Source organism: Saccostrea echinata, unplaced genomic scaffold (genome assembly GCF_033153115.1).
Source record: "Saccostrea echinata isolate AGI-Se365-2 ecotype Australia unplaced genomic scaffold, CSIRO_AGI_Sech_v1 ptg000033l, whole genome shotgun sequence".
NCBI lineage: Eukaryota > Metazoa > Mollusca > Bivalvia > Ostreida > Ostreidae > Saccostrea > Saccostrea echinata.
Window position 1 is genome coordinate 37354786 of NW_026889782.1, and position 60948 is coordinate 37415733.

At 32.1% G+C, this 60948-nt stretch overlaps 1 protein-coding gene across 1 annotated transcript; it reads right to left on the reverse strand.

The window, feature by feature from the left end:
• Positions 1-33946: 33946 nt before the first annotated feature.
• On the reverse strand, positions 33947-38274 carry LOC133198522 (uncharacterized). Its single transcript, XM_061334605.1, has 6 exons — positions 38235-38274; positions 35714-35929; positions 35343-35446; positions 34523-34670; positions 34264-34401; positions 33947-33951 (listed from the first exon to the last, which is right to left on the reverse strand). The coding sequence occupies exons 1-6, from the start codon at positions 38272-38274 to the stop codon at positions 33947-33949; spliced, it is 651 nt and encodes a 216-aa protein (XP_061190589.1).
• Between the last annotated feature and the right edge of the window lie 22674 nt (positions 38275-60948).

Here is a 60948-nt window from a genome sequence, read left to right on the forward strand (position 1 = left end):
AGGGAACTATTTCTTTCCTTATTTTAAATTTGAAAGATGTTAATCAGTTTTACGGATCTACTTTTCCGTATACCCTAGTTGAACCACAATTTGTAATTATCTGCTTCGACATAGCAAGGAATAGTCTGTTGCAACGTAGCAGCGAACTTCGAATGACTTAAAACACGCGACAATCTACCTTACACGTAAGTGAATTATGCGAGGCAAGGATTTTACATATTCACCCTTTAACAAAATAAATAACCAAGCAATCTGCTTTACCGATAGACCTATACTGCATTCATAACCAACATACCTGTTTTTCCATAATTTTATAAATATATTTATACATTATTTCCCTATATATGCATAATTATATTCCTCATCTAATCATTTGACTTTAAGATATCAAAAGGCCAACGTAGACAAAATAGAATACTTTATCAGGAGACATACCCGACATAAGATCGATCTGAATTTTTTTTGTTGTCTTGGATCTGTCTGAGTCGGTGCTTTGAACTGTGAATCAAATGAAGAAATCTAAGTATTTATATTTCTATGCATTTCAACTGCAGCAAAAATTTAGACGATTTATATAAAAGGTAGTTTACCAGCTGGTTCATTTAATAATTCGCAAATAAACGGAAACATTTTCCTTCTTTCAGTCGTAGATTCAAGAACAATGCTGCCATTCCCCTTCTTGCTGAGAACACCAAGTGCCCTTTCTGTGAAAATAAATGATGCCTACTATTACAGCAACTAGATATCCATTGCAGGAAAACACAAGTAATCAAAAATCATTTAAATTTATTTAATCAATGAGAATGTGGATTTGAAACAACTTATGAAGAATATTTCCTCAAAATATATTTTATTAGGGACTTTGAAATGGCTTTTGTGCTTTTCAAAGAGGCAGTACTAAGGGTATTTAATTTTTAATTCATTTTTAAGAACATCAAGAAGCATTGCTGGATTTTTCAAATGTAAACTTCAAAGGGCTTCTTAAAGCTTTCTGCATCTATTCTGGGAAGAGATTTTGTGAAAGAGGGGACATATAAAATAGACAGAAAATAGATGTCTGGATGTAAAAGTAGAAAAAGACGAACAGTGACCAATCTCATAAATCAAGAGAAGAGTACAAATCACGAACAGAAAAAGCACGGACCTAGAGGTGAGAACTAGGAAAAAGCATGGCTAATCTAATAAAGTACACGTAATTTTTCCACGCGGGACATATTTCCACTAACTCTGTGGGCATACACACATACACACATTTCCGCGGAATATCATCATAGCGAACTAAAAAAGTTCAATTGCATACTCAGAAGTATGACATGTTCATTACTAATGAAATATGAAAAAACGAACAGTAATTTAATCAAAAGTCTATTGGAACTATAAAAAGTGGGAGGAGAGCAAACACGGACCTCTAAAAACACCAGAGGTGCCATGGAGGAGTGAACATACCCCGTCTACAGTCACATTCGCCGTGTGCTTTTTGTAATGATCGGACAAACAGACAAATCCGTACACTATTATTCAGTGTGAAAATAATTCCTTAACAATTTGCATGAAAAACGTCAGTCAACATTCGAGTGGAAGGTAGAATGTATTTGGTAAATAATGCGACGATCAATTTGCATTTGTGTGGAGTTCAAGTTGTATAAATATATTTTCATAGATTAATTTGTTAATAATTTAATGCACTTAAATATAATTATAATAAATATAAATAAACAAAAATAAGCCTGTTTTTGTCGTAAGCGAATAATAATTGCCCTAAAACTGCAGGCCCTACCAGCGTCCCAGGATCACGACAATTAGGAGTCAAATCCCCATATTTTTTTAATGACATATAATTGTTTTAAAAAAAAACAGTAAAACGGTTCGCAAAATAAAACGCTTTGGATAAAATTTTTTGAATGACTAATACGTTATGTATCATAAAGCTTATAAACCATATGCACACAGTTCGAGAAAATATATTATTACTGCGTAGGTGAAGTTTATGTATGGAAGTAGTACTTGTAGATAAAATGTATTATGGAGATAACAAAGAGTAATCAAGCTCAAAAGTCCATTAAGACAATACAAATCAGGAGTAGAGCAAACAACGACCTCTAAAACATCAGAGGTAGGAGCGGTGCCATGGAGGAGTAAGCTTTTCAAATCGGGGAGCACAAGCATTTATATGGCCGGTAGTTGTAAACCGGAGGCATGATAAAGATTCTGCATTTTATTTTTGTACCCAAGGATTAAACAGCAAATGCAAGTCCGTGGAAATATGGCTCCTCGTGAAAATGAATACGACTACAGTAAATGAAAATCTTTAAAAGATTTAATTTCAGATCTTATTTGTCCATACCAAAAGCAGTATCCCAGAGGACAATGCAGTTATACTGTAGAAAATACAGCAGGACAGTAGCCAAACAGTTCCAAGGACGAAATCACTAAAAACTTAGGCAGCCTTCTAAAATGTCTTTTGTTAACTAAATTTTTACAGTTTCCCATAGTACTTCCGAATAAAAACAGTGGCCAAAGGCATGTAATAATACTGTTTTATAATTTATTTGTTAATAGATCCATTAATGTAAAACTTACTCGTAAACTTCTGACAAATAAATTGATACGGTTGAGTTACCGTGAGACTTTTATAACTTTATCTGAGACGTAGAGCCCTAATATCTCCTAAGGTCCATACTAATGATGTAAATTTTAGAGAAAAACAATATGTGAATATACGAGTACAATATACGAGTACAATATACGTATACTCCTCCTATGTACCTGATTCCACTCTGGAATTTCAAGGATCCGTGTTTTACTCCCTATTAACAGATTTCTATTTTTTGTATTCTATTTTGAGATCGATTTCTGTTCATTAACTTCACCTTCTAGCACTGAATGATAAAAGTGATATGTTTCCTTTTCATCGATTTTCATCTGAGAAGTGGAAGTAAGAAGGGTATGAATATCTTCTTTAGCCCCAACAAGACCCTGACTTGAACCTAACAGAAAATATATGGTTTGATAATATTGCACAGCACATTCTTTTGTCAAAGATTCTAGAGACAAATTGGAGCGTCAACTTCAAAACATCATAAACAGTTTATAGTCTGTAGTGACTATTGACACTGATAGCAATGTTGCAAAAATGATTTCAAAAAGATTTTAATTCAAAAGAAAATACTTAAGTACTGATATTCCAAAACGATATCTAAGCGATTTTGATTGAAGAGAAAATACAAGTATAAAACAAGATATTTAGTTGAATTTCTGGAATAGATATGCTTAAATTATATACTTGCCGTTAAATATCAGTTGAGTACTCCTTATTATTCCAAGATAGGGAAATTCAGTAAAGTCATACGAAAAATTTCCCCTTTCGTCAGGAAGACTGGCATTATGTTCAACACACGATTTCCAAGCCTTGATCCATTCAGTCGAACTAGTATTACGATACTTGATGACAATTGTATTTTTTTTTAATACCTTTTAATAATGATTATTAGATAAAAAGAAAATAAATAAAAACAGGGATCATGCAAAATATTTATAAAACACTAAAATATAGTAGATTACTTTACTCTGATAAAAAAAAATAACAAAAAGAAGAAAGCTTTATTTAGCACGTGATAAGTTCAAGGAAGCAATTTACAGCTGAATTTCATACGAAACTAGGATTTTTTTTAAATCAGAAAAAGTTTAAATCGAAGCACTATAGACCTACTCCATTATTTATTTATGCACATGAGAACTGAACTGTAATAATGTTCTTCATCTACAAGACTATAGAAATACTCGAAGAAAACACCTAATCATTAAAATTGTATCAAGAATTCTATGAGAAATCAGCATCCCTATATATATATTTTGACAGATAAAAACTTACTTTGTAAACACAGAGTTGTGCACGTTGAAGTGTTTTGGCAGGCAATTCTTTGATAAGGTAGATCAACATCAATTAGATACAAAGCATTGCATTATTTCTCATTGGGTGATTCAAACCCCGAAAAATCTTTGTAAGTCACTAAAATTTATCAAATGTGAATGATAAGCACCCTCTCTAATTTGTTACTTCCTTTTCACCGTTTACATGTTATCAAAAATCATACAGGCATTAATTTAATGATAAATAAATATATAACCATCTATGACTTTGTAAAGTGATATTGCCTCCGTTCCACCACACGAAGTCTCAATCACATCAGTACATCGCCAATTACACAGCGATTCTGGAAGATGCTTTTTCTCAAATTCTTTAATATTCTCTGGTATTACGTAGCAGGAAGTATTCTGTTGTATGATAAGACACATAGTAATAATTTTACTATTTTTATAGATGAATAAACAGTCTTGATAAAATAACATGTCTTCCTAGAGTCTTTCAATAAAAAAGAGCATTTTGTTTAAGAAAATAAGAGATATAAATTAATCAGGAATCAATACAACTTTTAAAAACGTGGAAAAATAAATCGTACTTTGAACAAAACAAAACAAAATGTTGTTTAGAAATTGTAATAAAAATAAGTTCCGGAAAATCCTACCCAAAACTTACTTAGGTATGTCACTCCTGATATGAATTATATCAAGGATTTTTATGACAATTATATTCTAGGTAACTACTCATATAGCATGACTAAATAGCAAAGAAAATTGGGGGTCAGTGGGTATCTTACTGAGCAACGGTACAATTAACTTATCCTTTTAATACTTAAATTGTAACATTTAGATTGATCACTATTACCTTTACCAAATTTGACAATAAGAAATCCTTAGCATAAATTTAAATTGTTTAATTAAAAAAATATTTAAAATTGAATTTTGACAAAATAATTTTGGAGTTAGATGTTCTGATCAAATTTCTCTCCAAAGCTGACAAGTGACATACCTTAAATTAAAATTATTTTCCTTAAAAAATTTATAAATAAAATCTATAAATTTGAAAGGACCTTGCAGCCTTAAAGTTATTTTGATACAATGGGGCATAAATTTTAAACACTGGTTGTCTAAAATAATCTTTTGCATACATTTAAAATAGGTGACATCCTATAATTTCTTCAATGTTAGTAAATCAAAAGAAGACTTCTCTGAATGTTATATCAAACAAGAATTGTCCTAAATGTTTAATACTAGAGTTATCGTAGTTTACCTTAGAATTATTCAGCTTTCTTCCCTGTTTTGAATATCTTATTTTTTTAAATGTAAGATCAAGACACAAACGAGATCATAGAAAAACCGCACGTACATGTATTCAAATATATGAACTCATCATGTTGTCCGGTGAATTAAATACAAGATTACAGTTGTGGTGGAGTTCACCATTGTGTGTCAGATTTATATGATGACAGCCTATAAATAAGTTAAACAGGACTTAAATGTATATTGCATTAAGAAACTTATAAAGGTCAGGCTGATAATTACCTTGGAATTTATCAATATCATCTAAACATGGAATATTTATTACAAATTTTGAAACCTGAACATTCGTTTCCTTTTATCATGATACCTTAACTTTTGTTTTAAGAAAGAGAGGAGCATTTTTTTTTCAGAATATTCGTAAGATAAAAAACTCTAAAAGTACAAATTAAACTTAATCACAGAAGATAATCTTTAGTGGATCACTTGAAATAAAAGGGTATGTGTCAAAAGAAAGAAAATAAATAAAAATGGAATAAATTCAAACATTATGAGAAATATGAGCAGAAGGGAAAGCTCTTTCATAAAATATCATAAAATGATATAATTACAACTGAGCCTGCAAAAAATCTTTGAAGCAGAGTTACATCTTTATTGCCCTTGCTTCCTGTCTCTATTTTTTATTTTTTATGAAAAATGTGGAGATAACAGTGATCGATCTAGATATAAATCTACAAACAATACATGTCTGTGAACAGGGCATTAAAACACGGACCTCTAGAATTCTTGGGGTGGGATCAGGTGCCTAGGAGGAGTAAGCATTCTCTGTTGACCGATCCCGCCGTGACCCCGTAAAAGCCGTAAAATCACGTAGATTGAACATTCCGTAGTCAAGTTTAATATAAAAAGGCAATGTCGCAAGCAGGCCGAGTGGTCGCCACACGATAGGAAAAAAAGGACTAAGTTCTTTGACTAAATTACATTTTATTGCCTATATACATATTTAAGATTTCAAAATGGATCGTTGTTTGGGCTGAATGGCTTCCTGGACAAAAAGGGATCTCAGAAGAGATGTGAAAGTCTGGTAAATACTTTATCTTTATGAAGAATACTACTATGAATACTCGAGCAAGTCAAGTCCGTCTGCTCTACTCAATTGCTACACCCAAACTGACTACAAAACGGCACGGGATTTAAACCCGCCAAGTAAATTCTACTGAAGAAATAAGATGTTTATGGAACACAGTTATGACATTAAAGTTAGTTATTTACATAGCGAAAATTGTATGTCAAAATATATGGAACCAAGTTTGGACGTTAATTGTGACAGGCAACAATTGGTATCGAACACATCAGCCACAACACAACCAAATGATAGGTTATATTTGTTAACAAGGTCAATATAACGACCTTAGAATTTACAAAATGCTGACTTTAAACGAGGTTTATGGTTATTTTAATCTCATGGTTCTTATTTTTGTAAGTGTTAAAGAGCGAAAAGAATGCCTACCTCTGATTGAAAGCCATGGACGATGTCTTATCAAAACATATCTGTCATCAACAGTAAACGCCCATACCATTTCATTAGACTGCATGATAGAACTAAGTTTATGCCCCACTTCCTTATTGTCTGGTGTCTTGAAACCATAGAAAGAACCAGTGGTGGATTTAAGGGGGGCGCACCCGGCGCGCCCCCCCCCCAAAACTGTCAAAGTTAGCGTAAATCATAGTTTCGTCAAGAAAATGAAAAAAATGTCTACTCGGCAGACCTCGTTTTTACCCTACAAAATCTCTAGAATCCAGGAGCTTCCGGGGGCTTCGCCCCCTGGGCCCACTGGGGGCCTCAAGGCGGCCACCAGACCCCTTGCCTACTTCTGCGCCCCCCCAACTTCAATTCCTGGATCCGCGCCTGAGAACACCTCTTATCCGCCTCTTCTCTTGGTACTGCGTAGTCAATGAACACGAGAGAAGAGTTGGTAGTATCATCTGTTAAAATATCAATCAGCAAAATGAGAAAGGTTTTCAGTTTTATTTATGAAATTAATGAAGAAAATAGAAATCGAATTTTTTGGTCCGTCACTAAACTTTGACCTGTAAAAATTCAATAAATACAAGGGAAATCTGATTAAATATTGTGGTTTTATATGCATAAATTTAATGAAGGCAGAACATATCAAAGGGTTATCAGTTTTGTGTGTTTTTTTTTTATGTAAAATGCATGTACTTGTAACAAATGTCGCCCGTGTGGTGCAGTGGTTAGAGCGTCTGCTCTGGAGTCGCGGAGTAAGGAGTTGGTCCTTATGTCGCGGGTTCGGGAGACCGGTCTTTCGGATGAGACCGTATAAACCGAGGTCCCGTGTCGTAGCAGATGCTGGCACGAAAAAGGTCCCTCACTGCTCAATGGCCCTGAGCGCCGAGTATAGGTCAAAATTTGCTGCCCTCCACCGGGGAGTGGTGGCGTCTCCATATGAGTGAAAAATTCTTGAGAGGAACGTTACCCAACAAATAAAAAATGTAATAAATCAAATACTGTAACACAAAGGAATTCACAATATTGATTGTTAATCTGTTAACAAACATAAAATCGAAATGAGGACAATTTTACGTTGAACAATTTTTTGATTAATTTCTCGGCAGAGTTCAAAAGAGAGTCAACGATTTGACAGTTAGATATCTTAAATGTAAATTGACACAATAGATTTGCAATAAAAACAGGAGATATCTCTAGAAATTCAATTAATCTTGTGATTATTGTGTCATTTGTTTGGTTTTTTTACTACTGCCATGAAATGTGAAGAAAACGATCAGTTATCATGTTCAAATGTCAAACCAAATTGATCTTAGCAGAGCAAATGTGGAAATTAGAAAATATAAGAAGTGGAATAATATGCTATGGAGGCGCAAACATCTTCTGTCCTAAATAGGAAGTGTGCATGTATGGCTTACATGTACACTTTTCTGAATTACTCATTGATTAAGCTTAACTCTTACCTTTTAGGTTAAGGGTTCTTCTAACCACCTCAGACCCCATTGAAAACACGCATGTGTAAATTCCTCTGTTTCTTACAGTTGCGTCTACAATTAAAAGTGTATCTTTAAGTACTAGACACTGTCAGTCGCCCGCGTGGCGCAGTGGTTAGAGCGTTTGCTCTAAAGTCGCGATGTAAGGAGTTGATTCTTACGTCGCGGGTTCGAATCCACTGCGGGACGTGGATACCGGTACTTCGGATGAGACCCATGGTAGTAGATGTTAGCACGAAAAATTTTCTTCAGTGTTCGATGGCCCTGAGTGCCGATTACAGGTATAAATTTGCAGCCCTCCACCGGCAAGTGGTAGCGACTCCATATGAGGGACGTTAAACAGCAGACAAACAAACAAACAAAACTAGACATTGTCATTGTAATTCAGGAAGTCCGCTCCTTAGCCAAGAACAATAACTCTTAAAATTAATAATTAATTGAATAAATCTCAAAATTAAGCTTGATATTTATTTTTTTTTTTTTTTTTTTTTTTTTTTTTTTTTGCAACAATCTTATTTTCATGCATATTTTAATATGATTCTTTGAAGTATTTGAAAAGGTCTTGTAATAAATAGTCATTTGCACTCATTTTTATAATAACTAAGATACAACATAATTATAAAAACATTTTTTTCCGAATGCCTAGATAACTATATTTTTTATTCTAAAATATACCTGCTGGTTAATTTTCAATTAGAAAATGCATAACTGGGGCTTTTGTTTACGTTTCCAGAAAATATAAATGTGATTCTCTCTGTATAATATGATTAAATATAATGATAAGCACTGAAGACCTAACATGGGTACATACAAATCACTATGTGAATTCAGTGATGTTTTGCTGATTATTTTCAGTTGTTTAACTGCTGATTTTCAGAACCTGAGAAACGGACTATCTGACTATCTTAACTGTGAATTTAGGAATAAAATGTATTTATAACGAATAGTAATTATGCTCAAAGTCCAATCAAGCAAACCAAAAAGAGCGATATTGTCTACGTATTTTTTAAATGACCCACGTACTAATCGTGAGCAGAGCAAACACGGGCTTCTGAAAACAGAGGTGGGATCAGGTGCCATGGAGGAGTGAGCAGTTCCTGTCAACCGGTCAGATTTGTACTTATTTTCGAAGCTTAATTTGCGACATTCCTATGTATCGTTCTAGACTTAATTGTGATGTCAGTCTTTATCTTATCACCTTGATGATTCAGTTTGACTACATATCGCTATGTCTAATTCAGTATTACTGAACTGAAGTTGCATACACTATAAATGAAATATGAAGATGAAAAATCAAACAATAACGCTAAAAAAAATCTTTACATGTCATGTGAAAGGAATGTAAAAGTTATGACACTTTCCCCATCATGTCAGCTCAAGTATGCAGTGACTTGACGTCATATGCTATTATGACGTCATATCTAGGTAGTTCAGAGAAGTTACTACAGTTGGAACAGATTGATATTTTAAGGACATTTTTATCCTAGCCAGGCAGTCTTCATCTTCTAACTTACCATTAATAACAATGGTAAGATTTATAGCATTCTGCAAAGTATTATTGACAGATGTTATATTCCATTCAACTGGTATCCCATTCAAAAATTCACTGAAATCCTCATACATACCGCAAATGAATGCATACCTAAAACCTCGACTAATTCTCCTAAAATGAAAAAAACCATGGATTACGGAAGAGTGCAATGACGCTATTAAAGCTCGTAAAAAAGCAGAACGACAATTCAACAAATCACCAACATCAATAAATCTAAACAATGTTCGAATATTTAGAGCAAAAGCACGTAGAACTATTAACTTTAGCAAACGAAAATCTTGGAAAAAGTTTGTTTCCAGTCTTAATTCTAATACACCTATTCACAAAGTTTGGAATGCTATAAGAAAAATAAAAGGAAAAGGTCCCGAAAAGTACCACCACCTTAAAATTGGAAATCAGACTATTACGGATAAAAAAGAAATATCAAATAAAATAGCTCATACAATTGCTGTAAATTCCTCAACAGACAAACTAAACCCTAATTTTATTAAACATAAAGATTCAAAGGAAAGGGAAACGCTAGATTTTAGTTCTGAAAACAATGAATGTTATAATGAACCATTTACGATTGATGAGCTGCAAAAATCTCTAGAAAAGGCTCATGATACAGCGGTAGGACCGGACCAAATCCATTATCAAATAATAAAACATCTTCCTAAAATCAGTAAAGAATGTCTTCTGAAAATATTTAATACGATCTGGGAACGTGGTCATTTTCCACCTTCCTGGACACAAGCAACAATTATTCCAGTACCAAAACTTGGAAAGGACCAGACAGATCCTAATAATTACCGTCCAATTGCTTTAACAAGCTGTCTGTGTAAAACCATTGAACGGATGATTAATGAACGTTTAATATGGTTTCTTGAAACCAATAATATTCTTACAAATATACAATGCGGTTTTAGAAAAAACCAAAGTACTATTGACCAGCTGGTAAGACTGGAAACTTATATTCGAAATGCCTTTATTAAAAAGGAGCATGCCGTATCTATATTTTTTGATTTAGAAAAGGCATACGATACAACATGGAGATATGGCATTTTGAAAGATCTTCATAATATAGGCCTAAAAGGGCTTTTACCTAATTTTATCAAGAATTTTCTGAATGAAAGATATTTTAAAGTAAGCATAGGATCTACTTTTTCGAACAATTTTGAACAAGAAATGGGAGTACCACAAGGGAGTATTCTATCGGTTACATTATTCAGTATAAAAATAAATAGTTTAGCGGAAATATTAGAAAATGATATGCATGGAAGTTTATATGTTGATGATTTTGTTCTTTGTTATAAATCCAAAAACATGAGTTCTATTGAGCAACAATTACAGAAAAGTCTAAACAAAATTCAAAATTGGGCTGATATGAATGGTTTTAAGTTCTCAAAAAGTAAAACCGCTTGCGTGCATTTTTGCACCAAACGGAAAACCCATGATGACCCGCATTTACAGTTTTATGGAAACCCCATTAAAGTTGTTAAAGAATTCAAATTTTTAGGTGTTATCTTTGATAGTAAACTCTCTTTTGTATCACATATTAAAATGCTAAAAGAAAAATGTACAAAAGCACTAGATGTAATTAAAGTTATTGCAAATTCAAAGTGGGGGGCAGACAGAAATACTCTCCTTAAACTCTATCGCTCTCTTGTAAGATCTAAATTAGACTATGGCTGTATTGTATATGGATCAGCAAGGACTTCTTATATAAAAACACTTGATGCAATCCACCATCAAGGCCTTCGACTGTTTGTAGGAGCCTTTCGTACTTCTCCTATAGACAGCTTAGAAGTTGAAGCAAATGAGCCACCTCTCGACTTGAGAAGGATTAAACTCACCTTACAATACATTCTGAAATTAAAAGCAAATACTGAAAATCCCGCTTATAATTGTGTTTTTCATCCGCAATATGAAGATTTATATGAAAAAAGTAAATCATGTATTAAACCTTTAGGACTAAGATCTAAAAAACACGTAAGAGATTCTGAAATACCTTTGGATGTAATAAAACCCTCAAACTATTCTGAAATACCACCATGGAAATTAATAAAACCAACTGTAGATACATCTTTAACTGAATTTAAGAAATCAGAGACAAATCCTCTTGTTTTTAAACAGAAATTTACCGAAATAAAACATTCTAAGAATTCTTCAGTCGATATTTATACAGATGGTTCAAAAGATAAAAACAAAGTGGCAGCAGCTGCAGTGATTGACAAAAGTGTTTTTTCTACACGGCTTCCTAATGGAGCTACTATTTTTACAGCAGAAGCCAAAGCCATTCAACTTGCATTTGAATATATTAAATCTTCTACTGATGACAAATTTACAATATACTCGGACTCGCTCTCTTGCTTACAATCGATAAAAAATATGAACATCGAACAACCGTACATTTTAGATATATTAATCCAATATTATCATTTTACTCATCAAGGTAAAGTAGTGGACTTTTGTTGGATTCCAAGTCACATTGGCATCCCTGGAAACACTAAAGCTGATGGTGCTGCAAAAACAGCACTTCAGTATAACGTTACTTTTTTCAGATTACCATACACTGATATGAAGTATTTTGTTAAACTTTATGTAAATTCACTCTGGCAAATTTATTGGGAATTTTGTGATACAAGTAAGCTTTATGCTATAGAAAACAAAGTCAACAAATCATCTGATTTCGGCTTGAAACGTCAAGATGAAGTGATTATTTCCAGAATACGTATTGGTCATTCAAAAATAACACATGAATATTTACTTACTAGAGAATTGCAACCAGAATGTATATCATGCGAATGTCCGTTAACTATCAGTCATATTCTTTTGGAATGTACCGATTTTTCTCCTACTCGAAGTAGACTTTTTAAAAATGTGCAAACGATGCATGAACTTTTTGCAAATATAAATGTTTATACAATTTTAGAATTTTTACATGAAACTGATTTTTACTGCAAAATTAAAAATGATATTACTTAAGAATTTTGTATATATATTTTAACTGTTTACATATTTTTAATTTTTGAGTCCGTCGGATGGGACGTTAAATGGTGCCCCGTGTCAAGGATAACAACCCCCTTGGCACAAAAAAGATCGTTTTACTGGTTTTCGAAAAAGAGTAGGCTCACTGGGGGCCGCCAGAGAAACCTAAAACTTCATAAATGGGCATATACCTTTAATTTGATAGCCGAAATATGGCTGAAATATTGCCGACTCGGCGTTAAACAATAATAATCAATCAATCAATCATTCAACTGGTTGTATTTCGTATTTTGGTTGAAAAATCTTTTTGGAAATTGGCCAAGAATTACAACCCGGTTATTGGTTTCAACTATCCAATCGACGGAAGCATTTGAGGAATCAAAGAAATGTAGAGCAGGTTTTCCATACACAATGCATCTGATGATAAAGTTTTCTCCTTCTGTTACTTGTGTTAAATTAGTTTCCACATCAACTGAAATGAGAACAAAATTAGAAACATATATGTAAAACATAAATCATTGGAAGACTACAATTATATATTCGACGACTTGACCTTCAATATTTTATGAAATGAATACAATCACAAATGTGTTATATAAAAGTACAAAATGACAAATTTTCTAATTCTGATAAAAGAGAATATAAAAGAAAGTTAAGAAAAAGAAGAATCCATTAGAGATAGATTTTGGCAACTGGCCTCCACTTAGACAAAGAAGAAATATGTACATTATACACAAACAAAAGGTCGATCTTTATGTTTTCTTACTTGCAAGATTGAATTGTAATAAAACAATAAATACAAGTATGATGTAGGCATTGTCAATTACATCGGAGCTTGTTTTACAACCTAACGATGCAGTTTTATCTCATGAACTTAAATGTTTAATTATGCATTCTCAAGCTCATTTGAATTAGTAAATCTTTTAAATATTTCAAATAAACATAACAAATCATGCATGATTTGTAGAGAAGCATAGAGTATGGGTACAGATTGCACAGGCACGAGCTAAACATTAATGTATGAATCTCTAATACATTCTGCCAATAATCTGAACTCAAATGATAATGTCTGAACAGAGTAAAAATTAATTTTTTGAAGCATACATGGAATACATGAAGGGAAATAAAATAATAAAATAAAATACATTTTATTGAAACATTTTTCAGTGTTTCTTATGGATTTTATGAAATACTGAATTGCATAAAATAAATTCATATTATTCTATATATTAGAACAAAGTGTCAAGATACCACACATGGCATCTGTACTAAAAATCCAGGTAGCAGTAATTTGACCAACAATACGAAAAGCTTACCTTTAAAACTGGCCGCTGTTGAGACGATAGGAAGCAAAGAAGACAATACACATAGACACAATATCATAGACACAATATCATAGACACAATATCATAGACACAATATCATAGACACAATATCATAGACACAATATCATAGACACAATATCATTTTCCTACAAAATTTCTTTTCAATCACTGACGTGTGACATTCTCTTTTACATGGAAAATCTATTAGATGTGTAGAAAAAGAACTTTCTCCTTTTGTTTCTAAAATTTACATCGTCCATGGTGCATACAGTAATCCACTGAAGAAGAAACTTCCTGTTTTCCTGTTTTTTACTTCATGAACATAAATATATGTATATACTTATATGCTCGTTCTTCCTTGTTGTCTTTATTTATTTTAAGCTTCTTTTTACCGAGAAGTGTTGGATATTTTGTGCTATATAAGTCTATATTTCATGTAAGGGACAACTACATCTGTTTGTATGACTTCATCATTACAAGAGAAACGATTCATTGTTACAAACTTCTTCATAAAAAGGAAGGCAAAGCCATGAAAACTGCACAATTAGATTTCTTAACAAAATTAATGCCCAGATTTTAAACTATTTTGAAGCACTTTTTACATGAAAAAAATTTTAATATTAAAAGAAAGTACATGTGAATAATTGGTACTCAATAAGTAGATCATTTGAGTTGTTTTTTCAGGGAAGTATATTATCAACATTGAAAGGAAACTGACTTGCATCTATGCTTACAATCAGTTTTATCCTGTATACATGTAGCGCAAATGCTGAGGACACTTAAATTGCTGTGCACTGAAAAACGTTTAGTTAATTCTACGAACATAAACATTACGAGGATTAACTTTTCTTAATCAGAATAAATTATTTGATCCTCAGATTTGAGATCAATAATTTGAAAGATGTAGATACCGAACAGTATTCATACTTGAAAATCCATTCAAGCACATAGCAAAATCAGAAACAGAGCAAACATGGACCTCTAAAACATCAAAGGTTGAATCAGGTGCCATGGAGGAGAAAGCATCTCCTGACGAACTGTCACACCCGCCGTGCGCTCTTGATCATGATCGGAAAAAACGGAAAATTCGTTCATAATTCAGTGTGTAAATAATAGCCTAACAATTACTTTTAAAACGCCAACCAGCATTCCACTTAATGGCAGATTGTATTTGCCGACAAGTAAATGTATCGACCATAGAACTTGCTAAAGGATGACTTTAAAGGAGACTTTTGATATTCTTGTTACATCAACTTCCCTTTCAATAGATTGTCTCGTTTGAACAAATTAGAATTTCCACGACATAGTTCATTTATTTAACTCTTTGCGGTCATCCTATTATGAAAACAGATTGTTAAACACTATTTCCACATGAAACTATACTGCTACGTCTTTCTCTTGCCACATTCGCTACCTAATGTGGTCTTTCTCTTGCTATGGTGGAGATGATTTGAACAAACTTGGAAATTCACTACACTGATATGTTTTTATCTAATCGTATAATTTGCCACCCTTTCTCTTCTTTAGATGATTAAAATAAAAACCATTAATATTCCAATGTAAAACAACTTTATTAATTGTCTCTCAATAGGTTTGTTTACTGCGAGGCAATTGTACAAATAGCAAGGGACATAAGTGTAGATGTCTCTTAAAAAGCTTCAAATGAATTTAAATTCAAATAAAATTGAAAAATATTTTATTTAAAACACATTCCGTACCACGTAACTTATTTATGCATGAAATAAACATCCGGAGCTCTGACATTCATAAAACATGTAATAATCTCTGTGGAAAAATGAAAACTTTTAAAACGATTCACAAAAGAATTGATAATACTCTACAAACGATTTTGCAATAACTTATAAATAAAATCAAATATTAATTTTTTTATCTTTCAGTAATGTTTTAAACATCTCTATAAGCATCATCTTTAATGGTTTTGTTTTCATTATAGAGAGGTGCGTTGGTATGTTAAGGCTACACCCAGATTACCTACTTGCCTATACAATATGACGTCATAGTAAGCTGTATGACGTGAACTTTAGAGACAATGATTTCTTAATATCTACATTTAGAGAAATTATTTCAAAAGTAGCTACTATGCCTATATTCAATTAAATATCATTTTAAAGAAGAGGTCAAGAAGATATGAAAAGTTGTTTTCTCTGAGATTGTTGGCGAGATTGAGATACAGTGTATTTGCATGTCTGAGGTAGAAAAACTCCCATATTTTTACCAGAATCTCTTCCTTTTTCATTAAAAATAGCAGTATTAAATATGTTTCGTCACTGATACACCTAGTGTATTACACCAAGCTATATTTGTGAAGGATCATTCAAAGAATTTGTTTCTCAAATTTGAGAAATATGTATGCACTTTTTATTTACTAGGTCTTGACCTTAAATCGTATAAAATTGGAAGAGGAATTGCGGATAAAAGATGGCCACACCAAGTTATCTGACGGAAGTCTATACGGATAGCCAGACACACCAATCACTTTAATTTATAGGTCTATGCCCCCTCTTTTTAAGAGGAAGTAAAATAAGTGATGCGTGATCTTTATGATAGAAAGTCCTTCCAATGATATACTAAAATTTCATTATTACATTTCATGCACGGATCTAGAGGGGGGATCAGGACACACTCCTTGAATTTGCAGAGTTCTTAAATGTATGTACAAAAACCGACAAAAAGAGACATTGGTCCCCCCCCCCCCTAGAAAATGCGGATAGGTGTTATGTTGGTATGAAAGTCATGGACATGAAGGTTTAAAAGTCAACCCAATCCCCCCCCCCCTCACGAAATAGGCTTATAACATTTGGGAAAAGAGTTTCCTTTTTTTTTTTTTTTTTTTTGCTTATTAAGATATCTGGGTTGGATTTTGTCGGACTTGGGTGGACCGCCCGCCCCCTGAAAAAATTCCATGATCCTCGCCTGCAATTTTTGTCCCCCGCTTTCACTGAAAGTGGGGGATATTAATTTGGGTCTGTCGGTCCGTCCTTCCGTCCGTCCGTCTGTCCGTCCATCCGTCTGTATTTCTGTCTGTCTGTAACACTTTCGTTTCCGCGCGATATCTCGGCAACCCCTTGAGCTTTCGCAATGAAATTTTGCATAGCAACTCCCTATGGCCAAAAGAAAAAACCTGTTTCATTTGAGGTAAAAAGGTCGAAGATCAAGGTCATAAGTTCATAAATTCTGTTTGTCTTAACACCTTCGTTTCCGCACGATATCTCGCGAACTCTTTAAGCTTGTCCAATGAAATTTTACATAACAACTCACTGTGGCCTAAGTAAGAAACCTATTGATTTTGAGGTCAAAAGGTCAAAGTTCAAGGTCGTAAATTCATAAATTCCGTTTGTGCGTCACACTTTCGTTTCCGGGCGATATCTCAAGAAGCTTTTGAGCTTTTCAGTGAAATTTTATACCATAACTCCCTCTGGCCTCTCTTGTCCCTCTCAAAAAGTCCCGCCCCGTTTTTTTTAAATTTATTGTATTAAAAGGCGCTTGGCACTATTTTTAGCACAGGGGCATGTGGAGAGTTATTACGTATAATACAGGTTGTCGGCGGACTTTATATTCTAATTACATCTATTAGAACTGTTTAGTAAAGGCTAAATTAGACAACATTTATTGTGTAAAATTTTGACATTATCTAACGTGAATATAAACATTATATGTGACTTAATGTTTGCATTTAATTAGCTAAATTAAGTGGCTCCGTGGTCTAGTGGTATGTTGCTCCTTAGCTAGCGAGAGGACCGGGTTCAATTCCCGGACAATTCTCTTTTTGTTTTTCTAATTTTTTTTTTTTTTTTTTTTTTTTTTTTTTTTTTTTGGATTTACTAAATGATACTACTCAACATGTGAAATGAAAAAGTTATGATGTCTGGCGTGTACAAACTCATAAAATCATTATTACAGTGTGATAAATATTCGGTATACTAAAAATAATCTTCTATATACATATTAAAGAATAAGCAATCAAATCTTTATATTCATATTGGCATTTTTTTTTTTAATTTGATTCAATATACAAGTATACATTTAATAAGAGTGAGTGAGAGTGAGTGCTCTCGTTCGAGCTTACATTTAGATTAGAATTTTTGTCTTTTTAAAACATAAAGTTAAATGCAATAAAAGTTGTTGGTCTTTTTTTTTTATCACGAAGCCAATTCAATGTGTTTTAAAAATATTTTGATCGCTGGTTATCAATCGATGGTGTCGCTATCACAGGTAGTGCTGGGATTCTATAATTAGTTTCTGGTTACACAAAACTTTTACAATTTCAGATCAAAGAGAATATAAGACTTTGTGTAAACATATCCTGATTAATAAGGCCTTATTTGATCACAAAACATTGTTGTTATAATTATCTTTCAAATATTTTAAATATAATACATCTTTAAAAACAGATAAAAGAAACAATAATATTCTTAATTGATTTGATAATATCAATTTAGATAGTATAAGTTTCCTATCATACAGAGAATTACATTTTTAATTTAAAGATTAATTTGTGAAGAATAATATCAGCAGACAAAATATACTTATCCTAACCTCTTCCCCCTTTCACTTTTACTCGCAATCTAAAGAAGTTTGACTTGAGAAAACTCTACGATCGGGCGAAAATGCATGAGAAGGGGTGTCTCTTTTATAAAATATAACTTTCAGCCATGGGGTATGTCGGTGCATTAAACTCGAAAAATAAGCATCTTTTTCTAGATTTGTCACAACACTTTCATACTCAAATTGAGACAAAGGTAGAATTATTTACCGCTTAAAGATGAGCAATCATTTTTTCCTTTCTATCATTAAAAGGTGCGAATGCAAAGCTTTATGATAAAAAAGTTTCTATGATTAGCTGTTGATCATGTTTGACATTTGCTTGTTTCGTTAAGCGTTAGAACCTCTGTGCATTTGCAACACTTAATGAAATAACACTTTCAATAAACGGCAATTTAGCATTAGCAGTTTAGAATGTCAACTATTAATGCTATAGTTTATGGCATTAAGGTTTGCATTTGCAACGTTTAAGATATTTGTATCATTAAGCGGCGTTGTTTCATTTTCGGTTGCTTCATGGTCTGTCTTTTTTTTCTCGCTAAAAGGTATACGAATTGGAGTACGAAAGAAAAAATATTCAAGGTGCAAGAGTGTTGAAGAAAAACGCAGATTTGGAGATTATCACAATATTAATTAACGTATTTTGAAGTCATATTCGATTAATCATAATCACAGTTTTCATAGAAATCGTATTGTTTTAGGGATCAAGGATCCTTGCCTTTTAATTAAACATTTATGTCCTTCACGTTTCAAACATATTGTCAGTTTCTTGTGGAGACGCACTGTCATATTTAACTAATTGTTTTCCTTGGCATGATAAAAGAGGACATCATATTGTTGTGTTGTTTCTCTCATTTGTTGTAAAACCTCATATACCAGAGGGTCAGTGACCTCATTGGTTAATACAGCGTTCGTTGTGATGTCTCTTGAGGTATTTATTTCCTCCTTCTTTTTCATTCTTTAATGTAAATTAACAATAAATTTCACCAGAAATATAATTAACTTCCAGGCTGCTTGCAAGTACGTATGCTAGTAGATAGGAATCTTGAAATTGTTAACAATGAGGTGAACTTGTGACGATCATTAATCTCAAATAAGCTTTTAAAATTGTACAGTTTTACTACTAATCTTTACCTTTTAATAACGCAGACAATCATTGTTGATACAATGCTCAGACCCAAAAGAGAAGTGGGTATGATAATAAGCAATATATCGATGGAATCTTAAATGAGAAAAAATGCAATTTTGATTGCATGTTATTTATACAAAGCTGAATAATCTGATAATATTAGATGTAAGATCACAATAACAATAATAATGATAATCATCATGGGTTTTTTTAATTGCCCCTCGAAGGCGACATGTAGATAACATAAAATGGTTTGTTCGCATATACAACAAATTCTTGATTTGAATTTGGAATATACTAATATTAACAGAAGATTACCGTTTTCTGTACAAATACAGAAGGACCAAGGCCAGTGTTACAGAGGATTGTTATTTCTCCTAGTCACGTGATCCTACCTCTGGTTGTATCCATCTTATTCTCGATTTTTATTGCTTATAGGATTTATTAGATTATCATTATTCGTTATCTTTATCTTTTTCATCCATATTTAAATATCTAGAATTATCATTATTATTATTATTATTATTATTATTATTATTATTATTATTATTATTATTATTATTATTCAATTTGGAAAGATTCGTTATTTGTGTGATAAAAAGTTCAGACTTACCATGCGACATTTGAGCGTTGTTTGATGTCTGTGATCTATTAGAGTCGTTTTTTCGAACTGTGGAACAAATGAATAAAACTTAGTCTTCTTTTTCTACGCAGTTTAAATGCAGCTGAGAAAAATAAAATGAATTTTAAAAAATATACTTACCATCTGACTCATTTAATATTTCGCAGATAAACGGGTAAATTTTCCTTCTCCCTCTTGTTGATTCCAGAAATACACTTCCATTCTCTTTTTTGCTAAAGACCCCGAGTGCCATCTCTGTTTGAATTTAATACTATATCTAATTATTACATACAGAAGGTATTGATTGCAGTACAGTACGAAGCATGCATTAACCAAGCATAGCTTATTATTCAATCAAACTGTTGGAATTCCAATGGACACTAATTGTGCTCCTTTATTAGCTGAACTTTTTTTTATATTCCTATGAAGCAGAATTTATTTTATGACGTACAACACAGTGGGGGAGATAACGCTTGCGATTTCAATTAAACATTTCAAATTTGACGTTAAAATAAAATACAAGCAATACGATCCCGATGTATTTCAAAGAAAAATGGGATTCGGTGTTTTGATTCTGGGTTTCTTTATGAATACCAAATTTCATCCTTGATTATTCGCGCGTTTGCAATAAACCTCCTCCCCTCCATAAAAAGGAAGAAAAAGAAAAAATATCCTTTAAATTTCTTTCATTCAACTTTGTTTGATTAATTCTTTGATGGTATTTGTGATTATACCAAGGTATTTTTTTTTTATCTAAAAATTTTTATGCTACATTACTTTTTTCCGTTACAATCTGCTGCATAACGCTGAGATTACTGGTCTGTCTTAATATTATACAAATAAAAAAATGCGATCTTGTTTACATCTTCTTTACGAAATGACTTTAAAACAATGTTTTAATAATTGATACCGTTTCCAGAAGGTCACCAATCAAATAGGAACAACTCTAAAAAATATAGGAGATGCATATGTATGTTTTTCCTCCCTTAGTTGAGTTATTATCCCCTCGCAACGGAGGGGATATTGTAACGCAGTCGTGTGTGTGTGTCAGGGATGGGGTAATTGAAAAAAAGTAACTGTAATTGACTGTAATTAATTACTTTTTTAGAAGTAATTGGAAGTTATTTGTAATTGAACAATTTTTTCAATTACTTGTAATTGTAATTTAATTAATTACACTGAAAAAATACCATGTAATTTCAATTACTTTTTCAATTACATTCAATTACTCTATATAATACACATTCATGGATATATTCATGAAATATTGTCACAATGTCCTCCCCATTTTACTGGATTTAATTTTATTGTAAACATATCCTCAATCCTTCAATTAAACAAAATCTTTAGTTAATGTTTACAAACAAGTAATTAAATGATTGGCTTGATAATAATAATCTAGTTTCTTTCTAATCATTATGCAAATTTTGAATTTTTTGATTTATGTTTATTAATCTTAATTTTGGATCACCCTTCTTAGGTCTATTCAGCTATGAAACACACATTTATTTTAATCTTTGTTGTTTGATCAATAATAAAGAAAAAGGTGTGTATCATTAAATCTCTCTTGTTGGGAGGAGATAATTGCCCTCCAGATCACAGCTGTAAATTGCAATCAAAACAAATCAACTCTTCTAAAGAGATATTCATTCCACATGATTTAGAAGAGAAAGGCAATGGAGAATATTATTTCAATTTAAAATGCTCCGCTAGCTTTAGAAAAGAAAATCTTTCAATTTGATAATTATTTTAACATCTAAGCAGATTTTTATGAATGAACTTTCTCTGTACAAGTATAATTAATGAAGTAAAATTAAAATTGTTCAACATAAATAGCAATTTAGGATGTTCAGGTTACATACAAAGGAAATATTTAATTTGAAAACTCATTTTACTCTATTAAAAAACCCACTTTTAATCAAAAATCATTAGCCATGCAATTTGTCTACATGTAGGATTTGTGTGGTGGAAACTGCATCAAACTGATCTCGGATCGTTCTTGAAGAGTTATTGTTTTGTAAATAAATGTTATAAATTAAACCACAATGATACACAATGCCAATAGCATATTATTTTTGTACTGTTTGTGCAGAGGCTGAGCTTATATACAAATAAATGATGTTCTACATATTCATTGACAAGGGTTATAAAAATTTTCAAAAAAATTAAAATGTAATTTGTAATTTAATTAATTACTTTTGCAAAGTAATTGTAATTTTGCAAAATAATTGTAATTTAATTAATTACACGTCTTAGAAAGCCTGTAATTTAATTGTAATTCAATTGGAGAAAAAGTCAAAGTAATTGTAATTTAATTAATTACTTTTTAATTGACCCAATCACTGGTGTGATTTTTGTTTGTGTGTGTGACGTAATTTGCATCGAGTTCGATGTCGAATGCTGCCTTGTTTTATAGACATGCTCTTTTCGGCGGAATGTTTTGCGGTGCCCTTGTTCGTCCTGTTTTCCGAAGAATTATATTTTTTCACGAATACATGTAGATCTTTATACGCTTACTGTGAGTTCTGAAGTACAATAGAACTGAAAGCCATAATAAACAAAGTAAGTATAGAAATTGAAAAAGAATTATTTACTTAACCCTTTCTCTACCGGCGCATTTTACCTGATTTTGGAGACCTTTTGACATAGCATTATCGAATTATTTCTAACCTTTTTATCCAAGGAGAAAGCTAGGCATAATGCATACCATTTTGTAGGGAATTTCTTAGGGATGATATTTCATGACTATTCAGATACCCAACGACTGACCTTATTAGTAGAAATGGAGGTCAAAGGTCAAATAAGTGCAAAATTTTATAGCATTTTTTGATACTTTTTAATCTTCAAGCTAAGAATTAACAATGATGTATGTTGAAATAGGAAATTTGGAATATACTTACAAAAGAGCATTATACTGTACTACATGAATCACATAAACTTTTTTTTCAATTCTGCATATAATGACTTTAAAGGGGTTGCTTAGCAACGGGATATTTTTCAATTTTAGGGCAGTAATTTTCATTTTTTGCTCATCCTAGACACATTCATGCATTCCAGCACATGTCAAAGTCAGATATGAGGTCATAAAATGAAAAGGGATATACAACAGATAAATTGTCTTAAAGTTTGACCTCATTAAAACTATTTTTAGGAGGTCAAAGGTCAAATAAGTGCAAAAATTTCATCAACTTTTTCAACACTTTTCAATATTCTTGCTAAAATTTTACACAATGGATGCTGAAAAAGAAAATTCTGAATATACTCTGAAGAAATCACCAGAACTGCAATATCCATACACCATTTCAGTTCAAATATTTGTTAAATGACCTTTAAGTGGTTGCTAAGCAACAACATTTTTAATTTTTTGGCTGTATACATTGTATGTTTGTTATCGCTCATTCTAGATACTTTTTGTGTATTCCATGATATTATAAGTCAGATATGGGCCAAAATAATGTAAAGAACATTATTGAATTAAGTATTGACCTTGACACTTCTGTTCTTGGGGGGGGGGGGTTCAAGGTCATATCAGTACAGAATCCTGCCTTATATTGCAAGTATATATCAATTTTAAAATGCTGCTATCACTACGGATATATGATCTAATAGTTGACATAAACAAATTGTGAACAACAAAATCCTGAGAGAAATTTTAAAAAATGAATTATTTTTTTTTTCTTTTGCATATCTTGGTTGCCATTCCAAAAATCCATCTTAAATTTGTGAACTGAAATAAAATTTGTAAGATGTGATTGCATGTAACTCAACGCTAATGACACAATATTAAAATAATATGGAAAAAAAAAGAATGCAAGCAGTATCAAATTTTTTTTATAAATTATACAATTAAGTACTTATTTCATCATTTTCAAAAAAAAAAATTCTTACAAGAATTATCTTAAATTTCCAATTTTTAACAGATTTCCTGTCTTTACTGAGTTACTTGTTAAAACAATTTTGTCATTTGATAAGCATGAAGAAACCTCACAAGATGGACAATGGATGGAACTTGGAATCTCTTTTTCAAATGAGTGGCTTTTGCATTTCAATCCTTTCATTCATCAAATTTATGTGACATGCATTTGCTCATTTTTGCAAGCAAAGGATTCTGGTCTGCTATTCTTCTCTCAAACCCTTGGCCTATCATGCTATCAAAAGTCAGGATTGTTTACGTCACCTGATCTCAAATCACAGCTTGCATCATTCATAGAAATAAAGAGCATTTATATAAAGTGAAGTATCTGAAGAATAACTGACCAGAGACATGTTTATTTGTTAGTAAGTTTGCAAGTCTTTATCTGCAATATAGGTTCCAGATTACATTATGTGCACATAATCTTCACGTTGGATGATATGCCATAGCAATTTCAAGAATGGAATGTTATCTTTTGAATCATTGTTTACAAGGGTTTTTATTACTGAGACTAGCGAGTCAAGAAATGTCCTGAATGATATCGTCATTTACTATAGCACTTGCTGATTGGTCAAATGATGTCAATAAACTCCAACCACAACTTGTGAAAATAATCCTGACTTTTGATAGCAAGACAGACCATGGGTTTGTGAGAAGAACAGCAAATCCCTTCGCTGGTGAAGACGGCATTCACTAGCCATGTTTGATGAGAAACATTTGACTTGGTCTTTCAAGGCAGTAATAAATTGACAATGCAAGTAATTAAAAATCAGGTTGTCAAAAATTTGAAGTACAATTTACAAACAGGGTTTCTTGTGTTCTAATTTTAAAAAATAATTCACAACCATAATATCAAGTAAATTAAAAAATAAACAGTACTTTCCATAGTGCAACTTTGTTCCAATTTATGATGCATATTTACTAGCAAATTAAACTGAGAGACCCACAGGTCCTATACATTTCATGAAAGATGTGGCTAATAAAGGTTTTTAATTTTTTTTTTCTCACTCAAAAAAAAAAAATGACAAAAAGGTCTGGCTGAACAGTGATGTAAAAATTACATAACAGTAACTACAACATATATACAATCTTTCTGTTAAACAAAAACAAATCCATTTTCTTGATGTCATTAACAATATCCTATACTTCATTAATCCCCCCCCCCCGACTTTAATTTAAGGTATGTCACTCGTGAAATTTGTTATATCAAGGATTTTTTGAGAAGTATATTTTGGATAAGTACTCATATAGTATGACTCAAAATCGCAGAGAAAGTGGGGGGTCAGTGTGCATCTAACTGAGCTACGGTACAATTAAGTTGACCTTTTTGCACTTAAATTGTAACTCTTTGGTTAATCACTTTAACCGTTATCATATTTTATAAGATGTAACCATGGCAATAAACATAATCTTATTTTACGTAAAATAGTATGAATAATATTTATCATTGAACAAATCATGCAAATTAATGCGCGTAAATTATTGTGTGACCTTTTTGCACTAAAAAAGTATCATATTTGGGGTATTGAAAATCTAAATAGGCAATAGAATATTTTCTTCTATCAAACTTTTTACGACTTAAGTGCTGATCGGTCAAAAGTATCGAGTAGTTTAAAATAATGAAAGAAAAAGTTGGGGTCAGTGATGTAAATTTTGAAATATTGGTCAAAATATGCGATTTTCAGGCAAAAAAATGTGTAAATTTTATCTCGACTTCCTCAATATATCTTCATTTCTTGGCAATGTTTGTTGAGCGAAGGTGTAAATTTTGTTATAAAAATACAAATTGAGACCTATATTTAATATTCCAGGCATATCATAGCGGAAAATATTCTCTGAGTAAAAGTATGTGAGGCTAAAGTTCCAAGATATTAAATTTAATAAATGTAGATTTGCAGAATTTTCTGCTAAATATCCTTCCGCCACAAGAAATAGTCCCTTATAAATCTTGCTTCTTTGTGAATTTTTGAGCAGTTTTTTAATTGAATGTTGAACATTTTACATTGTTTAATTTAATTATGTTATAAAGATTGAATTGTAATAAATAGTTTTTAAGTAAGAGGTTCTGACTGAAATTTTCTAAAAGGCTGACGAGTGACATACCTTAACAAGAAAAAATAATCTAATTTCTGGTAACAGTGCTTAAGGGGTACAATAAAGACTTGACATTGACATGTCATCTTGGAGGGAAAAAATAATAATAGATGGCATTGGGAATATCTAATGCAAAACTGTTTAGTCAATAAGTTGAAAAAGTTATGTTTTTATCCAAATATACAAATCCAGAAATATTGCAAGCTGAATGCCAAATCAGACTGATTTAATCTTCCACAAAATGTTGAAGACCAGAGCACTTTTACTTTGTGGCCACCATTCTTTCATCAACTGTCATTTCTCTGAAAGACTGGGGGAACTTCTTTGACTTGTCTAAGACATGATCATTTTCTGTCAAGTACATGTAATCAGCTACTATCCTGTAAAAGATTTAAATATTTTTAAACAGATTATGTGAATTAACATATATAAAATTAGAATGCTACAATTAGTACATTGATATAATTTTCCTTTTAAAATCAAAAGTATATTTATGTGATTCTTGTAGTTCAATGATTTGTTTAAGTCAATGTATCAGGACTGAAAAATCATCAACCTAGTAATAAACCATCATGGTTGAATTATTGAACTAAAAGAAATAGCATACCTGGCTGTCAGGGTTGTTAATTAAGAGAAAGGACACAATGAACTGAAACTGTTACTTCAAGGCAAAATTCCTGCGGCAAGGCTGTTCGTGTACATGGGAGTGTTGATATATAGCCATCCAGTGAATATAGTTTGTCCATCCATGTATACATGTACATGATAATTCGAAAATGACTGAAAAATTGAGAAAATGGAAATTCTAACCACATACTTTACTAGATTGAAAATACCACTGCAGTCTATAAAAGACTGCTTGTTCCCTTTCTGGGCATAAATTCGAATAAATATTGTGTGTTTAAATTGTGTGTTTAAAGGTATAATCATGAATCATAAATATCATGTGTATCACACACTTTTTTCAAAATATAAATCAAATTCTTATAAACTTGTGTGAATGCAATATCAAGAGAATGCAATTAAAATTTCACTTTATTTAGAATTTTTAGAGATACAGAAACTTTCACTACCAAAACAAAAATTTACCTGTTCATTGGTCATAATAAGCACCTGTGTCTCCACATATTGATCTTTCTAGTGCATGGTGGGGTTGGCAATTGGGTCTTCACAGATGAAAGTACTGAAGCATATGGTGCCAGTACCCTACAAATTCAATGTGATAGTGTATGTACACACATACTGACAACAACTCTCCATTATTATGCCAACTAGATTTTACTTTGAAAGGTACTTAAGGATGGTCGTCAAAAGTATACACTTCAAAAGCAACACAAAATTGGCTGAACTAGTTTCAATCTAAAATACGAGATTCAAACACTGAAACAGGGTAACGCCTAGATCACAGGAGTCGGTAGTTTTAACCATAAAACAATGTAAGCACTAACCATTGAGCTTCGCGAGCGAGCTCGCTACGCCCGCGAAGCTCACTGGCTAGTGTTTACTTTGTTTTATTGATAAAACTGCTAACTCCTGTGCCTAGATACATGAAGACCTAGTACATGTGTACATTTTGTTTTCATTTGAATGTGAATTAATGCGTTTTAAAGACAGTTTTAAACTCTTCAGTCAATACTTACTCACCTGTAATACCAAAGGAAAGACCGTATTATTTGATGCATTGATGTGATGTTCTTCGTTGTAAAATAATCATGAAAACATCATCATGTTGTTGTTTACTGCTACAGCGGAAACACGTGGTAATCTCAATTTGTATCAACTCTTACAGTGATGAGTCGTGTAAATGCGAGCTTTGTGCTTGTTTCAAAGTTGTTAAATTCCATGTCAGTATACATGGTATAGATTTAATTAAGAAAATATATGACATACAGCAATATTAAATCTGATTTTTTTTTTCGACGTAAAGACGTTTAGAGAATCTACATTTCGTATCAACATTATTGTACATGTAATATAGATAAATAAATTCATTATATTAAAAAAATAAACTTCACAAAAGGTAGAAAGATAGTATATATGTTTTTTCAAAACAATTATTTTGTATTAAGCATTTATTTCATTAAAAGTATATATAAAAATAGTACTTATTATGTTATAAAACAATATTTTGTTCCGAGTAAGACGCAACAGAATCGACATTGACGTTAAATATTGATTGCCCCCGATTTTTCTGTAAAAATTATGCGAAGGTCACAAATTCAAACTATCTTTATTAAGAAAATACTGAGAGTAAGAAGATCAGTAAAGGCTTGTTGAAAAGGAAATTTTCTCTACTTTTACCAGCTTTATTTTGTTTTCCCTATTTCAATACAGAAATACACGTAAACCCGAGCTTTGTTTAAATATTACGATTAAAAACGAGAAAAAACACATAAGTGCAAGAAAATTCTTGTTTTTACAAAATATTTTAAAGCAATATCAATAATTTTTACATATTTTAAAAGCAGAGAAAATATGCTTTAAGAACATATCACACTTTCTTTATTATATTAATCAGGAAAAAAAATGTCTATCGTCGGGAAAATCTTCAATTGCTTTGGAAAATTGCGCCATTTTCCAAAAGTCATGTATGTCTTCAAAACGTAAAATCTATTTATTACCGACATTAAGACATACATTTTCTACATAGTTTTAAAGTAGAGAAAATTTCCAAAAAGATGATATATAGTTTATATACCTTTATGCTTTCATGAAATAAATACAGAGATCTTATTTTCGCGAAGTCGTGTTTTAACGCGCCATCGGTCAAATTGACCGGTGTGGAAGTGAAGGGGTTAAAATAAATGCAATACATACATCCCACTGAGGCAATATTTTACTGTTAATAGTTTGAGTTTGCATTTCCTCGAATAAAAACAAAACGATTGATACCATTGTTGATGATTATTCAGGCACAGTATAAATTTGAAATAGATGAAGAATTTACAGTTCTTTAATATGTACAAAGACGGAATTTTCATTTTCATTTATTTCTAGGGTTTCCACTCCTCCGTTTGAAATAGTAAAGAAACTCTGGTGAAGGGCACTTTGGGCACTGATTGTGCTCCTTTATAAGTCGATCCTTTTATAATGTTCTATGAAGCAAATTTTATTTGAAACTTTAACAAAGGTTGAAATATAAACAAAACTTCTTAATGAGAAGACGTGAAATCGTTCTACGTCCTTTTATTGAATAGCTCGATATATAGAAGACATTTTGTTTATTAACAACATTTATTTTCATGGATATGTCAATCAAATTCAAAAATATGACATGTAGATTCAAAATTTAAAATTTCAGACGTTGCTTATTTATCTACATTTAAATGCAAGTGTAATTTTTAAGTTTGTAAAAAAAAAATAATGTAATAAACATTTTAAAAGAAAAAAGACGTATTCCTGCTAAGAATTTTTATATACTTGTAGGTTCATAGCATTGTTTTCATCCTAAGTCGGAAAGACTCTATGAGAAATCTAACTGACGGAGAGAGAGAGAAGGAGATGAATTTTCCGCTATAAATTCAAAACGTATCATTAAAAAAAAATCAAGATTATTTTGACAACCAGTAACACAAAGACAGAATTTTTTCAAAATTTAAATATTTTATTTAAAAAATATTTAATTCGAGAAAAAAAACGCATTTTTCAATGGTATAATGAGCATATTTTTTTCAGTTTAAATTCTTTAAAATTGTTTTTTGTCGATGTGTACCTCAACAAAATTAATTTTTGTGTGTGTGTGTTTAATAGTTAAACAAATGAGTCGCTGAAATTTGACATCTAGGCTAACCTGATTTTATTTAAAATCATGGATTTTAGAATTAGTCGGTTGAATTTTTTTTCTCATTGTGAACAGCTAATGGGGGGAGGGGTAAATTTTGGAACATCCCGTCCAAATACGACTGGAACAATTTTGTCTAAAATCTACATACACATAGTACCGGTATATATACAAAAATACCGAAAATTAAATGACAGGAAATTTTTGGGGGTTGGGTGTGTTGAACATCCTTAAAAATTTGTACATGAGAAGAAGAAAAACCTTGCCGTGGTATTCAACTCGACATATAGATATATCGACAACGTTTTATCAATTAACAGTAATCATTTCCATTTGAATGCCGACTCGATTTGTCCCAGTGAACTTGAACTAAAAGACATCAAAAAGTCTGCCACATCTGCTTCATATTTGGATGTTTTACTGATTATAGACGACAAAAGCCAACTAACAACTAAATTGTATGACAAACTAGATGACCAGTTTATACATCGTAAACTCTCCTTATTCATGTAGTAATATTCCGCTATTACCTGCATATGGTGTTTTTGTATCCCAACATATTCGCTATTCAAGAGCTTGCTCTGAGTAGGATCAGTTTTTAATCCCAGGGGGCCTACTCACGCATAAGTTGATGTTACAAGGATCTCAACAACCTTGTTTAAAAACAGCATTCCAAAAATTCTATGGTCACTTTAATGATATTTGTAAGCAAGTATAGCCTATTATTTGGGTCTTATTTTGGATGAATTGTTACCTACCAATTGTTTAACTGTGTTTCTGATTAAAATTGACTACGGAATGTTCCATCCACTTGATCAATACATAGTGCTCACGGCGGCTGTGTTCATTCAACAGGGGATGCTTACTCCCCCTTGGCACATCATCCCACCTCTGGAATTTCCAGAGGTCCATGTTTATGCCCTGTTCACAGATTTGTATTGTTTGAAATTTTTATGAGACCGATCATTGTTCATTTTATTTACCTTTTTTTATTGAAATAATTTATCATCAAATATGTTATTAAAGAATTTAAAGTTGCTTTTGTCAAAAATGATGTGCCAGATTTAGATTAAAATCCTAAATAGCCAAAGTGCTACAGTAAGGTTCTTCAATTAGGAAGAAATATATGTCCTAATCTTATTTTCGATTCACGCTGGAAGAACATTTTCAAACATTTCTGGCATTTTTAAAGCTTTCGAGAATTTTTGAAGTTTTGATGTATTTTCATGAAGTAGAAGAAATTTAAGATTTGCATAGATGTTAGAAGTTCCGCCCCTTTACATTGTATGATGAATTTAAGGAGATACACAACGTACATGTGAATGTTCTATACAATACCTTTCCCACTGATGATGTTCCAAGGTATTCCTAGTTTTAGTTACAGTATCATCAGATGATCTTAGCGAGAAATCAGCATACATTATCAGGAGTGTATAACATAATTATATAAATTGTTTGAAATTATTTTGTTTTTTAAATAAAATTAATAACAATATAATTTTAGATGGTACTTCCTATAAATTTCAATCAGAGGTGGTGTTCAGCATTATTAAGCATCATAAAATGGCAGAGAAGTCCTTCAATTATAAGAAACTCTTAAATTATTCTGGGGAAAAAAATTAAAGTTCAAAACTACGTTGTTTATGTCCTTAATTGTGGTAAAACATTGCCAACTTTACATGAGATTTTAATTCATATCTTAATAAGTCTACATTAAAGGGTGTCTCGCAGGCACACTTAAAAGATAAAGAGGACATGTCAATGAAGCATGGTAGAAATAGTATGTAGTAAGGCTTCCTAACCTACCTGTAACATTTTTTGGGTAATTTCTGATGTTATTAGAGTACTGCGCAATTTGTAAACCTTGTGGTTTGGAGTGTGATTTTACTGATGTTTATATAAAAATAATAAATTTTGCAAATGTGTAACTTAGTATTAATGCACATTACTGTTAATTTGTATTTCCTTAGTCACTACTTTATGCCAATTAATGTACATTAACATCTGTATCTCAACTAAAGTATACCAATAATTGCTCAACAACTATCGTACAACTACTGTATATCAAGTATCTTAACAACATGCATCCGTAACATACATAAAGCAATTGAATGGAACATATTTAACTATATGCAGGACTGAATACTATCTACAAGTTTTTTGCAATATTCCAGCTCGATATCGAAAAGTTTTTACTTCAAAAGAAAATGCTACATCTATAAAAACTGTATTCACCCAACCACGAATGACCAGGACGAGCTCTAGCTCTGGAATTTCTAGGAGTCCGTGTTTTATTCCCTGTTCACAGATTTGCTATTTTGTATTTTTATTTTGAGATCGATCACTGTAGCTTCACCTTCTAGGCACCTGATCCCACCTCTAGAATTTTCGGGGGACCTTGTCTGTATTGTTCGTAGATCTGTTATAGATCAATCACTGTTCGTTATCTTCACCATTTTTCATTTTTCAGGTAAGACTACGATAAAATAAGATATTAGAATTTAACATTCGAAGTAAAAAATACTTTGATTTACTATCTTAAAATCTAGCTAATTATAGTTTACTATAGTATTTGTGTTAAAGAATATTAAGGAAATGTAAATTAATTAGGGAATGACTTTTTTTACAAAGATTGATCGAAAGTAAATGTTTGTTTTGTTTGTATGTTGTTTAACGTCCCTCTCGAGAATTTTTCACTCACATGGAGACGCCACCACTTGCCGGTGGAGAGCTGCAAATTTTGTCCTATACTCGGTACTTACGGCCATTGAGCAGTGAGGGATCTTTTTCGTGCCAGCACCTACTGCGACACGGGACCTCGGTTTATACAGTCTCATCCGAAGGACCGGTCTCCACGTTACACAGTGAGATTCGAACCCGCGACGTAAGGATTAACTCCTTACATCGCGACTCTAGAGCAGACGCTCTAACCACTGCGCCACGCGGGCGACACGAAAGTAAATGCGTATGGCATAAAGCGATAGATCTTTTTTTTTTTTTTTTTTTTTTGCTATTTTGAGCATTTACTAGGTTTTCTAAAAGAGATAAATGTATAATAACACAGAGAACCACTAGTTTACAGGAGATTCATATATGGATTATAATTTGTGCCTTTCTTTCCGAAAAACAGAACGTTTGCATCATTGTTGTAAAGTGTTTTGCAAATTGCATTGCACTGAATGATAAAAGTGATATGTTTCCTTTTCATCGATTTTGATCTGAGAAGTTGAAGTAAGAAGGGTATGAATATCTTCTTTAGCCCCGACAAAATCCTGACTTGAACCTAACAGAAAATATATTGTTTGATAATATTGCACAGCACATTCTTTTGTCAAAGATTCTAGAGACAAATTGGTGCGTCAACTTCAAAACATCGTGAACAGTTTATAGTCTGTAGTGACTATTGACAATGATAGCAATGTTGCAAAAATGATATCAAAAAATTTTTAATTCAAAAGAAAATACTTAAGTACTGAGTATTCCAAAACGATATCTAAGCGATTTTGATTAAAGAGAAAATACAAGTATAAAACAAGATATCTAGTTGAATTTCTGGAATAGATATGCTTAAAATATACACTTGCCGTTAAATATCAGTTGAGTACTCCTTATTATTCCAAGACAGGGAAATTCAGTAAAGTCATACGAAAAATTTCTCCTTTCGTCAGGAAGACTGGCATTATGTTCAACACACGATTTCCAAGCCTTGATCCATTCAGTCGAAGTAGTATTACGATACTTCATGACAATTGTATTTTTTCTAATACCTGTTAATAATGATTATTAGATAAAAAGAAAATAAATAAAAACAGGGATCATGCAAAATATTTATAAAACACTAAAATATAGTAGATTACTTTACTCTGATAAAAAAAACAAAAACAAAATGTGAAGAAAGCTTTATTTAGCACGTGATAAGTTCAAGGAAGCAATTTACAGCTGAATTTCATACGAAACTAGCAGATTTTTTTTAAATCAGAAAAAGTTTAAATCGAAGCACTATAGACCTACTCCATTATTTATTTATGCACATGAGAACTGAACTGTAATAATGGTCTTCATCCACAAGACTATAGAAATACTCGAAGAAAACACCTCATCATTAAAATTGTATCAAGAATTCTATGAAAAATCAGCATCCCTATATATATATATATTGACAGATAAAAACTTACTTTGTAAACACAGAGTTGTGCAGGTTGAAGTGTTTTGGCAGGCAATTCTTTGATAAGGCAGTTCAACATCAGCTAGATATAAAGCATTGCATTGTTCCTCATGGGGTGGTTTAAACCCCGAAAAAGTTTTGTAAGTCACTGAAATTTATCAATTATAAATGATTTTATTCCCTCTATATGTAATTTGTTACGTCTTTTGTGAATATGTTATTAAAACTCATATTGCAGGCGTTAATTTAATGATACATAAGAGCATAACCTTCTATGACTTTGTACAGTGATATTGCCTCTGTTCCGCCACATGAAGTCTCAATCACATCAGTACATCGCCAACCACACAGTGATTCTGGGAGCTGCGTTTTCTCAAATTCTTTTATATTTTCTGGTATTAGGTAACAAGAAGTTTTCTGTCATATGATAAGACACATGGTAATAATTCTAATGTATAATTTTTTTTATATAAATGAATTAGTAGTCCTGGCAAAATGACATGACTTTCTAGAGATGTTTTCAATAAAGAAAGAGCATTCAATTAAAGAAATCAGAGATATGAAATAATCTAAAATTTATACCTCTTTTGGGAACGTGAAAAATAAATCACTGTTAGAAAGAACCTAACCATATATTGTTTAAAAATATAAACCAAAACAAATTAGATTGAAACATTTTGCATTTAAAAATTTATAGAAGAAATTTAAAATACATTTGAAATAGTTTTGTAGCCTAAAAATTATTTCGGTACAATGTTGCAAAAATATGAAACGCATATTGCTGAAAAAAATCTTTTGCATGAATTTCAAACATGTCATCTGCTAATCTGTTAATTGCCAATTTTTTGCGGTGAGAATATCTTTTAAAAATCGTTATTGTAACACCATTATTCAGAACAATAAACAACTGATTTGAACAAAGCAAGATCTAGACTTCATGTTATATCAATAACAGAGGTTGTTATAGATGTCTGATCCTAATTTTGACTGAGTCTTCCTGAGTATTATTAGAGTCTCTATTGAATGTCTTATTTAAAAAAGAAACATGAAATCGAGACAACTAAATCATGTTTTACATAATGCACGTACATGTATTCCAATATATGAACTCATCATGCTGTCCAGTGAATCAAAAACAAGATTGCAGTTGTGGTGTAGTTGACCATTGTGTGTCAGGTTTATATGATGACATCCTGTTAAAAAGTAAACTACTTAATTTAAGAAATTAATTTAATAAATTTTTGCAATATCTGAATTCTGAGTAGGAGAGATAGCTTTTTGTCGTCATAAAATGATTTAATTTCGTCTTGGAAAAAATCTTTAAAGTGGCGTTATTATATTATATGATTATATCAAAACTATACTGCCCGAGCCTACTGTCTCCCATCTTTCTTTCATATATGAATTCTTCTGGCATGGTTTTTATTTTGTAAGTGATAAAGAGAGAAAGGATTGCATACCCCTGATTGAAAGCCATTGACGATGTCCTATTAAAACATATCTGTCTTCATCAGTAAACGTCCATACGGTTTCTTTGGACTGCATGATATAACTAATATCGTGCTCTGTTGTCTTGGTGTCTGGCGTCTTGAAGCCATAGAAAGAACACTTCTTATCTGCCTCCTCCCTTGGCACTGCGTAGTCAATGAACACAAGAGAAGAATTGGTAGTTTCATCTGTAAAAATATCAATCAGCAAAATTAGAAACATTATCAGTTTTACCAATGAACTTAATGAGGAATTAAAAAATCGAAACATGCTGTCCGTCACTAAACTTTGATCTGTAAAAATTCAAAAATTACAAGGGAAATTTGATTAAGTTTGGATGTTTTATATGCATAAATTGAATGAAGGCAAAAACAGATCAAAGGTTTATCAGTTATATGTGTTTATATTGTTAATATATATATATATATATATATATATATATATATATATATATATATATATATATATATATATATATATATATATATATATATATATATGAAGCACAAAAAACTAACAACACTGTATATCCTAAGTGTCGGGATCTACTAAGTAGATAGAAGGTCACGGATGAAAATTGATATAAAGCATTAAAAATGATCAACTACACGAACAGTCAAAATTGTCAAAATTTTCGGGACGACCTGTCCCTTGCACAGGACAAAAAATAAGTTAAGAACTCATAAAAACAAAGGAAATAGAGAAACAAAAACAACTAGCACTACTACTAAACTACGAAACACGAAACATTTACAGTGTTACATGTTTAATTTGAAGTTTATAAACAGTTGTGAAGAAAGAAATCCGGAGCGCAATGAAATGCGTCCGGTCTATCGGGTGTACTCTGGTGAAGTGCGATTTACATAATTGAACCAATGAATTATCGCTAATTAATTACGACTATGTAGTAAATCGTACACTGTTTTATTCTCTCAAAATAGCATAACTATACATGATAAATAGAAACTAAAGAAAGATAATATGGAACGGCAATTTTAAAATATGATTTTGGATATATTATAAATTTGGAAATGTTTTAGAACTGTTAATCGGATAAAAGAAATAAAGAAAAATGTAAGCTATAAATATTTGCGTGGGTTGTTCCAGAATTGCTAATGGGAATTAACAGTAAAGTTTACACTATATAGAGAGAATGAACTTGTTTGTTAAAATCCGGGATTGGGTCTAGTTCACTTTCATCCTGGTGAAGTCATTTAGTTTGTTAATACCATTAGGGCGGAATGATTTCAGCTTGTGCATCCAGAACGTTTCCTTGCCTTTTCTCTGAGCGTCTGTCCAACTTGGATTATGGTCAATAACCATACTGTCATGTCCTCCCATTTGTGACCTTCAAGGTTGAAATGTTCCCCAACGGGTTCATTGAGTTTTATGGTCCTAATGCTCGAACGGTGATTATTGACTCTCCTGCAGAAGTCTCCTGTTTCACCAACATACTGTTTGGAGCAAAATTTGCAACTGATGAGATAAATGCAGTTGTCTGTTTGACAGGACAAATTCACTAGTATTTTGTAGCTGTGGTCTGTAACGGGGCTGTTAAAGCTGTCTGTGTCAGAGCTGTGCTTACAGAGAAGACATCTTCTGTCAGAGCAAGTTTTTAAGCCCCCGTTAGGTAATGGATTGTCAAATCTTGTTCTTACTACCATGTCCTTTAGGTTCCTCGGGCGTCTGTATGCAGCCAATGGGGGCACTTCACCAGAGTACACCCGATAGACCGGACGCATTTCATAGCGCTCCGGATTTCTTTCTTTCTTTACAACTGTTTATAAACTTCAAATTAAACCTGTAACACTGTAAATATTTAGTGTTTTGTAGTTTAGTAGTAGTGCTAGTTGTTTTTGTTTCTCTGTTTCCTTTGTTTTTATGACTTCTTAACTTTTTTCTTTGTCCTGAGCAAGGGGCAGGTCGTCCCGAAAATTTGACAGTTTTTATTGTTCGTGTCGTATATATACATAATGCATTTACTTGTAACAAATTAAATAACACAAGCGAAATCACAATATTGATTGTTAATCTGTTAACATGTTCAGTGTACACAAGCAAAATCCAAATAAAGACATTTTTTACTTTGAACAATTTTTTTTTTTCGATGAATTTTTCCGCAGAGTTCAAAAGAGAGTTCGATGATTTCCCAATTAGATATCATAAATGTAGATTGAAACAAAAATATCAACATTTTAGTTTTTTCACTAAGTTTGCAATAAAAACAGGAGATATCGTTAGAAATTCGATTAATCCTGTGATTGTCGTGACATTTGTTTTTTACTACCAAAAAATGTGAAGAAAACGATCAGTTATCATACTCAAATGTCAAAACAAACGATACAAATTTGAGCAGAGGAAACATGGAAATCAGAAAATATCAGAATTTGGATTAGGAGCCAAGAGGAGTAAACACCCCCTGCCCATAATAGGAAATGTGGATATATGGTTCATTTTTATCTTAGATACTCAGTAATTAAGCTTAGCACTTACTTGTTAGGTAAAGGTTTCTTCTAACCACCTCAGACCCCATGGATACCAGGCATGTGTAAATTCCTTTGTCTCTTTGAGTTACCTCTACAATTAAAATGTATTTTTTGGATGTAAATACTAGATACTGTCATTGTAGTTAAGGAAGCCCGCTCCTCAGCCAGGGACAATAACTCTTAAAATGATTGATAAATTCAATTATTCTCAAAATTCAGCTTGATTTGTTTTTGACAACAATCTTTATTCCATGCATTTTTAATATGTCAATGTTCTTTGAAATATTAGAAACGATCTTGTAAAAAGTGGTCAATAACACTCCATAAAAATACAAAACATATATTTCTTTAGAGAAATCGAGTTTCATTAATCTTGCCTTAGTCACCGATGTTTATCAGCAAGAAATGAAATTGGAAGTGATTTGAAATATTTGCAATGATATCACAAGCTTTTTTATACTGTATTTTATATAACAATTAAAGTTAATAGAATAACTTAAATACAGCATAAGCATAAAAAACATGCATTTTTTCCGAATGCCTGGATACCTATAGTTATTTTTTATCCTAAAATATAATTGCTGATCAATTGTCAGTTAGAAAAAGCATAATTGGGGCTTTATTTACCTTTCCAGAAAAAATATATTTAAGATTTAATATTTTCCCCTATATAATGATATTTGATAATTTTCCCTATTTGTTCTTATTCACGAAGCTTGATTTATAACTTTCGTATGGATCTTTCAAGATTTTAGTATGATGTCATTTTTTATGTTAGAAATCATTTTGATGATGACGTTTGATTACGTATCACTATGTCTTACTCAATACTTTTGAATTAAAGTTCCATGCATTATAGACCAACATGAAAGGACCATTTTTGCATGAAATTAAAAAAAAATCACCCATTATGTGATGTTTTAAACACCGCATGAACAAAAGTTAATAAATATTGCCAATCTTCATCCTCTTACTTACCTTTAATAACAATAGTTAGGTTTATGGCATTCTGAAATGCACTATTGACGGATGTTCTATTCCATTCCTCTAAATGTATGTCGTATTTTGGTTGAAAAGATCTTTCTCGAAATTGACCAAGAATTACAACCCTGTTATTGTTTTGAAATATCCAATCGACGGAAGCATTTGAGGAATAAAGGGAGTGTAGAGCAGGTATTCCATACACAATGCATCTGATGATAAAGTTTTCTCCCTCTGTTACTTGTGTTATATTTGTCACTACTTCAACTGAAATGAGAAAAAAAATTAAAACATACCTATATATATTACATCAATCATTGGAAGACTACAATTGTACAGTCGACAACTTGACTTTCAAAATTTTTATGAAATGACTGTAATTACATTTAATTTCTTTTAAAACGTACAAAATGGAAGATTTGTAATGATGATAAGGGAGAAAGGAAAGGAAAGAAAAGAGAAATTCAAACAAGTTGATATATATTGAAATGCAAAAAAAAAAAATCCACAGTGCTCGGTAAATTTCAGATATTTAAAAAAAAAATCGAAAACCTTTAGTAAAGCTTCTACGCTTTCATTTCAAATCTTCGGAAGCTTTACAACAAGTAACATAGCAACATCACGTCATAATAAGCTGAACATTATACACTAACGTCTATTGTGACGTCATAGTTAAACATTGCGGGAAAATGTAGAATGAAGATAACATGTACAATTTTGATAACGATTATGCTAAATTGTTAAGTTTAGGTTTGAGAATATGTACAAAATGTTTTTCTTTTCACGTCTCTGCATGTCACTTTCACCTGAAAGTTTGTAGAAAGAAAATATAATGAATTGTTTATTTCCACAAAAATCCAAATGTTCACTCAGAGGGATTTGCCGATCTTCCGGGGAGTTGATATGTTGTCTGTGCGCACTTTAAAAATTGCAATACAACGATGAATATCAGTATTACATAAGTATTGAAAATTATACTGGAGTATTTTGTACAGCCTAAGTGTTGCTTTTTTATGCAATTAAGTGTTTAATCGTACATTCCGGAAACATTTAAATAAGTAGATGTATTAAATGCATGTACTTGAAATAAACAACATGGAAGATGCTTAAAATGTAGAGGAGAAGACACAGCATGAAGACAGACTGTACGGATTAAACACTAATGCACGAATTTCTAAATCTTTCTGCCAATAAGCATTACTTAAATGAGAATAAATCTCAAAAGAGTAAACGGAGGCAACATAATGAAAGAAAAGATATTTCAGAAATATGCTTTATTAAAATATTTTTCATTATTCCCTTTGGGTTGTAAAAAAAATACGCAGTGTTGAATAAAATAATATAAAGTCCATTTTTAGACTAAGATGTCAAGAAGTCGCACAATAACATATGCATAATGTATGCTTAAAATTCCAGATAACAGTTAATCAAACACTAATACAAAAAGCTTACTTGTAAAACTACCCGCTGGTGTGATGATAGGTAGCAAATAAGACAATACACATAAACACAGTTTCATTTTTCCAAAATGAAGTATTGTAATCTCCTATACACGGAAAATACAGTGGGTGTTTAAAAGAAATTGGTTCTTGTTCCTTTCTCTGAAATGTGTATCTTCCATAGAAAAAACCTACGCCTTAAGTCGTGTGTCCCTGTTCCCTGATTCATTCTATAGGCTCCTTGTTATCTATATTTATTTTAAGCTTCTTTATATCAAAATATATTCGACATTTGATGTCATGTTAGTCTTTGTGTCATGAAAGAGACAACTGCATCTTGTTGGTATTGTTCCACCATTACAAAGGAAATAGATTCATTACTGCAAATATGTTAACAATAAAAAAGAAATGCAAATCTATGAAAACTATACGATAACGTCGTTTATAAGAAATAGAATGATACCTAGATTTTAAAATAACTTGAAGTATTTTTTATTCAATGCATAAATTGTTTTATAGTAAGTAAACTTACACGTAACTAATTTGTACTCGATAAGTGGGCATTGTAAGTGGTTTTTATAAGGATGTATATAATCAACATTGAATTATTATTTTCCTACATCTATGTTAACTATCAATCTTACACTATTTTTCGTATATATTGAGGACAATCAGATAGATTTTTTTCGCTGAAATACACTGTTATTGTTTAGTTAATTAATAAGTAATACTATATATTCTCGTCATCAGAGTACTTTATTTGATCCTCTATTTTTATCGTCAACAGGATAGTAAAACAGGAATCCTCTCTCCTAGCGTGTGTGTAAAATAAATAAAACGAAAATTAGCCTATTCATTTGCAAAAAAAAGTCTCCCATGATAAAAAATAATAAATTTTCATTAGAGCATTACATACATGTTAAAGTTGTGTGTCTTTGCAAGCAGAGTGTGGTAGATATTCTTTCAAAATAAGCAAATCTTCAATTGCATTTTAATAACATCTAACAAGCAATTTGCCAATGGGCTTAAATGCGAAACGTGGTAATCTTTACGCTGTTTATCCCCTAACTCCCCCATTGAGATTAGTGACATCAATATGACTAATTGTTGCCATGTTGCTCATTGGATATTTATCAAAAAAGTTTGATTTGAGTTTCTTTTCTAAAAAAAAAACATTGACCCTGATTGTGGCCACACTAGCCCTGTAAAATTTATATAGCTGCTATTTAAGAAAACTTTTTTTTAAATTATTTTCAAATCAGATTATACTGCCATATGAAGCTTTGGCTACAAACGTACAGAACCCTTTTCTTGTAGTGTGGACATTGAACAATCTTGATTTTTCACAAAACGAAGATGAGTGTTAACAAATACGACTATTTGTCATCCTTTTATTCATTCAGAGGAGCCCCTGTGGTGCAGTGGTTAGAGCGTTTGCTCTAGAGTCGTGAAGTAAATAGTTACTTCTTAGGTCGTGGGATCGAATCCTACTGCGGGACGTGGAGACCGGTTCTTCAGATGAGATCGTATAAAACGAGGTCCCGTGTCAGATTAAGTGCTGGCACGGAAAAGATCCCTCACTTCTCAATGGCCTTAAGTAGTGCAGAATATAGGTCTAAATTTACAGATCTCCACCAGCAAGTGGTGGCGTCTCATAATCAGTGAAATATTCTCAAGAGGGACGTTAAACTACAAACAAACAATCTATTCATCAAATATTTAAAATAAAAACCATTTTACAGAATTGAGTCATTGGTTCTCAAACGATATGTTTACTCTGCCGCAATTTTACAAATACAGTAAAACACGCTTATATCCGTTATTCTTCTATTGAAATTATATTGAAAAAGATGAACAATTCCATACTGGTTGATACAGCGCCCAGTATAAGAACAGGTGTCAATCTGCAGAGTTTACAAGGGGTACATGCTCTGTCAGAACGGTCGGTGCTCCTCGGATTCTTCTTAGGGAAATTCACAAATTACCTTTTATACAATCTGCTGTTTTGGTATTAAAAAACCCAAACATTTACTAAAAATAAAGATTGTAAGGTTTCAATCAGAGACTTTTTGACAATATGTTCGGACCTTATATGTTCCATTTCCAAATGTTTTACCTGTTTATTTTAATAACAAATACTTCGTTAAATAGCAACCGTACGGGGAAAATTTTTTATACTTGTACTAGTGTAAATTTAAAAGGTTCACTCAACAAGGGAATGTCGAGGCATAGATTTGAAATGTATTGGGGGGGGTCAACATCTTTATGAACATTTCAATTCGCCTGACCACTCTATTCTTTCAATGAGAGTTAGAGTTTCGGGAAAAAAATATATCACCAAGCTAGAAGCCCTACTTTGAGTACTCCATTCCGTAGACAATGAGAAGAATACTGGATCAAGAATTAGGCAAGACCTTTTTGTATGGTTGCAACGACCACATAAATAATGTATGGAATCTCTCTAGCCCACAGTGTACAAATGTGAATGTGATGGGACTTTTTAACAATTCACCTAGACGTGGGCATAGTCATGGACCTCGGTCGTACAGTAGACCAAATATATACGACGTCTCTTTTGATTCACGTTTGTCTTACGTCAATAAACAATTAGGCCTTCATCACATTCGCACCAAACTCTACTCGGTTCCCTTGAAATATTTGAATTGACTTTTTGAAGAAGCTAAAGTAAGGCTATACTTAGGTTCTTCAACTGCAGAATACAAAATAGTGTTTGTGATTATGGATGTTGCCCAGCACAGCCACCACGTGTGTCGGAAGATAATTCTGAATCAACCCATCGGTTCCTTAAACTTAAATTTTCCAGCAAAGGAATAGATGCTGTGAATATTAGCAAAATTCTTAATCGTAGAAAAGTTCAGTCTTGCATTCTACCATATTTCAAATTGAACTCTATACCCTCCATTTCCTACAGATATTGCCAAACTGTTACTTCCAAACCTTTCAATTATGAACAAACCTTGCAGTGTCTAGATATTGAACATCTAAAACAAAATCCTATTCAGTGTTCTTGCTCTTCTTTTTTCAACTACAGTCAAGCTGCACATGTCATTTCTGGTGATGTCAATATAGTTGAAAATGAAGACCCGAAGGCAAATATCTTAAAAGGTCCTAAATACAGGGAGACCATACCTTTCAATTGGCGAAGGAACTTTATTAAAAATTCTGTCAAATATTAGGCCAGACGGTGGGCTAAATATAAAAAGGAAGTTCTGAACACTTTGTCAGAATGGATTAAGAGTTTTAAAATATATTGAAAAATAGTATAAGAAATTATAAAGGCAATATGCGAACTATCTATCCTTCCGATTTCACTAAATCGGAGGCGATAAATGGCTTAAAAATACTACATGAACAATATGTTATGGTTCCAGCCGACAAAGCTTGTAACAATATCGTTTTTGTTTGTAAGGCTCATTAGCAATGCATTTTAGAAGAACTTGATCTTATTTCCACGTCTGGAAATCCAACTTATACTAACAGTACACTTTCTAAAGATTCTTCAAAATCACATTTCAGTCTTATTGTTTTAATTATTCCTGTTAACCAAGGTGAGTTAAATCTGCCCACTTATACTGGATTCCTAAATATGAAATCCTTACAAACAGAAATACATTGCCGGTTCCAGCAAGCTCTACCATCTTTAATCCTAACAAAAATATTAACTGCAGTAAAGGATAACTTAAAACATACTGTGCTACAGCATACTTACATACTTGTTTAAATCAGATGTGGATTCTCAAAAACTCCAAAGAACTTTCAGAAAATTTAAAATCGCCAAATTTTTTCAAAAGTCAATTACATCAAGACGTATGATTTTACTACACTTTTTGTAACCAATCCTCACGATAAATAAACTAGGCTTTTGATATTATAGAAAACAGCTTTCTCCAAAGAAATGGAAGTCGAAATTTTTTCGTAACTTGTGATTGGTCATCTACAAAATTTCTGAATTAAAAATCACTCTGATTCTACACATAAGTACTCTGAAGTTGACATTAAAAGGATGCTTGAGTTCCTCAATGACAACATTTTTGTAGTCTTCGGAGACCAAGTCTTCCAACAACATGTTGGAATCCAATGGACCCTAATTGTTCTTCTTTATTAGCCGACCTGTTTTTATATTCCTATGAAGCAGAATGTATTCAAAAACTTCTACATAAAAAGAAGAAAACACTTATTGTGTCCTTCAACTCGATATTCAGATGCATCGACGACGTATTATCAATTAATAATAGTTACTTCCATTCATATGTCGATTCGATATATCCCAGTGAACTTGAAATAAAAGACACAACTGAGTTTCATAGTTGGCTGTTTTACTGACTATAGACGCTAATGTCCAACTAACAACAACATCGTATAACAAACAAGATGACTTTAGCTTTTCCATCATCAACTTTACTTCTTTGAGTCGTAATATCCCATTATCACCTGCATGTGGTGTTTACATCTCCCAGCTCATTCGACTACGGAATGTTCCTTTTACTGGGTCTATGCATAGGGGTCACGATGGGCGTGATCGGTGAACAGGGATGCTTATTTCTCCTAGGCACTTGTTCCACCTCTGGAATTTCCAGGGGTCCGTGTTTTGTACCCTCTTTACATATTTGTCTAGCTTATAGGTTTCTTGAGATCGATCACTGTTTATCTTTTCCTTTCTCACTAACAGCACAAAATAGTTATTTATTTATTTTATCACTATTTGTTGCATGTATTCCTTCAAGAATATCGAGATATATTTTAGGTATGGCGGCTTTTATTTTACTGTATTCAGATATCCAACTTCTTTTATCAAGACGTTTTGTAAAGATGTGTGCATCAGCCTCTGAAGATTTACTATTGATCCCAAACATCACAAATGTTGTAGTGGCAATATTTAATGAAGGACTCTTTATGTGGATTTTTATTTTGAAATTGAACATATGTATTTCCAAAAAATTGATACTTTAAAATTTCATTTTCAGTCTCTGGTTGAACATTTTATTTGAATTCACTATAAGCTAAAAATGAACTTTTGCAGAAGAGAGTTTATTTAGATAAATATTCCTTTCTGTCTATTTTGTTTACTTTCTGCTCCCATATATAAGTCCAGATATTGTCATGATTTTTTTGCTATAAATTTTTAATATCTCTTATTTCAATTACATACTCAATGCATGAAATAGGAATTATCATGTTTATCAAAATTAATGTTTTTCCTTTAAATGTTATTTTTCTAGGTTTCCAAACATGACAAAAATTTCGAATTTTCTCCCCTTTTTCTATCCATATAGCTTTTAAGTCTATATGTTATCAATTGTTCACACTTTAAAAATCTGTTGTGTTCCACTGTATTTGATCAAATTCATGTTTTTGACCCTATGATTTCCCAATGTAAAACCCCATTGTTTTAGCAAAAATTAATTTTAGCCCCTGATGCTTTTTCGTTTATTTCTAAAACTTAGAAGGATTCCCCTATAGATTTTCATCCTTATTAACAGCTTTGTATAATCAACAACCATATTGATTTTGCATTCAATGTAGTACAAATGTATCTATTGTTAGGAACATGTATTCCTTTGATTTTTGAATTTTCTCTTATGGCACATGACACCCTTGGACACCCTTGTCTTGTTTGCCATGATATTATAAAGTATTTTGATATGAACTCATCTGTTTTAATACAAATTTTGTCAGTTTTAGCAACATTTTAATCAAGCTAAAGTATTTATTTTAAGAAATAAAATTCTTTGCGATAGAGTCTAGCCATTCCCATTCTAATCAATCTAAAGGTTTTTGTTGATCAAGAAATATTAATGCAGTTCTAAATCTTCAAAACCTTCTAAATAATAATAATAACTCGAATTAAATTATTGACATCACTGATTTCTCTTAACCCTAACAAAATATTTTTGATCTGGGTGGAAATTTAATTTAGTAAGTATTCAGTAAGTATTTTTGCTATTATTTTGTATTCTGTATTTAACATTGTTAAATGCCTCTAATCCTTTACGACTTTATGTTCTCCTCTTAATTACATATAAGAGATAACATACCCTTTATTTCTAACTCTCACATTAAAATTTGATTGAGATTATTTTTGATTACTTTATTTCATTTTTAATCAGATCCATATGAATTTGGTAAAAGATGGAAGTTATATTCTCTTTCCCTGGTAATTTATCTATTTTTAATTACATTATAGCCTTTTAGATTTCTTCCTCGGTGATATCAAGATCTTTTTCTTCTTTTCAAATTGATATTGGACTTCTTTTAACAATTTTGTTCCACTTTGTGGAGCGCACCCTTCTTTGTTTTTTTTTTTTTTGTTTTTTTTTTTTAGGTAGGTTAAGGCTTCCCGTAGAATATCAGAGTGCACTCAGTGCCTTCACATCTCTGAACTACCAAAATATGACGTCATAATGGAAAATGACGTCAAGTCACTGCAAACCTGAGGTGTTATGACGGGGAGAGTGTCATGAACTTTACACTTTAAAACTGCATATAAAATGCTAGATAGCTATTGCAAAATTCACGGGTAGTTAAAGGTTTTTTAAGGCTTATATGTCCGAATATTTTAAAAATACACCGCTTACCCACCCTTGATTGAAATTCAGCATGTTCTAAATATACTTTTGAAATGTACTCTGTTTTATATCCGTGGTTGGAGGTAGAATTTATTTTGTGTGTATAAAAGAGTCTGGCGCAGGTGATTAATGAGGATTAATCTGAGAATTTTTGTGGAAATCTGTAAGAAGAGGTTGTTCTCTGACTTAATCTTGCTTGGGAAAAATGTGTGTTGGCTTTGTTTTAATACAGATTACGATATTGTGTGGAAAATACCCTCAACTTTGTAGGTAAGTTGAATTTCTCATGAAACATTTTGTATCTAAGTAATACTATGACTTTTCCCAAGCACATTTCGGATACACAAGGATACGATGAGTTTATTTATATAACAAAATGTTAATAATTATTGTGTTAATCAGCTGCGCCGGAGCGATTTATATGAAACACTTCAAAAAATTATAAATGACCGTCATGTGATCAACAAAGTCATGTGATATCATAGCAAATATGTTAATATATAGCCGAGGAAACTCTCTATATAAATTCGAAGTACTTGAGTTCAATACTTATAAATTAAAACCAAAACCGACCTCGCAATGACGTATTATGTTTTGAGCGCATTTTAAAGCTTCGGGAAGCCTTAACATAGCTGCGTTCTTTTTTTTTTTTTTTTTTTTTTTTTTTTTTTTTTTTTTTTTGTAAAATTTCATTTGTTCTTTAATAACAGAATCATTATCTGCTCTGTATTGTCCATCCTAGCTTTTAATTCTAACCCCGTATATTTTTCCTCTCCATTTTTTTCTTTGAGTGAAAAATAAGAAGATTGTTCCTTACACGCAGAAAACCACTCGCACTTAAATATTAGAAAGCCAGCTTCTGCTTGTTCTTGATTTCGTACCATGAAATGGTTTTTACATTCATTGCCCATTCCCTGGACCTCGTTCATTCTGAAGATAAGGTAATGATCACTAAGTGCAACACGTGTGATTTTTGTATTTTTACCTTTTATGTATATTTTACTTACAAGAAAATAAGCAATTCTAGACTTTGAATTACATTTACGAAAAGTGTAACATTTCCTTCTATGTTTATATCTCGCCAAATATCCTTTAGATCTTAATCCCTTAGTGGTTTATAAAGACTTCTTTCCTAAGTACACATTACATCCAATGTTGGGCACAAGAATTCTTGAAGTCATGATTTGCTATATATATATGTAAGACATCAAGTCCGATGGTCACACAAAAGTGCGATGGTCCTACCAAAGTGCAATGGTCTGCGCATGGTTTAGTCTCGGTATGGACGCCAAAGTCCGATGGTCACGCCAAAATTCGATGGCTCGTTTCCTATGAGACGCGCTGCACTAAAGTGCGATGTTCTTATACGCCAGCGTTCGATGGTGCGCAAAATAATCAACGTTTATGACGTCACAATAATCTGACGTCAATCTTTGACGCCGTTATCTGGCATTCTGCCGGCTTATTGCTTGTACCTACTAGGTATATTTTGATTAGACCTCGCACACCATTCGACTGATTAGGTTTAGTCCTTGCACACTATTGGACTAATTAAGGGATAATTTCGCACCAAGCCGATAGGGTTTAGGGTTAGACCTTGCACACTGTTCAACTGATAAGAATTCGTCTCGCACCCACCCAAGATATCTCGGTTTTTGTTGTTACACACTTTTCGAGTGATTAGGGTTAGTCTCGCACCTATCCGAGAGATTAATGTAAGTCCTCGCAATTTAAAATCTTTTTTGTCTTTATTTGAAAACAATCGGATATTTTGGTGCAACATGGCAATTTAGCGTAGTAGTACTAAGATGTCATAAACGTTTATTTCGCACCATCGGGCTTTGGCGTGTCTATCCATCGGGGTTTGGCGCAGAGCATCGGACTATAGAGTGCCATTGCACTTTAGAGTTCTACATATATAGTTGCTTTTGTTTTAAGACCTTAATCTTTTGTCAACTCATCAATTGGAAAAGCTTGACTGAACTAGTGGTTCAGCTCAATCAAAAGGAAATATATTCATATTACCTTAAATATTTTTACTACTCTTTGATCAAGATTTTGAAAATGTTTAAAGAAATAAAGTGTCTACTGAGAAATATTTAAAACTTTAAACCTTGTATATGATATATAATGTTTTGAAGGTGCTGTGTCATGAGATGCATACATGTAAGTACAAAATCATTTTTTTTAATATGCATACTTCTTGAATTACAGATAAACAAAGAGAACTTCAAATACTTGTAAGTTGTTGCATGGATTATAAAAAAAAAATAATTGAGAAAAAAAATCAGGAAAACAAAACCAAGATAATGCTTGGTCGCTTTGCTTTAATTAATCTATAACTGAAATATCTTTAGCATATCCAAATTAATTAGTATATGTACAGTATGTTAAATGCACATATTTGCCTGAATTCGTTTTCCTTCTAGGATATGACTGTTTATTAGCGTAAAGTTCTACAATTTGTCTTGTAATTCAATGATCAGCTTTCAATCATCAAGGCTTTTTTCCGCTTCAGATTTAGAAATTTCATTCCATGAACTTGGGATATCTGGATTCTCTGCCCCGAAAGCATTGGCCAATTCATTGCCAAAAGTGCTCATTACCCATTTCCAATAAACTGACCCGGAGTTGTTAGACATGGACGTAATGAACCATGGATCTTTCATATATTCCATATATTGTAAACATGGATGATATATTTCTTTGTCTTTAATGCTACAGACACACCATTCTCCGCAAGAAATACCTCGTGAACTTTCAACTAAAAAATTACAAGTTCCAATGCTTATTTTTTGTGTTTCTTTGTTTCTCAATCCATGTATTCCAGCAGGACGATGTTGAATACATTGATGAGAGGAGTGAACATCCAGCGCAAATTTACAGGGTTCCCCACACCACAGACATGCATAAGAACATCCCCAAATACTGTTAAAATATGATTCAAACTCTGTTCGAAAAGTTTTTTGTCTTTTTTCATCTGAGGAAGAGGATTTGTTAAGCTCTTCAACAAAAGTATTTTTCAATGTAGTCATATAAGAAACAGGTATGCATATTTCGTTTTTAAATTTTGAAATATCAGAAGTCCATAATCTGTTCTTCTTCATTGTTTCTTCTAATGCATCCATCCATGTATCGTAATCGGGAAAATTATTTAAGGTTTCATTTATTTCAGAATTAACATTGGTGTTTTCTCTACAGGAAGATGAATTATAAAAGGCTATTACTTGATCTGAACTCCATTTAAATGCATACTCTCTTGGATCAATTATGTAATATTTGTATTTCTGGCTATCCCCAAGTTTTGCCAGGTCTTTTAAGATATGTCGAATTAAGGTAAATTTACGATTTTCCTGCGTGCAAAGTATTTTGCCAAAACCCTCAGCAATTTTTTCTCTTAAATTTTCCTCGTCTTTGCGATCTAATGAAACCCTAAGAAATGCAGCTATTCTCTCACCTCTATCTTTTGCTTTTTCTTTGTCAACTTCTTTTCTTCTTTTGTTGTCAATTTCCTCTTTTTCATTTATTTGTTTTTCTATTTCTGACAGTGGTTTGTCTTCCAATGATTTTGGTTTTGTCTCTTTTTGTCTTTTAAGTTCTTGATGCTGTCGCAAATAAGTATGGAACCACTCTTCAAATGTTTTGGAATATGTTAGAAATAGCTTGTCATCTTCGTCTTTCTTAATACTGTAAATAAAAGTTGCATTCATTCTACAAAAGACTTGATAGCAATGTTGTAAGCAAAACAATAGAATTTCTTTTTGAAGGTTATCAGAAACTTGACACTTCTGAAGTTCTGCAGAAATCCTATCCAGTGATTGAATTAAAATTCTTTCCTCGTAATTAGTGCTGCTCTTTTGATGATCTTCAAGGTTTTGGTTAAATTCATTCAACATGCAGTTTATTTCACTTGATTTGGCATACTTTTCCCCTTCTTCTGTAAAATGCTGAAACATTTCTGATGGAGGTATGGATACTCTAATTTGAAAGAAATCTCTATATTTTGGGAATTTCTCTGATACTATATCAAGTATTCTTTCCTCAATAAAACTATTCATTTTATTCTCCTCATCATGGTCCTCAAAAAAGGCTTTCGTTGATTCTTCCCAGAATGTTTGGAATTGACTTGAAGTATTAGAGTTCCAATTTTCTACCTGGACATTGTCTTTCGCCAATTGTTCAGCATATTCACACAATTTTTTGTCGAAAGAATCTTCTCTGAATTTCCTTAAGAAATGTGTTTTTACTTCTTCGTAGATGTGAATTTCTCTTTCTAAACATTTTTCTATTTCCATAACTTTTCTGGTAATAGTTTTTATAGCTTTGTCCTTTGGTATGAAATCCGAATTACGATTATCCTTAATAAACTTGGAAAGTTCTTCTTCCTCCTCTCCTCTCTTCTGTTCCAAAGACTCCTTAAAATGCTCTTTCAATGTAAGTTTTTCATTATTTTCTAAAATTCGCTGTTTCAATTCCTTCAACTTTTCTTCCTTATATTCATTTAAGTTAACCAACTGCTTGTCCAATTGACATTCCAATTCTTCATCAGCTACATTTTGTCTGAAATTGCGAAAGTTCCATTCTGTAGTCTGGGATGAAATGCAATTCCATAAGGATTGCATGTGTTGAAAAATATCCGACATATATGCATGCTTAAAACTCGATGCACAGTGCAAAATAGCGTCAGCAACTTTGACAACGCTTTTGCTATATTTGGAATTGACCATTAGTCCGTTAGACCAGAGGTCTGGAATGCAATGAATATCTTTTTCTGGTTTAAAATTGATAATCTGTGAAAACCTTTCAGTGTCTGGAATTTTGATAAAGTTTGCAGCAGTTGCCGTGGCTTCATCGAGGGTTTTGACAAAAAAATGCGATTCATCTTTTATTGTTTCCCTTGAATGAAGTGAAACATTCTGATGTACAAATATTGCAGTAAGGTCTTTTGACAAAAACGCCTCTTCTTTTCTGAGTTTAAGCAAGCCAAATATCACCATTTCTAGGATGTCTTTTAACTCTTTCGATGATTCCCCTTTTACATTTACTAGCGTTATATCAGCCAATCCCATTGATAAAAGAGCAGAGTTTATTATCGTGTTTGTACAGTTCATCATCTGAAATTAACGTGGATCGAAGTCCTTCAGTGTCTAATACAAACACGTAATCAAAACCAAATTTATCTACTGACACAGGCACTATCTGTGCATATATTCCCCAAGTACATCGTCCTGCACCTACTGGAAACTGCAACCCAAACATTGTATTCAATAAAGTCGATTTACCAGAACCCTGCACACCAATGACTGCAATGGAAACTATCTTCTTCTTTTCAATCAAAATTTGAGACTCTGCAAAAACTCTCTTTAGCCAGATTAAGGGAACGTTTTCTGCGTCTCCGTCCATTATCTCTAAAGGGTGTCCTAGTAGCAGAAGTTTTGCAGCCAAACATGGTAATTTGTTTATGATCAACTTTGTCTTCTGCCTTACATTTTTCTTTTCAGAGAAAGCTTCATAAATTTGGCCCATTTCCCTAAATAAATGCTCCAAACTTAGCAGAGGTTTTAATATTTTATTGTTAGGTCCATTTAATTTGCCTCTAGATAAGTCGTTCCTTGACTTTTCATTTAAAAGGAGAAATCGAGTTGAGCTTAAAAAGTATTGAATGAACGTTTCATTGTCATCATTTTCTAATAATTGATGTAAAAACTGAGCCATGAATACCATTTCTTTGTTACAAGTTTCGATCTGTCGATTTCTTATATCTTGCATTACTTTGAGTAATGCTTCTTTTTCATACAAAGACTTCCCTTGTGATTGTAAATATTCCTGTTGTAAGTGACTTAATTTCTGCCACAGATCTACACCTTGCAAGGGCACGACTGATATTTTACTGTTGTTTTTCAAAGAGCAGACTACATCATTGTTGAAGTGATCTTTCGATATTAGATTGCTATTTGTCATACTTTGAAGATCTACTCCATCTTGTACTGAGGATAGGGCATGCTCTAGGCGTGGCTTTACATATTTTGCAGCAACTTCAACAGGGGAATTGTCAACATCTCTTGAAAGTCTTATTAATTCACACAAAGGTGATTTGATATTACGGTCAATTTCTTGGACATTTTTCTTTATTGTTTCAATTTTCATATTTTTGGCATAAACAAATATAAAACATTTCTTCCTCTTTGCTGCTATCATGCCAAAAAGAGACTTTAACTTTCTGTTGTCTTCGGTCCGTTTTACTTGATCAATGATAAAAACAGTTATACTTGAAATATCAAGCAATATTTTTACTTCCTTTTCAAAGTTCGAGGCGTCTCCTCTAAGATTATATATGATTACTGTTTTTTCCATTTCTGGTCTAGTAGCGTTGCCTAATGTTTTGCTACTTTTGGGTCTATACCAAAACATTTCAACCATTCCCTCTGCTATTTGTCTTCGGTTTTTTCCTAATAAACACCCTTTGTGGAAAAAAGTTATGGTTCCTTCTGCAATAATGTTATTTATTATTTCGGACTTGGATATGCAATGGTTACATCCAACTCGCATGAATGCAATTGATTTGAATCGACCAGTGGCTACCGCGTAAGGACAATTGTCGTCAACGAATAAATCTTGTAACTGCCATATCGAGGCATAAATTTTATCGCTTTTAAGTCTATACAAAAATGGTTAGGACATTCCACACAACGCCATCTTTTTATATAGCAGCCCTTTCAGAAATGGATCACAGCATTGATATATTGCAAGGATCATGTCATTTGGATGAAGGTTCCATGTATTGATGATGTCTTTGCAATCACCATCTGAATCTTCATCTGTTTCATCATATTCGTTACTTTTAGTTGAAAGGTTTTCATCGCTTTCTTTTACAGTAGAATGAAACAATTGTATAAATTCAAAAAGAACATTTTCTCTGAAATCAGCGTCACAAGAAATTATTTTTCGAAGTACAACCCACGGTAATTCTTCAATTCTATAAGCTGTCGATGATACTAGTAGATCATTCCGTATTAGTAAGGCATCTCTTGTGCTTATTTTTCCTGGGAAATAATTGCTCAGCCCAAGGAGGTGTAGTATTTCTTTTAGGTTATTCTTAGGGGTAGATAAAGTCAATTTTTCAAAGTACTCCTAAGAAAAACATTCTGACATTATGGATTGTTGATCCAATAAATGTTTTATTTGATCAACCGCTTATGTTCAATTTTTGCCCATTAGGAAGTTATCGTCTTCTCTTTTCTGAAAAATGATTATCATAATTGTTATAGTGATTAGTGTTTACATGTACAACTTTATTTTGATATGGGACAGAAACTTAGTATTATTTTATATCTTTGTATCATTTTGTGTGCATTATAATAGCGTAAGGTTAGACATTTGTCGGAAATGAAACTGGTGAATTAAAAAGATAATGAGTTATAGCTAAAGTAGAACATTCAAAGGAGAGTCTGTATGTCATTTATGCAAACACTTTAGAAGTTGATCATGAGGTTGACCAGCATTTGTTTAAAATTGTATCACGAGGTCATTATTGCTTATCAAACTATACTCGGGTGTAACGAAGTAGCTAGTTGTACAAGTTTAGTGACTGTTTTACCATTTCATAAATTCAAACGGAAAGCAGACCATGGGGGTATTGGAAAGTTCGGCTTTTCATGTGTTCGCTTCCTCGAGAAGGACGTTAAACAACATATTTTTGCATATATATTTTTTTTTCAAAGATCTAACCTTATTTTTTGACATACATATAAATACAACCAGCATTCATCAGTATTGCTTACCAGTGGAAGATCAGAGAGGTGTGACAGAGAAATGAGCATTTAACCCCCATTTTTTAATCGATAATGCTGAATTTCTTTCGTATTATACTCTTTGCTTTTTTTAGCATATCTTCTTGATATTTTTTGTAAAACATTTTAAATGTCTAGGTTCATTTCAGATTTGTTGGAATGATAAAGACAAACATTTATCAATTATTTTTTAAAGACAATTTCAATGTTACCAATACATGTTACCAAAGCTAAAAAGTTGCCTACTTGGATCATTTATGACTTCATATTTTGTAGAATTATCATATTGCTAAATGATAAAGATCACATAGGAGATTCATCAGTGATCACTTGCCTGGGTTCCACCACACTACTTTAAGTCCAGGACTACAGTCCCGGAAGAACTGATGGTTGTCAGTAGGGAGAGAGCAGATTATATCAACTGGCTGTCATTGAAATTAATTAAATTAACATTAAAAATGATTGATAATATACCAGTAAATCGCTACATCTTGCTTCCTGGAAAATTGTGTCTTCGAAAACACCCGGGAATGGTTCGATTAGGTCATGTGTATACAGAGAAATATGAGTATTACCCTGCCACATTTCAATTTAAAGTGCCGGTTTGCTAATCTGATATATTTCAAATTATAACAAATATATCTATGAGTAGATAAAAAATGGCATAAAATTCTATAGCTTTCAGACCTACATTTGAGTATGATTATTGAGTTTTATCCCTGTAAAATAAATGTCTTTTGGGTTTTTTTTTACTTGATTCAAATTCTGTTGCCAATTGATCCTATGTGTTTTGCCAACACGTGGTTATTTGAATAATTTCAATTCTTATAACCCATCGACAGGGGATATTAATTTTTCTTTGGCACCTGATCCCACCTCTTGATCTGGTGTTTAATTACCTTTTTCTTTGGATTTGAAGAATGTTATTCTTCTGAAGAACAGCTAGCTCAAGATCAGACACATTGATAAAGCATCCTGATTGCGTAGATTATATTGTTTGTTTGTATGTTGTTTAACGTCCCTCTCGAGAATATTTCATTCATATGGAGACGCCACCACTTTCCGGTGGACAGCTGCAAATTTTTTACCTATGCTCGGCACTAAGGACTATTGAGCAGTAAGGAATCTTTTTTGTACTAGCACCTACTCCGACACGGAACCTCGGTGTATAGTCTCATCCGAAAGACCGGTCTCCATGTCCCGCAGGCGTAGATTTTAAGTAAGTTTAAAAAAAAGCCTCTAGGGTATGCTGCAAATGATCTAAATGTTTACATAAGAAACCTGTATTTTATTTCTTTCTTTCTCTCAAGAACAGCTGTGCCATGCATATTCCTATCTAGATGCAAGTAAATAATGGTCACAATGATTTGATGAATAACAATTAATAAATGATTTGTTTGGGAACATATAAAGGGGGAAAAATCTTTAATCTTCTCAAAAATAGCAGGGCCACAATATAAATTATTTCACGATACAAGCATTTCAGAAAGTGCATTTTAAAGTATTTCAAATCATCGGATGGGGATAGGACAGCTTCACCAAAAACTTATAAAATAATAATTTGCAAGATATAAGAAAACTATTTTTAAAAAGTTCTTTAAGAAAATGAACATAATTAGTTCTATTAAATCCAAATAATAATAGAATTTATTTATTTAGTCCTGATAATTTAATATTTTTATTATTATTATTATTTTATTAATTTATAAAGCTCAAAATTACATACAGTTTCTATGCGCTGTACAATGTTTTTTGCTAACATTTAATGACAATAAATCAATAAAAGACCTATCAGAGATATGATAAAATTATTATGGAAAGTAAACGATCGATAAAACAAAGAAAGACCTTAAATAAAACATGGTAGTAAGATGAAAATTGGTTAACTTAGACTGAGCAAGATAAAAAAAAAACTGACAGGCAGATAGTTATTCATATAATAGTACAGAGCTGAAGTTGAGTTTGCGAGAGATTACACATGGGGTCTTTGATACATATTTATAGTTTTCAAAACGGAATCCGGCAGTTTACTTTGATATATTTTGGGAATGTTTTTAAAGATTCTCTTTAAGAGTAGCAGGACACACAATCTCGACATTGTTCGATTGTTGTGTATTGATGTTTATTCAAACAAAGGACCCTGGGTTTGGTATTTAAGACGGGATGAAATTTCACATGATACATAAATATATTCAAAAGGAAAAAAAAAAATATTTAAATCTTCTAAGAAAGTGATACTATGTTTGTTAATATTTGGAAACCCCACGTAGTATGTACTCAAATGAGGTAAAGACGTGTCCCTATGGAGCTAATTAAGGAGGGGCTAAGTTATAGGGTAAGAATTAAACACAGAAATATAGTGAAAAAGTCTTCAAATACGTTGTTTAAGAACAGCAGGGTGAATTTGACTCAGGTAGAATTTGTAGCCTTTTTGACTCTTATTTCAATTATAAAAAATACTTTTTGAATATAAAAAAGAAATACAAGTATTTAATTTTGCCTATATATTCTTCATATTTCAAGAAAAAATGGGTTTGATAAACGGTTCTTGTTTTTACGGAAAAGAAAATTCTTCATCGAAATTTTGAAACACTTACCTTTTACATTGTCTTCATAAGTTTAAATGATTAAATGTATATTCAGCAGGAACGATATTTATATTCTCTTGCAATATCAATGTCCAACGATAAAGAATGTCAAAGTGTGACATTATGCCCATCTGTAATCTGATTAGTAATTGCAATGGATGGCAAAGTCTATAGATTAATTTAACCAGGTTTTAATTACCAGTCTGGTATATTCTTTGTTTGTTTTATGAATATTCTTCAAGGAAAGCAAAATTATGTAAAAGGTGAGGATAAAGAACAGTGATCAAACTCCTTAATCAAGCATATAAACGATATATATTGAACTCCATAGTGAAATGGTATAAAACAATCACCTAAAGCGGGTACGTGGAGACCGGTCCTTCGAATGAGACCGTATAAACCGAGGTCCCGTGTCGCAGTATAGGTGATGGCTCGAAAAAGATCCCTCACTGCTCAATATATATATATATATATATATATATATATATATATATATATATATATATATATATATATATATATATATATATATATATATATATATATATATATCGAGCTGACATATGAATAAAATGAATTACTTTTAATGATAGAAGTTTGCCGATATAATATGCAATGAAATATATGGAGCTAACGAACAGTATTCAAGCTCACAGGTCCATTAAACAATACAAAATAGGAGCAGAGCAAACACGGACCTCCAAACATCAGAGGTGGGATCAGGTGCCATGGAGGAGTGAGCATCCCCTGCCGACCGGTCACACCCACCGTGTGCTCCTTGTCATGATCGGGAAATAACGGAAAAATCCGTCGATAATTCAGTGTGTAAATAATGGCCTAACAATTAGTATGAAAAACGTCAGTCAGCATTTGACTCAATGGTAAATTGTATTTGCTGACAAGGTCATTGTATCGACCATAGAACTTACGAAATGATGACTTTAGTTCATAACAATATGTATAGTTATCTCTATATACTTCTGAATATTTACATTTGCTATGTTTTTCTACTAAGCCAACAGTGAAATTGATTTGAATGTCATTTTCGTGTACACTCACGCGTAGAGATATGCACGGAGAAACTCGCGCTAAAGTGACATTACAATGAGATACAGAGACGTTAATAAAAAATGTAACGATATAGGGTAGCGAATAATTCAAACAATGAGTATATTTTGGTGCTTTGAACATGTAAAATGTAAATATAAGGAATGAATTATTGGTGTGTAAATCACACAGACTTGTCACGTAGGCATATTTCATGAAGCGCGCTAACAATCCTTAATAATGTCATCCTCTGCATGTATGCATATTACTTTGTATTTGACTAAAAAGAGAGTAAAATGTCACTTTAGTTTTCTCAATATAAATTTTAATAATAGTTCAGTAAAGAAGGAAAACAATAACAGAATAGGGATTATCACTTGAAACAACTAAAGATATACATACATGACTCATACGCCATGTGTGTCTCTACGAGTAAAATATAAAAAATAAATTATAGAAAATCTACCGATTTTTCCGTATGCCCGATCATAAGGAGCACGCACCGGATGTGACCGGTCGCAGGGAATGTTTACGTCTCTGTGGCACCTGATCGCACCTCTTATGTTTTTAAAGTTCGTGTTTGCTCTGCTCTCAGTTTGTATTGTTTCGATGGACTTTAAGCTCGGTAACTGTTTCTTTTACCTTCATATTTCATTAAGTAGAGATAGTAGCTATTTAATATTAAAAATTAAATTAGATAAATTTCATACAATTGGCGGTTATCAATTAAATGCGTATTGTTTTTCTTGGTAACTGTTTCTTTTACCTTCATATTTCATTAAGTTGAGATAGTAGCTATTTAATATTAAAAATTAAATTAGATAAATTTCATACAATTGGCGGTTATCAATTAAATGCGTATTGTTTTTCTTTTGACTTTGAATATATAAAATAGCTTACAGATTTTAGATTCTTGCGTTTAAGATTCATTTGACATAACAGAAAATAATCATTTTACACTCATGAGGAGAAGTAAAGGTCAATAATTCACAACTGTTATATCATTTAATAGTATTTTGCAAATATCACGTGTATGTACATTTCGACCCATATCTGATACAGATATCGTAACTTACATTCATTCGCCTGTCCCTATCGCCGTCTAAACCAGTAACTAACGAACGATAATTTCATTAAAAAAACAAGGAAGTTCAGCTCAGTGTCACTCTGAAATTGTATTTTCATACTTTATTTAACCACGGATTACTCCACGTGAGATTTTATTTAAAACATGCGAAAAGCTAAAACATGAATGGAAGATACTTAAATGGAAATGGTACTCAATTTCAAATAAACACTGTAAAAGCTTCACTTCTGGCAAACCAAATGACATTAAGATTATTACTTCTACATATGGGGGAGCAACTAAAAACTAGAAAAGAAAATTACAATCATGAATGTAAAGACTATAACAAAATTTCAAAATGCTTCATATATTTTTTTGACTTTGTCTAGTAGCAATGTATTTTCTTTTCAAATGTGTTTTTAGTAATTTCAAATAGGCTTGATAGGTTAGAAATACTTTTTAGCTGTATGTTATATGTTATACAAAATTTGACAATAACGTCTACCTTATCAATATACGTATATGGTTCATGGTGGGTATAACCGGTCCAAAGGGGATGCTTAACCCCTCCTCCACCCACCCCCCGCACCTTACCAACACCCCCCCTTCTGGTGTTCCAGAGGACCGTTTTTATACCGTAATCAAAAATTTGCACTGTTTTAAAGAATATTGATATCGATTACTGTTAGTTAACTTCAAGCAAACACATATAGAAAGATTTTTCAAAGTTTGCGTTCAAGTTTGCTGTCAAGCACATGAGATAATTGTCGTTATATCTAGAGTTTATATGGGTGTGACGTGTAATTTGATTCCCAATTAACTTTACATCGTTACGTTATTGAAGATGGGGTGTTTATTTTCGTAATGTTAAATCCCAATGATTTTTGTGTAAGCCAGTAACAAGATAAGATATTTTTCCAAAAGTTATTTTATTTATTGTGATAGTTTTTAAAACAATTTATCTTGTGTTAACTTCAAATCAATTCATACATTCTTTTTTAATTTTTTTTTTATTTATTTATTTATTTATTTATTTATTTATTTATTTATTTATTTATTTATTTATTTGAATTCATAGAAATAGTCTCCATCCTCATCAGTTCATCAGTTTTTGCGATCAGTTCCTCTTTTAACTCTCAAAGTTCCCAGTTTTATTGCTCCTTTTTAAAAGATCTGAATTAAATTTATCATTTCCCTTCACTTTTTATTGGTATAAGTATTGA

Bases quoted from the DNA above. Each gene is read 5' to 3' on its own strand.
- LOC133198522 (XM_061334605.1), bottom strand. From the start codon at position 38,274: ATGGGGTCTGAGGTGGTTAGAAGAAACCTTTACCTAACAA. The intron at 35,930-38,234 runs GTAAGTGCTAAG...ATATTTTTACAG, and splicing joins AAGAAACCTTTACCTAACAA to ATGAAACTACCAATTCTTCT. The intron at 34,402-34,522 runs GTTATGCTCTTA...GATAAATTTCAG, and splicing joins ACTGTACAAAGTCATAGAAG to TGACTTACAAAACTTTTTCG.